Source organism: Odocoileus virginianus, chromosome 10, assembly GCF_023699985.2.
Source record: "Odocoileus virginianus isolate 20LAN1187 ecotype Illinois chromosome 10, Ovbor_1.2, whole genome shotgun sequence".
Classification (NCBI taxonomy): domain Eukaryota; kingdom Metazoa; phylum Chordata; class Mammalia; order Artiodactyla; family Cervidae; genus Odocoileus; species Odocoileus virginianus.
In genome coordinates this window covers 11,686,281-11,758,369 of record NC_069683.1, presented here as the reverse complement: position 1 = coordinate 11,758,369, position 72,089 = coordinate 11,686,281, and the positions used below count along the sequence as shown (strand labels likewise).

The window sequence follows — 72,089 nt, the reverse complement described above, 5'->3', positions numbered from 1 at the left end:
ATTCCTTGGCCCAAATCCTTCTCGTCTTCCGCTTGCCCTTCTGTGGCCCCAATGTGATCGACCACTATTTCTGTGACGTGCTTCCCTTGCTCAAACTTGCCTGCTCTGACACCTTCCTCATTGGTCTTCTGATCGTTGCCAACGGGGGGACCCTGTCTGTGATCAGCTTCATCGTCCTCTTAGCCTCCTATGTGGTCATCTTGCTCCATGTGAGGATTCGAAGCTCTGAGGGTCGGCGCAAGGCCCTGTCCACCTGTGGGTCCCACATCACTGTGGTCACCTTGTTCTTTGTGCCCTGCATCTTCATCTATCTGAGACCTTCTACCACCCTGTCTGCGGACAAGATGGTGGCCGTGTTCTATACGGTGATCACCCCACTGCTCAACCCCGTCATCTACTCCCTGAGAAATGCTGAAGTGAAGAAGGCCATGGAGAGGCTGTGGGTCAGAGCAATGAAACCAGAAGAGAGGTAGAGGCTGAGCCTTGGTCTTGATCTATGAGTTTAGAATGATGCTAAGACCGGCATTTAAAGGAAATTAAAAGAAATAGAGGAAAATAAAAACAGAGAAATGCTCACAATAGACATTTTAATAAAAATATGTATATTGTTGCATTCAATAAAAATGTAAAAGATTATGTCTAAGTAGATGTAAAGACTGGAAGGAAATCTACTCCATCTTTTCAGTAGTCAAAAAAAAAAAAAAAAAGATGCCTAGTCCAAACTGAAGGGGCAGAATGGGACGAAGTTCACTTCGCAGGACTTGTTAGTTCTAGAATATTCTAACTGGTTTCCATGCTCAACAACTTGTATAATTACTTGTAAAATATTTCCTCTTATGGATATACTGTTACTTAAGCCATTGTTACGGTTAGAAGTTTAGATCATTTCTAATTTTTTAGTCATATAAGTAACACTGAGGGAAAAAATAATACTGAGGTCAGGATCTGTGAATAGAAATATTTTACTATATTTTTTAAAGAAGCTCACTTGCTATTCTGGCCTGGAGAATTCCATGGACGGTATGGACATGGACATGGGGTCGCAAAGAGTTGGACACGATTGAGTGACTTTCACTTTCACTTGCTATAAATAATTTACTATTTTAAAAGTTATTGAAACCTTTAAGGCATAATGTTAAATTGAGGTTTCGAAATGCCGTAGTAACCTTCCTTGTGACAGAATTGAACATGATCACTTAACATTTTCTTAGTGAGAAGTAAGATTTCACATAGTCTCAAAGTATCTTCCCACAACATATTTACTAGTTGAAAAAGTTAGTTGCAAAAGTCTACAGTGGAGAAACCTGGAAGACACCCCATTAAACAATTCCTCATAGTTAGTATCATCAGTATTGAAACTGGAGAGGCACACAGTATTATTACTGTGGTATTCCTACCACAATATGTAACCTGAGTCTAATCATGACAAAACATCATGGAAACCCCAACTAAGGAATATCCTGCAAAGTTACTAGCCTATGTTCTTGTAAAATACAGGACAAAAGAATTGAAGACTTTTTCTAGATTACAGAGAGATGATAACCAAATGTAACCTGATCCCTGACTGGATCCTGTACTAGATGAAGGTCATTAGTGGATAGAAATGCTGTAGGTGAGGTATTTTTAATAATAAATTATCTCATAGTTAATTTCCTGATGTTGACAACTGTAATGTGTTTATGTCTTAGAAAGTCCTTGGATCAAAGAATTGCTCACTAAGATATGTAAAAGTGAATGAACAGTAGCATCAACTTTCTGACATTTCAGAAAAAATTCTGCCTATCTATTTATCAATTGAGAGATTGAATGATAAAATGTGATAATATATTAATATTTGGGATATTTGGATCAAGCTTATAAAGGAATCCTGTGTATTATTTTTTGCAACTTTTTTGTAAGTCAGAAATTATTTTAAAGTTAAAATATTTTGAACATTAAAGACAGCTTGTTGTACAACTTGCATTTTTAGGTTTTTTGGTAAGTGAGGAGGATAGTTTTAATTATTATTTAGCTTTGAGTCTTATTTACAAAGTTTTTAATGTTTAAAGTTTTACATTTCCACATAGTAATATTTATCAGTTTTTTCTTTTGATTTTTTGCATTGTGTCTGTTTAGATTATCCTATAAGATCAACTAAACATATATTTAAAGAAATTAGTTAAAATTTTAATTTAATTTTGTGAAATGATAATATATTCTTAACATTCAAAAAATCAGCAAAATAAAAAGATAGCCAAGTGGAAAGTTTCATTCCATTCTTTTCCTCATTCCCACATCTCCACTAGATGAACAATTTTCTTAGTTTTCTTTTGGGGTTTCTCTAAGCAAATATTAGAATATATATATATTATCATATATAATATATGTAACATATATAATATTTATATTATATATAAATATATATTTATTTTATCATATATAATTATATATTATAATTACATTTATAAATATATAATAAAATATATGATATATACAATATAATATATAAATATTATATAAGATATATTATATACTTAATATATGATATATATCATATTATGGTATATAATTATATTATGATAATATATGATATATAAATATTATATATGATATAATAATATAATAATATATGATATTATATTATATAATGTATTATATTATATATTAATGTACAATATATAATAATTATATAGTATATTAAATAAACATATTATATATATTATAATAATATAAATATATATATTTATATATTTATATATTATTTATATATAATATAATATAATATAATTATAATCTATGTTATAAAATACTATATTATATATTATATATATTATACATTATATATAATATATATTATATTATCTATAAATTCTAGTATTTGTTTAAAAAACCCCAAAAGAAAAAACGAAAACAGAGAAAATTGTTTATTTAGTGGGTATGTATATCTTTTATCTCTGTGTTTTACACACACATACTATGTAAACGAACCTGAAATTTGCTTTATTTGCTTAACAATACGTCTTGGAGATTTTTGTATGTGCAAGGAGAACTTCCTCTTTCTCGTAGTTTTGCCGTGTTCATTGAATGGGTATACTGTCATTACTTGTTCAGTCTTCCACTGATAAAAGTTTGGATTGTTTTGAAGTGTTGTAGTGAATAACTTTGATTTAAATATGTGCAACTATGCTGCGGTGTAGTTCTAGAAATAAAACTGCTTTAGATATTACCAAACTGTCCTTCACCTATTTGTACTCTCACCAACAACTTTGTGTTTCTTGTAAAATGTTTTGCTGAATTTTGGGATTTTTCTAATCCAATTGAAAAAATGGGAAGTCAAGAAAATTTAATTTTCATTTCTCTTATTTTGAATGAAGTTGCGCATCTTTTCGTACAGTTAAAAGACATTTGGGGGGCTCCCTGGCAGTCCTGTGATTAGGACTCCACGCTTTCACTGTGACGAGCCTGGGTTCTGTTCCTGGCTGGGGAACTAGGATCTCACAAGCTGCTTGGTGTGGCTTAAAAAGCTATTTGTATTTTCTGTATAAGCTGTTCCTATAATTTCCCTATCCATATTTGGGTTGTGGCTCTTTTTATTAAGTTCGAAGGACTGTTTAAATGTAAATATTCGTTCTCTCTGGTATGAACTGTAGTGCACACATGTGTGCTAAGTCACTCAGTCGTGTCCGACTTTTTGTGACCCCATGGACTGTAGCCTGCTAGGCTCCTCTGTCCTTGCAACTGTCCAGGCAAGAATACTGGAGTGGGTTACCATCCTCCTCGAGAGGATCTTCCTGACCCAGGGATCGAACCTGCTTCTCCTGCGGCTCCTGCATTGAGGTCAGATTTTTTGCCACTGAGCCACCGGGGAAGCCCTTCACAATGTATACAGAACATCACACTGTATGTCTTAAATATGTACCATTCTTTTCAAGTTTATTTCAATTAAAATGGAAAATTAAACTCAGTATTAACTCATGCTTATTTGCTCAGTTGTGTCTGGCTTTCTGCAACTCCATGGACTGCAGCCCACCAGGCTCCTCCGTCCATGGGATTCTCCAGGCAAGAATACTGGAGTGGGTTGCCTTGCCCTCCTCCAGGGGATCGTCCCAACGCAGGGATGGAGCCCAGGTCTCCCGCATTGCAGGAAGTCTTTTCCAACTGAGCTACCAGTATTAACTCTTTCTAAGCAGATGGTGTGTGCGCGTGTGTGTGCCTGTGCATGCGCATGTATACGCACGGGTCTCTGACTCAAAGGGGTGAGGTTAGGCAGAAAGGAAACTCTCTCTTCCTGCATCTTTGGCCAAAGAAATGCACACCCTGGGCCATTGTTTATATCACTTCCTTTCATTCCATCAGCCTGTGCTATTCCTAGAAGTCCGTCCCAGTTTCTGGATATAAAAAAGCTGTTAAACATACAGTGGTTTTACAACATTTGTTTCTTTTTCAGAGATATAATGGTGAGAAGTTAAGAAATCCTGAGCCTATTACAGTAGCTAATGCTATTTAGTTAAAAAAAAAGTTATGGAGATAAGCATTGATGGAGAAAGGTTTAACATAGGTTCCTTTAAGTAGTGAGAAATCCTAGGGCTTTAAAAACAGAGTTTCTGTTCTTGAAGTATTTAAGATGAGTTACAGGAAGAGGCCACACGCATACACCACTGTTTTATAATTTATTTGGCCAAACATACAAAGCTCCGAGGAAGAGTAGCATGGCTGGGGGCGTATTCTAGTTCTATTTCCTTCTGGCCTCTTTGCTTCATGGTGAGCCACCAGCTGCTGCTGACACATTCTGTGTGGATGGGAGATGCTACACCGAGTCATTTGACACAACGGGGAAATTTATTATTTATATAGGTCTGAGCCATTCTCATCGTCTTTCTGAACCCCAGTGACCTAATCTGTCAGATGGGAATGCTAGTTTCTAATAGAGTGTTACTGTGACTGTATGTGAGATGTTAGAGAACTTGAAAGACACAAATGTACCATGCTGTTACTTAAGACACTACGCCCAGAAGTTAGGGAACTGTAGTCTTTCTGAAGCCCTTGCATGTGAAAACCATGTGCTCACAGTGGTCAAATGCTTAGAACTTTAAGAATGAGTCATAGTGGGACCTCTGTACTAGGAGTTAGGAAAAGAGTTTAACCATGCTATCAATGCACAGGGTGGCTTGGCACAGTGATTGTCCCTCTTTGACTGTTTGGGCACCTATAAAATGAATGAGTTGGGCAAAATGATCCTGAAGGCCCTTCAATGACTAGCATTCTGTGATTCAACTGTCACACGTGGACTGTGTGTGCGAAGTGGTCCTGGTCCTCTTGGTTACAGTCTCCCTGGAACTCACTGACTTCACTGAGCTAGTGAGGGGCGAGGTCAGAGTCGGCCAGCAAAAGCCTCTTGTGGATGTCTGCGGTGGGACAGAAGGATGATGTGATACTGGATTCTCCTCCATCATTTGCTTGAAATGCAGATGGAAACCTCTAGGGGCCAGGACAAGAGGTTGTTAATTATACAGGGGCAAGTAGAAGTCCCAACATTGTAATTGGATTAATTAGAGATAAGTTTCTTAACCTCTGAAAGGAAACAATTGGGAAGTTGACTTTTGCTGTTCTCAGAAATTCCCCAGACAGGGGATGCCAGAAAAGTTCAGGGAATTCAATTCTCTTGTCTCAGTTTTCCACCTCATTCACTTAAACACACACAGTTTCACCGTCCAGCAAATATTTTTCTAAATCTTCATTTTCCTGGGTTTTAGGATAGACTTATCTTGTTCTATTCCTCTATAACTTTCTTCATGAGAAAGTCATTAAGTACTGGAATTGGCACATGCAAATATTGGCATGGGTGGTGCCTTGTGAGTCCATAGAAGAAGGTAAGCATTAAGTGGTGCTTTTTTGGGTGGAACAGACTCTGACTCAGGCGGGGTCTTCACACACATTGCACCATTCATTTTTGCTACTCTAGCTTCCATGTATTTCAATCATGGGCAGTCTTCTTAGATTTGCCCACTCTTTCAGCAGATGGGTCACACTTTAGATATCATCCTATTAAAGTCTCTCCTGCCAACTTCAATGACAGGAGGAGAAAGTGACTCTGTAGCTTGACTTAGAGCAGATATTACAGTCATCCTCACCAGAACCACTTGTAAAATGGTCACTGTGGGGGTGTTAAACTAGTTTTCATCAACTGCTGAGTCATGCAAGAATATCCTTTTGAAAAATTCAAGGGGGCTGGCTAAAACATTTTCATGCCTGAGAGTCTCTGGTGAAAATGAAGGCATTAGCTTCTTTCAAACCTGGGGATAGAACTACACAGAAACCTAAATATTGCTGAGGACCAATCTTGGCCCAAGATTTCCAAGTTTTAAATCAGTGCAAACTAACATACTGTTTATATTTCCTTGTGTCTGCGAAACAAAAATCTCTGTCTACCTGGAGTGACTTGTGCAAGTGAATCAGTTTTCTGACTACGGAAGTTTCAGAAGATAAAGTTAAGAATCAAGGCAATAAGCAATATTCAAGGTAAGCTTATTCACTTAATCTCTATAGGGGCATACTTTGGAATTATTTTCAAAAAGCTTACTTTTTATACTACATACCTTCATTATACTTTTATCTATTTATCTATATATATATCTAGTTTACAAGATACTTGCAATGATACCTTAGTTTTGAAATAGGTGTAGCTGCAGACGCAGAATTCAGGGGTCAAACCTCCAGTATTTATTAACTCTGCTGAGTTCCCTACCCTATGTGAGATGTAACAGTAGAAAACTGTGAAGGTGGAAAACTGAAGTAGGAGCACATTATTGTCCACATCATTACTGTTATTTTTTTTAGAGCTTATGCTTTAGCTTTGCTTTGCCTTTTCTTAGCAACACGACTCTCCTCTCTCTCCACGCTCTCCGTTCAGTGTGGGGGCAGCAGTGGGAGGAGTCAGTGGGTGAGATGGGTAAGGGAGAGAGTATTGGACAGGAAGCTGTGGAGACTGATCCTAGTCCAGGCTCTGCACCAGCCCGCTGTGTGAATCTGGGTCTTCCGTAAGAAGAGGAATCCACAAGCTTCCTTCCAAATCCAACGGTTTATTTTACTCAGTAAGGGACACTAGCGAGGAGAGGCTGGGCATCTTATTCCTCTGGTGATAGAATATCTTTGGAGAAAAAGTAGGAGAAAATGAGTACTGGAAAAGGCAGTTGGATCAATTTTTTTAAAATTATATTTTACTTGTTGGACTTATTGAGGACTTAAGCCTGGAATACAGCTTCTCAGATAGCTCTGAGGGACTGTTCAGACCAATCTTATTTTTCAGAAGTCCCAGGACCTAGAGTTCTATGATGGTAAAATTATAGTAAGAAATCATAGATGAGGATGAGAATGAAGAAGTTTCACAGAAGTTGTTTATTTGGTCTAATCTATCTGAAGCTTCTGTGTTCATCCTTGTTTCGGTTTTCTTAACCATAAACCCTGGAAATGTGCAGTTACTTACTGACTGATAAGAGTACATTATCTTATCTTTCAGTCTCTCTTCTTTAGTTCTCCCAGTTAAAATGTCAGAATTAAAATTAAAATTACCCCACAGGTAAAATGTCACTGCCACTGTCAATAATATACAGTCTGATGACCTCTTTATGCAATTCTTTCTCAAATGTTTTCCAGTTCTATTCAGAAGTTCAATAAATGTCAACTTTTTTTTCTTCCTTCCAATCTAAATACTTTAAAAATTTAACTTTTTAGAGAAAACTTGATTGCACCAAATATACATGTTATTCTGTTAACCTTCAATGACGTTAGACAGAAAAGCAGGACTAATTTTTTTTTTAATTTGAAAACTAAAGTGGTCCTTATAGATCTTCTGAGAGAATCTCTCCCACTGACACCCCCAAACAAAGGCAATTATAGAAACAGGGAGCATTTACATTTAAAGCTAAATTTCACAGAAATAATTTGTGAAATTAATTATTTGTGGAAAAACTTATCCATTTCTAGCACAGCCATTTTTGCCATGGGGGTGAAGCATGCCCGCCTATGATTCCTGTTCTTCACTGAAATGCCCTGAGGATGAAATATTGGTGCATGGCAAGAAGTCAGCTGGGTACACAGAGGAGCCTGATGGGGAGGTAAGGGAAGGGCGCACGAATGAGTATAGTTTTATGATGTCTATTTTATACATAAGGAAACTGGGACTCAGAGAGCTCCAGTCCTTTGCTCTAGGCCACAAAGCTCAGTTTAAACAGAGATCTATATTTTCCAAAATGTAGATGCTTCCACTATCTCTCTTACTCTTGAAGAGTGCCTAATATTGAATGCATAGCAAGAGTGTCATATTGTGGACTTACTACAGCTGCTGCTAGTTTTTCAATTACTCTGCAACCTTTGAAATGAACCAGGTGCCCTAGTACATATAAGAGAGAAAAGGGAAAGGAAATGGAAAGGACAAAGTTGCCAAGCTTCAACCTCTAATCTTGGAGGTCGGTATGGGTAAGGGGAAATGGGAGTCTCTTGGGTTTATCTATCTCTGTCTCTCTCTCATCTCCATCTGTCTGTCTGTCTATCAATCTGTGGTGGAACACAAATAACATAAAATTTACCACTTTAACCATTTTTATGTGCATAAGTGAAGTGAAGTCGCTCAGTCGTGTCCAGCGCAACCTGATGGACTGTAGCCTACCAGGCTCCTCTGCCCATGGAATTTTCCAGGCAAGAGTACTGGAGTGGGTTGCCATTTCCTTCTCCAGGGTATCTTCCCAACTCAGGGATCGAACCTGAGTCTCCCGCATTGCAGGCAGACGCTTTACCATCTGAGCCAGCAGGGAAGCATTTACGTGCACAGTTCAGTGCGTTAAAGAGCATACACACTGTTGTGCAGCTGTCACCGTCATCCATCTCAAGGACGTCTTTCATTGTCACAAACTACTCTGTACATGCACTCACCAAGCACTGACTCCGTGTGCCCCCACCCCCAGCCTCTGGACACCACCATTCTACTTGCTGTCTCTCTGAACTTTACCACCCTACAGACATCATACAAGTGGTCTCATACAGTGCTTTTCTCTCTGGAGCTGAATTAGCATGTCACTTAGCATATTCAGTCCTGTGTTATTCCATAGCCCACTATTCCATAAGCTAGTTCTAAGATGCTTAAGTCAGATCCCGAGGCTGCTGTGGAGTCTATGCAAAGAAAGATGGGTGTCAGGCCTGCCTTCTGAAGTGGGGAACATGGAGTCCCCATCAGACTCTGAACTAATGGGGTGATACGGCAGAATGAAAGCATAAATCAATTATACTCTGATACACATTTCTCTAACGGTGATACTGAGCATCTTTTCATGTGACTCTTGGCCATCTGTATGTCTTCTTTGAAGAAATAGCTATTCAGGTCTTTTGCCAGTTTTTTGTTTTTTTTTTTTTGATGTTGAGCTGACTGAATTGTTTGTGTATTTTGGAGATTAACCCTTCATCTGTTGCTTCATTTGCAAATATTTCCTCCCATTCTAAGGATTGTTTTTGTCTTGTTTATGGTTCCCTTTGCTGAATAAAAGCCTGGATTCCCTGGTAGCACAGACGGTCAAGAATCTGCCTGCAATGCAGGACACCAGGAAGATCCCCTGGAGAAGGAAGTGGCAACCCACTCCAGTATTCTTGCCTGGGAAATCCCATGGACAGGGGAGCCTGGCAGGCTATAGTCTGTGGGGTTGCAAAGAGTTGGACATGATAGACTAACACTTTCACTTTGCTGTACAAAAGCTTTTAAGTTTAATTAGGTTCTATTTGTTTATTTTTGCTTTCATAGAAACTAACACAACATTGCAAAGCAGTTAAACTCCAATAAAAATTATATCTGATATTCTTATCAATTATCCTCTTATACAATTACTATTTAAAACTTGTGAGTTCTTTCAATCCCGAAAACAGCACCATGGAAAAGGTATTGTCATTTCTGTTTTCCAGATGAAATTTATCGGCATGGAAGAAAATCATAGACTTGTTTAATATCACATATCTACTAAATAGCTGTGCTGGAATTGGAAACTCATCTCCTGACTCCAAACCTTGTGTTTCTGTCACCGGGTCAACACACAGAAGCTGACCTAGACTGCAGGCTGGTTGTGAAGTGTGTGAATATGGTCTTAGGATGCCTTTAGGTTTGCTGGCAGAGCTTGTTTACCTTGAGGGAACGTCGGCTTCAGAAATGTGATTATGGATTTTCTGTCTGATCACCCTTTGTCAGTTTGCAGAGCCCTCGAAAGACTTAATCACATTTCCTCTGCTCCATAGCCACTTCCAAGGATAGCGGATGAAGCAGGGTGACTCTCTTTCCTTTCCGCCTCTCTCCTATGCCTTTTAGGGAGTCAGGCTGCAATTCAATAACTGTGGGGTAACTGAGGTTGAGAACATAAAATAGCCACTACAAAAGTTGGTTCCATATTACCGTATGTGGTAGCACTAACTGAAACTCTTATTATGGATCCAAATATAAGGTGCACACTTCAGGAATAGAATATGTAGTAGCAGCAGCTACATTTTGAAAGATGTAGACCTCAGTTTAAAGATGAACTGTGTGTCACTGAATTTCTCTGAGCTTCAATTTTTATGTATGAAATATTCTCATTTCCGCCGTGAAGATTCATTAGTTAATGAAGTGACTGAATCAGAGAAAACACTTCAAAGAAGTATTATTACAAGCTTAGCTCCTACTTTGAGAAAAATATCAAGCTTTGATGACCATTGCCTTTCCCATTTGTCTCAAGGAGAGCATGTTTTGGAGAAGCTCAAGGCAGAGGGGATTAAGAGGAAGCAGAAGGACAGTTTTGCTCTGAAAAGGATGCTCCTATTGAAGAGACGTCTTGGTTTCTGTGATTTCAGGTGTCAGCTCCTGAGCTTTAGAACATGGCTGCTACGAGCAATGTGACTGAAATCGTTTTCTTGGGATTCTCTCAGAACCGGGATGCCAGAAGGCCATTTCTGTGCTGTTTCTCCTCTCATATGTGGCCATCCTCCTGGGTAATGGTCTCACTGTGGTGACCATCATGGCCGGCAAAGGGCTCACGTCCCCCATGAATTTATTCCTCAGCTACTTGTCCTTTGTGGAGATCTGCTACTGTTCTGTCACAGCCCCCACACTCATCCTGGACTCTTTTATGGGGAGGAGAGTCATTTCCCTCAAGGGCTGCGTCACACAGATATTTTCCCTCCATTTGTTTGGTGGCACCGAGATCCTTCTCCTGACGGTGATGGCCGACGACCGCTACGAGGCCATCTGCACGCGTCTGCACTACCCGGTCGTCATGAACCGGAGGGTGTGCGGCCTCCTGCCGGGGGCGGCGTGGGCTGCGGGCTGCTGCATTCGGTCGGGCAAACCGTCCTCATTTCCCAGCTGCCCTTGTGTGGCCCCAAGGTCCGTGACCACTACTTCTGCGATGTCCACCCGCTGCTGAAGCTGGCCTGCTCAGACGCCGTCCCCGTCGGCGCGCCAGTCGTCGCCAATGGCGGCTCCATCTCCGAGGTCAGCTTCACGGGGCTGCTTGCGTCCTACGTGGTCATCCTGCGCTGCCCGAGGACCCAGACCCCAGAAGGCCGGCGCGGGGCCCTCTCCACCTGCGCCTCGCACCTTGCGGTCGTGGCCCTGTTCTTCGTTCCCTGCTCCTTTGTCTACATGAGGCCCTGTATCACCCTCCCTGTCGACAAAATAATCGCTGTGTTTTACACGGAGGTCACACCTCTCTTAAACCCTGTCATTTACTCATTCAGGAATGCTGAAGTGAAAAACGCCCTGAGGAGACTGATGCGGAGGAAAGGGCGTGGGGAAGAGAAATAGATGATTCCATCAGGGAAAAGTGGGGAGCAAGGCATACGAATTTGGGGTACCGAGATTTCACTGTCTACATTTAACTGACCGGGAGGTCTTGGCCCAGCCACCATCTTTTTTTTAAAAGCATATAATTTCTTTCTTTCTTTTTCCTTCCTTCCTTTCTTTTCTATTCTTCAAATTCTTCTCCTATTTAGGTTATTACAGATTATGAAACTAAATTCCTGTGCTGTACAGTAGGTCCTTGTTGGTTATCTGTTTCAAATACAGCAGTGTTTACATGTCTATCCCAAACTCCCAGTCTATCCCTTCCCCAACCCATTCTTCCCCACTGGTAACCATAAATTCATTCTCCAAGTCTGTGAGTCTGTTTTTCAATTAAGTTTATTTGTATCATTTTTTAAAAAAAATATTCTGCATGTAAGTGATATCATATGATATTTGTGTTTTTCTGTCTGACTTACTTCACTTAGTCTTCAGGTCCATCCATGTTGCAGCAGATGGCATTATTTCACTCTTTTTAATGACTGAGTAATATTCCATTGTGTATATGTACCACATTTTCTGACCCATTCACCTGTTGATAGACATTTAGCTTACTTTTATGTCTTATCTATTGTAAACAGTGATGCTCTGAACATTGGGGTGCATGAATACTTTTGAGCCAAATTTTTCTCTGGATATATGCCCAAGTTTTGGTTTCTTCATCTTTAAGGGACTGGTCAGGATTGAAGGGGTCTCTAGGATGAAGTCTAGGAAGGGTCTTCTGGTGCTGCACTTCCACATTTGACAATGCTCTTGAGGCAGATTGGCTGATTTGGAGAGAATGAACTCTCTAGAAAACCAGGGTCTCTCTGGGAATAATGAAGAGGTTAGGTGGAAAAGGAGAAGAAGCTGCTTCAGGGAGGTGAAAGTTTAGGAGAGGAATAGTGGCCGTTCCAATGCTTAGACATTTTATTGTTCTGACATACCAAAGATTTGCCCAGTGGGTTCTAGGCAGGCCAGATTGATCCAGGAGGTTTTAGTCCTCAGAATAAAAGGTGTTTTAGCTTTCGACAGAGATTCATATAAGCTCATGCTATTAAATGGAACCACAAGGAGATTTTAAGAGATCTGGAAGCACTAGGTGATGATACCTACTTAGGCACAGATATTTTCCACGTACCGTTCACATTTCGATGTCTAAAATTCTCTTCTGTTCACATCTGTCTGTCCTTTTCTCTTCCTCTTGTTTTCCCTCCTTATACCTTCATTTGTTTGGACCATTAGTTTTCTCTCTCTTCAGCCTCTTGGATTCTCATGTTTCTCAGCCCTTTGAAAAAAGCACCCCGATAACCCACTCTCTTGCACAACCATGTTGCCTTGTCGCTCTCCATCCATGAGCACCCCTGCTCCTCTCTATGCCTCACTCGAGCTGCCTGTTGACTACGGTATGAAGTTAACTGCCCTTGGGTCCTCGCTGCTTGTCAATCATGTTTCAATCATATTTTTTGAGTCCTAATATCTATAACTCCCTCCCCACATTAGAAGAACATACCCCTCAAACTCTAGCCCCGGCACTGACCCTCACTCACAGCAGATGATTTCTTCCCAGAAATCACCTGACAGCACTTCTCTGATTTCAGTGTTTCTCTCCTCAAGACTTCCATGACTCGCAGTTGCCTTCTGAATCAACCACAAACTCCTCCTTGACATGTGACACCCTTAAGGTATGGCCTACTCTTAATGTTCTTTTTTTTTTTTTTTTTAAGCTGCATTCTGGTAAAGCTCACTGGCTTCTGAAGATCCCCGGTGCCTTCCCTCTAAAATATTTTCCCATCTCTACCTTTTAACACCTTACCTACTTTACAGTGCCCCTCAGAAATGCTGCTACCTTTAGGGAGCTTCCAAAATTATCCAAATGGAATATGCCTTTTTCCTTCTTTGAACTCCCATAATGCTCAGCTGGAATCTTTTAAGACCTTTAATAACTATATTTCAGTGTTCTTTTCCCCCTGTTAGAATATAACTCCTTTGAGAATATGGCCTGAATCCTATTTATTTGCATCTTGCTCTAAGTGACATAGTGTAAAACTCAGTAAATATTTTGTTGATTATGTTTCTGGAATTCCATAGTGCTTCAGCTTGTAAGTGAACAGTGGTTGTTATCTCTCTATCATTTTGGCTCATCTCAATTATCTAAATAATATACCGGCATCACACAACTTAAGACAGACTAGTAATTACACCTTGTATTGTTTCTGAGGATAATGTTATATACAAAGAATAAATATGTATATGGGTGTATATTTTACAATTATCCAAGTGATTTCATATATTTTATCTCATTTGATCCTATTATTAATAAGAAAACACTTTGGTGAGATGAATATGTATCCTTTGTTTTACAGGTGAAGACACTGAATTTTTGGGAGGTCAGTGTTTCGATTAAGGTCACAGAGTTAGTAACCCAAAAAAGCTGGGTTCAAACTCAGGTTTGCCTGATTTCTAAGCCCTTGTTCTCTCTGTACATGCCTCTGCTTCTCTTTAAGGATCACCAAAACATAAATACATCTACATTTCTGAATTCTGATCTGAGAGACCTGATAATTTCTTTACTGTATCTCTTTCCAGACACTTCAGGGTAAAAATAAATGTTTTAAAAAATTTGCTGCTTGACTCCCTTCATGTTTCTGGGTCCACAGAAAAACTGCACTGCAGATCTGGAAGTATAGGGCATGAAAACAGAAAGATATGATATTTCTCTCAGCTCAGGCTCTTCTTATGGAGGTGAAACCTGGGCATTGAGCCATGAGAGTTACCTAACACATGGAAACAAAACTCAGTGTGTTGGCCAAGAAGAGAGTTTTTTCTAGGGACGTACTGAATATGAATACTGAAAATGGCACAAATCTTGAGAATATCATATAGATCAGATAACAGAAAATATGAATCAAATGACTACTATGAATTGAGCATCCACCTATAAGTTTCCTAAAATTAGATCTCAGGGGATAAAGGTCACTTTGCTGTTGAGAAAACTTCAGTTCAAAGACTCTTCCAAAACCCTTGATGTTTTTTCTCTACCAGTTGTGTGTGAACTATGATTTAGAATCCAGAATTCTTCAGGTACATCATGGGCTGATGGTGGAGCAGAGCAGGAGAGGATAGGATGCAGTCTAACAAGCATGTGAGGACTTTTAATCAGAGGACCTTCAATCAGAGCAGTGAATTATCTCTTAAAAATCCATTTTATGTAACATTTATGTTGATAAAAATCAAATACTTTTATCAACATATATATTATTGATTTACATTGATAAAAATATTCAAATTCTTAAAAAAGTTTAAAGTCATCCTAATATAATATGCTCACACTTATTTCTTGATTGGTTATGGCCAGGTTCTGTAGTTTGGTTATAGAGTGGCAGGCTTTAGGAAATTACCTACCTGCTGAGCAGTTCAGTTCAGTCACTCAGTTATGTCCGACTCTTTGTGACCCCATGAACCGCAGCATGCCAGGCCTCCCTGTCTAACACCAATTCCCGGAGCCTACCCAAACTCAAGTTCATTGAGTCAGTGATGCCATCCAACCATCTCATCCTCTGTCGTCCCCTTCTCCTCCTGCCCTCAATCTTTCCCAGCATCAGGGTCTTTTCCAATGAGTCAGTTCCTCACATCAGGTGGCCACAGTGTTGGAGTTTCAGCTTCAACATCAGTCCTTCCAATGAACACCCAGGACTGATCTCCTTTAAGATGGACTGGTTGGATCTCCTTGCAGTCCAAGGGACTCTCAAGAGTCTTCTCCAACACCACAGTTCAAAAGCATCAATTCTTTGGTGCTCAGCTTTCTTTAATAGCTATGAAAAGAAGAGAAGCGAAAAGCAAAGGAGAAAAGGAAAGATATACCCATTTGAATGCAGAGTCCCAAAGAATAGCAAGGAGAGATAAGAAAGCCCTTTCTCAGTGATCAATGCAAAGAAATAGAGGAAAACAACAGAATGGGAAAGACTAGAGATCTCTTCAAGAAAATTAGAGATACCAAGGGAACATTTCGTGCAAAGGTGGGCTCAGTAAAGGACAGAAATGGTATGGACCTGACAGAAACAGAAGATATTAAGAAAAGGTGGCAAGAATACACAGAAGAACTGCTCAAAAAAGATCTTCATGACCCAGTTAATTACGATGGTGTGATCACTCACCTAGAGCCAGACATCCTGGAATGTGAAGTCAAATGGACCTTAGGAAGCATCACTACAAACAAAGCTAGTAGAGGTGATGGAATTGCAGTTGAGCTATTTCAAATCCTAAAAGATGATGCTGTGAAAGTGCTGCACTCAATATGCTGAGCAGGGAAAACATCTAAAGTTCAAGTCCAGAGAGTCAGGGCAAGACCTTCCTCAATGAAAGTGAAGGCATGCCTCAGAATATGAAGCATGTCCAAACAGGGTGAACTCTCCTGAACATGCAGTGTTGACTCAGCTTGCTCAACCCTTTCGGGATGATATCACTATTGTGTCTTTCTATTGTAAAAGCAGACTGTATCATGAGACTCATAGCATTCAGAGTCTTTTTCATAATTAAAAAAATGTGAGGCTTGTATGGACCTAGAAGTATTGTACTTTATGTGAGTGGTTAATGTCAAGGGAATTGGGTGAAACGTTGTTGTTGTTCAGTCGCTAAGTTGCATTCCAGCTCTTGGTGATCTCATGGACTACAGCATGCCAGGCTTCCCTGTTATTCACTATCTCCAGGAGTTTGCCAGAATTCATGCCCATTGAATCAGTGATGCTGTCTAACCATGTCAACCTCTGTCACTCCCTTCTCCTTTTGCCATTACTCTTTCCCAGCATCAGGGTCTTTTCCAATGAGTTGGCTCTTCACATCAAGTGGCCAAAGGATTGGAGCTTCTGCTTCAGCACCAGTTCTTCCAATGAATAGGTTGATTTCCTTAAGGATTGATTGGTTTGATCTCCTTGCAGTCCATGGAACTCTCAAGAGGCTTCTCCAGAACTACAGTTCGATAACATCAGTTCTTCAGTGCTCAGACTTCTTTGTAGTCCAACTTTTGCATCTGTACATGACTACTGGGAAAACCATAACTTTGACTATATGGACCTTTGTCAGCAAAGTGATGTCTCTGCTTTTTAACACACTGTCTAGGTTTATCATAGCTTATTCTTTGTAAATTATTTTGAGAATTCTAGGTGTTTAGGCTTTTATCAGTTGAGAAACCATCTCCAGAGACATCTCCATTGTTCTCTTGCTTCTTAGCCTTGCTTGACATTCACATCCAGTCACAGTTCTGGGAAGCAGAGACCGAAAACAGAGATGTGGCTTCTTTAGGAAAAGTCTGAAAAGCCAGATGCTGCAACAGAATTAACCACATTGTATATCTTCTGGAAATGGTGATTTTCTTGTGTGTGAAAACCTACTCTGGGGAATCATAAACAGTGTTACAGCTGACATAGTCATAGTCATGTATGACATAGTTGTAGTCATATGCAGGATATCACATAATGTAGGCATTGGGGGAGGTGTCATTACCCCCCAATTTACATGGATTTGGCTAATACTCAGATAATTTTGGCTAAAATTGCAGAGTAGCTAGGTAGGGATTGGGTTTCACACCTATGTAATTTGGGAAAGCTCTTTGACATAAAGCCTGAGTACTTTTTCAAAAGGCTGCTTCTGTGCTGGACTCGGGTAGATGAGTTTGCCCACAAGCCTTTAAAGAGCCATTTCTCAGTTTGCTATGGCACTTTGAATCTTGTGGACATGAGCCCTGTTGGTTTTAAAAGCCAGATGTGTTGGAAGCTTATTATCTCTTGGGTATAGGTCTTAAAAGTTGGGGTGCTTGAAGTGTGATACAAAGCCTTTACTCCTCAAGGAGAAGTTCTGGCTTGTGAGTCCCCTCCTGATTGGGTGTGTGTTCTGGGGTTGGGGTTCATGTAGAGGTTGTTGTGTCTGAGCCTTGGAGGTACTAATATCTTCAACTATCATTGTGAATTTTATATTGATTTCTTTAAATCCGACAAAGAAAAAAAATTCAGATGGAAAAATGGCATTCAGATGTTAAGTCACTTGTTAAAAGTTATGTATCTACCAGGTGGCAAAGTTAACCTTTAAACAAGGCTAATTGACCCTTTAGCCCTTGATTTTAGGCATCATAGTGTACTGTCTGTTGTCTGTCTTACCCTATTCACAGGGTGGAAATACTTTTCAACATGCTTTGTTAACATAAGGTAGTAGTCAAGTTGCTAGATTAGTTCGACCTTGTCCCCGCTGCTTAAGAAAAACAAAACAAAACCAGACAAGTTCAGACTTAATATATGCTTTTCCCCTAAATTGATAACACAATACTGCACTCTATATGTAGCTGTTGTTCAGTTGCTCAATAGTGTCTGATTCTTTGAGACACCATAGACTGCAGCATGCCAGGCTTCCCTGTCCTTTACCATCTCCTGGAGCTTGCTCAAACTCATGTCCATTGAGTCGGTGATGCCATCCAAACATCTTGTCCTCTGTCGTCCCCTTCTATTCTTGCCTTCAATCTTTCCCAGCATCGGGTTCTTTTCTAATGAGTCAGCTCTTCGTATCAGGTGGCCAAAGTTTCGGAGCTTCAGCTTTAGCATCAGTCCTTCCAATGAATATTCAGGATTGATTTTCTTTAGCATTGACTTGTTTTATCTCCTTGCTGTCCAAGGGACTCTCAAAAATCTCCAACACCACAATTCAAAAGCATCAATTCTTTGGCGTTCAACCTTCTTTATGATCTAACTCTTGTATCTATACATGACTACTGGAAAAACCATAACTTTAACTATATGGACCTTTGTTGACAAAGTAATGTCTCTGGGCATGTACCTGATACCACATGTTTTTAACATTTGTTTCATGGTGTTATTTTCAGGTAAAAAAGTCCCCATTATCTAAAACCCTACACATCAGATTTTCTGTTATTTCTCAAGAATTTTAGCACATCTGAATGTTTTCATCTACTCTGCACAGGACAGAATCCCACAATGCAGAAAACACTAGATTTTGGAAGCACTTCCAATGAAGCCACAGTGGATGGTAAAATATTTTCTTACATGGACTTTCCCCCCCCACTTAAATAATATCTGTAGAAAATGAAGAGAGAATGGAAACCCAGCAGCAAACCTGAGGCTAGTTCTGGAGGCTTCCTGTTATGCAGATAGCAGGGGCCCAGGTGCAAAAGGAGTGTGAAGGTCCGGGATTTTGGATGCCAGAGCCCAGGTGCAGCTCTTAGTGTTTGCAGCTCCAGTTGTTACATAACCTGAGTAGCCCCTGCCCCATCTGGCTAAGGCAGAGGGATGACGGCAGTGCGAGGAGGCGCTGCACTTTGTAAATAGAAGGTGCAACAGGAAGTGTTCTCTCAATGCTAGTTTTAGGCCGACTGCTTTGTTAACACAGGCAGAATCACCTGGGCAGCCTTCTGAGGAAAGGGTCGCGGGTTTGTATGCTCAGGCCACCCCAGACGGCTGTCCTCCCATACATCCCCTGCTGGACCAGTGCCTGCTTCATCTGCACCCTATTCACAGAACTGACCTTCCTACAAACTTGCCCCAGGCCTAGCTGATGATTGTTCCCAATAGTTCATCAAAAGGGCGGTAAGGGGCGTGCCCCTCTGCTGGTTTCCCGGGTAACTGATGAGCCGACCTGATGTCATTTTCTCCTGTAACTGGTCACCTAGCCCCAGAGCGAAGCCTGCCGCCATGTCCTGTTGTGTCTGCTGCACATAGTGATGAGCTGCTTCAGGACCTTGCTTCAGGTAAGTTCTCCTTACCTGTTAAACCACTAATGTTTCTGTTGCTGACTCTGGACTTTTTCTTCAGTCTTTATGCTGGTCAAGTAAAGGCCTGGTAGGCCTGCGGGGTAGAGGCCTGGTGGGTCTGTGGGGTAGATGTATTATAGGCCTGTGGGGCAAAATCTTTTAGGCCTGTGGTATGCAGCCCAACAGGGCCAGAGACACAGACCTATTAAATATGCTCCTCCCTTTATGTCAATTACAAGAAAATGCAGTTATGCCATTTGCCTGTTGCCATGCCCTAATTCATTTGACCAGTCCTTCGACTTCTTAGAGTTAAGGCCTTGGTGTGATCTGTTAACCTGGTTCAGTGCCTTAATAATGATATGGCCCCTGCAGGTCTGAGTTAAAGCTCCTTAATCCTTGCAGTTTGCACTGTGTGCGTGCATGCTGTCACTTCAGTGGTGTCTGACTCTTTGCGACCCTACAGACTGTAGCCCACCAGGCTCCTCTGTCCATGGGATTCTCCAGGCAAGAGTACTGGAGTGGGTTGCTATGTCCTACTCCCGGGGATATTCCCAACCCAGCGAAGTTTGCATTAGAAGCCAGTATTTTTCCATGATCTAAGACAAACTCATGTCAGCTGCAAGAATGAAAACCAGGAATGGCCCTAAAACATAGCCTCCAGGTGGAGAGCACTCACTGACTTCTGGTCACTAATAGGAATTATTACAATGGCTTTAGCCCTATAGAAATATTGCTGTGAACTCAAGGTCATTTGGCAAGTCCACAAGAACCACAGAATATTAGAGCCATGCTCAGGCCCTTTATGACAGACGAGGAAGATCACAGAGGGGCAGTGACTTGCCCAAGGTCACCAAACATAAATGGGGGCAAAGCTGGTCTGAGGGCCCTTGGAACATGCCAGGTCCTTCCCAGGGCTTCGCTGCACAGGTGAGCAAGTTATGCCCTTTGCAACCTGGGGCCATATTCAGAAGCCCTGGCTCTCCCTTCCTCCGGGTGAAGTCTTTTGACCACTTGCTCAAGTGACCTGGGTTTTACCTTATGTAAGAGAAGGGATTATAAATAGGACTTGGCTCACTCCTGTTTTATGGAAAGTCTTCTCTGAACCCCAGATTGGGTTACATATCCCTCACTTCTGGGTTTCAATTGCATTCTGAATTGTAAACAGCATTACTGAAAGGACTAGTGATTCCTTGAGGTCAGGGTCTAGTCTTATTTACTTTATATCTATCAAGGCTATGGCTTTTCCAGTGGTCATGTATGGATGTGAGAGTTGAACGGTGAAGAAAACTGAGTTCTGAAAAATTGATGCTTTTGAACTATGGTGTTGGAGAAGACTCTTGAGAATCCCTTGGACTGCAAGGGGATCCAGCCAGTCCATCCTAAAGGAGATCAGTCCTGGGTGTTCACTAGAAGGACTGATGCTGAAGCTGAAACTCCAGTACTTTGGCCACCTCATGTGAAGAGCTGACTCACTGGAAAAGACCCGGATGCTGGGAGGGATTGGGGGTAGGAGGAGAAGGGGATGGCAGAGGATGAGATGGTTGGATGGCATCACTGACCCGATGGACATGGGTTTGAGTAAACCCTGGGTGTTGGTGATGGACAGGGAGGCCTGGCGTGCTGCGATTCATGGGGTCGCAAAGAGTCGGACACGACTGAGCGACTGAACTGAAGTGATTGATGGTTTTGCCCTTAGCAAATATCAGGTACCGCATAGAAGCTCCTTGTCTTGTTCTCAGTAATTCAACTCAATAAGCCCCATTTGGGGCCTAATGTTTGCTTGTTACCATCCCATTTCATGAAGCTGTGGGAAGACTTGTTATTCATTAACTATGATGACTGCTTCTTGGTAGTAAGAATAAGTCTAGATATGGAGTCTAGATATGGAGGCTTCATCCTGAGACACCTCATGAAGAAAACCAAAAAACAGTAACTTACGTTTATTGACTGCCAATACCTTTCTAACTAAGGGGTGAATAGTAGTATTATCCCAATGTTACTGTGAAAAAAACAGGATGCCAAGAGATTTATCTATGTTGCACACAGCTGATGTTGAGCTGCAGACCTTGACTGTGTGATTCTAGAACTTGTGTTTCTAACTAATGTGCTTTGGTGCCTGCAGTGTATTAAAGAGCAAGGTCTCTGCAAGATCATATTTCCCAGACAACTTAGGTTCAATTTTTTAAACACCAAAGCATCTAATTGTAGCCTAACATCTATTATGTACTTCATATCCAAGATAAAGGTCACCCATCAGAACCCTCTGGGCTATTGAAGTATTGCAGGGACAAAGTTCCCCTTCACTGGATAACTCCAGACTTCTGTGATTTTTGAATGTAGCAATTTTATTATTGCTATCATTATTACCTTTTAAAATTGCAAAGTAATACATGCTCATTGCATTAAGTTTAAAAAGATACAAAAATAATGTATTCAAATCAAGTCCTCATGGTCACATGGAAGGGATTGTTGATGAGGGAATTCTGATAGGCTGTTCTGGATGACCTCTAGGGTTTATCCTATTACAGTGTTTCCACGTTGATTCAGTTCCCTGAAACACCTAACATCTCATCATCAGAGCTGTCAGAGCTGTTTGGTCTTGTCTGTTTCCTCCATCTAATTACATTATCACTTTCCCTACAAGCTACCATGGACTACCACTTGCTCTACAAGCTTTCTCTACAAGCTTCAAGTCCTCCATGACCTGATTGTCTAAATTTCCCAGTATTGTCCTATTCAGGCCTCCAAGACCCAATTGTTTTAGGAAAGCATCTTTTGTTCTGAACCATATATACAATGTTTACTTGGTCGTCTTTACTCAGTGTTATCTAGAAACCACTGACATCAGATTAATCTGAGATCTGAGATGTACTTGTTGAAAATGGAGATTAAAGGAATTTCATCCAAGACCTATTAAATAAGAAAGTCTAAGACTGAAGTCAGAAATCAACATTTTTCTCCAACCAAAACATGCTTTGTTTTGTATTAGCAAATTGTCAACCATATTCAAAAGTAGAGATAATAATATAAAAGCCACATGTAGTCATTACTCAGTTTCAACAATTATTAACCCGTGGTCTATCTTGTTTCATCTATAAGTTGAAGTAAATTCCAGATACAATATCATTTAAATGTTTCCAGATCTGTCTACACAACATAACCACAATACAATTATCATATCTAAAAGTTAAATAATAATCATCAATGTCATTACATTTCTAGGGCAGATTTTCCTTGTCTCAAATATTTCTTAACTGTGTAGTGTTCTAGATGCCAAATCATGTCATTGGTTATATTTCTTTCTTTTCTGTGATATATGGGATATTGGGAGAAAATCCAGTAGCCATCTCTGACAACCTTACAAAACCTCATGTATGCATTTTGTCTACTTCCCCCTGACTTCATCTTCATTTTACAGGCTTCCCTGTCCTTCACTATCTCCCAGAGTTTGCTCAAACTCACGTCCATGAGTTGGTGATGTCATCCAACCATCTCATCCTCTATTGTCCCCTTCTCCTCCTGCCTTCAATCTTTCCCAGCATCAGGCTCTTTTTTAATGAGTCGGTTCTTTCCATCAGGTGGAGTTTCAGCTTCAGCATCATTGCTTCCAATGAATATTGGAAGACTGATTTCCTTTAGGATTGACTGCTTTCATCTCCTTGCATTCCAAGGGACTCTCAATAGTCTTCTCCAGAAACACAGGTCAAAATCATCAGTTCTTTGGCACTCAGCCTTCTTTGTAGTCCAACTCTCGCATCCGTACATGGCTACTGAAAAAAACATAGCTTTGACTAGATGGACCTTTATTGGCAAAGTAGTGTCTCTGCTTTTTAAATACACTGTCTAGGTTTGTCATAGCTTTTCTTTCAAGGAGCAAGCAGCTTTTAATTTCATGGCAGCAGTCACCATCTTCAGTGAATTTGGAGCCCCCCAAAATAAAGCCTGTCACTATTTCCATTGTTTCCCCATCTATTTTTATGAAGTGATGGGACTGGATGCCATGATTTCAGTGTTTTGAATGTTGAATTTTAAGTCAACTTTTTCACTCTCCTCCTTCACCTTCCTCAGGAGGCCCTTTAGTTCTTCTTCACTTTCTGCCATAAGGGTGGTGTCATCTGCATATCTGAGGTTATTGATATTTCTCCCTGCAATCTCGATTCCAGCTTGTGCTTTCTCCAGCCCTCCATTTTGCATGATATACTCTGCATATAAGTTAAATAAGCTAGGTGACAATATACAGCCTTGATGTACTCGTTTCCCAACTTGGAACTAGTTCATTGTTCCATGTCCGGTTCTAACTGTTGCATACATACAGGTTTCTCAGGAGGCAGGTAATGGTCTGGTGTTCCCATCTCTTGAAGGATTTTCCACAATTCATTGTGATCCACACAGTCAAAGGCTTTAGCGTAGTCAATGAAGAAGAAATAGGTGTTTTTCTGAAATTCTGTTGTTTTTTCTATGAACCAGCGGCTGTTGGCAATTTGATCTTTGGTTCCTTTCCCTTTTCTAAATCCAACTTGAACATCTGGAAGTTCTTGGTTCACATACTGTTGAAGCCTGGCTTGGGGAATTTTGAGCATTACTTTGCTAGCATGTGAAATGAGTGCAGTTGTGCTTTAGTGAGGGATCACACCATCATGGCTATCTGGGTCTTTAATATCTTTTTTGTGTAGTTCTTCTGTGTATTCTTGCCACCTCTTCTTACTATCTTCTGCTTCTGTTAGGTCCATACCATTTCTGTCCTTTATTGTGCTCATTTTTGCATGAAGTGCTCCCTTGGTATCCTAAATTTTCTTGAAGATATCTCTAGTCTTTCCCATTCTATTGCTCTTCTGTATTTCATTGCATTGGCCACTTAGGAAGGTTTTCTTACCTCTCCTTGCTATTCTTTGGAACTCTGCATTCAGGTGAATGTATTTTTTCTTTTCACCTTTGCCTTTTGCATCTCTTCTTTTCTCAGCTATTTGTAAGGCCTCCTCAGACAACCATTTTGCCTTCTTGCATTTCTTTTTTTTTTGGGATGATTTTGATCACTGCCTCCTGGATAGTGTTACGAACCTTCTTCCATAGTTCTTCAGCCACTCTGTCTATCAGGTCTAATACCTTGAATCTATTTGTCACTTCCACTTTTTAATCATAAGAGATTTGATTTGGTCATACATGAATGGTCTAGTGGTTTCCATACTTTCTTCAATTTAAGTCTGAATTTTGCAATAAAGAATTCATGATCTGAGCCACAGTCAGCTCCTGGTCTTGTTTTTGTTGACTGTATAGAGCTTCTCCATCTTTGGCTAAAGTATATCTTTATCTTTGGCTAAAGAATCTGATTTCAGTATTGACGATCTGGTGATGTCCATGTGTCTCTTGTGTTGTTGGTAGAGGTGTTTGCTATGACTGGTGCATTCTCTTGGCAGAACTCTGATAACACAGTTTTGTGTCATCAGAAAAAATTGATAACAGGAAACTGTGCCCTGTATGTAGTAGTGGCTTAATAAATACAGTTGAGTGAATGAGTTTGGGATGATTCAGTATGGAAATCCAAAGTCAGAATAAAAAAGTGGTTTCCGTGGACAGAAGAGCTTGGTGGGCTGCAGTCCACTGGGTCACAACGAGTCGGACACAGCGAAGCGCAGCGTGGTGGCGGCGGCCTCTGAAGTTTGTCTGAGCCACTTAGTTAATGCGACAAGGGAGGTGTGTCTGTCTCTGAGGCCCTCTCCTCTGATTGGGTTGTAATGCCTTTGGGGTCTCACTGGCAGACCTCAAGGTGCTCTTGCCAACCATGAGTGTGTGTGCTGACCCTTCAGCAGCAGAGGTGTCCAAGCTCTGCAGTGCCTTTGCCTGTGGCAAGTCTGGGTGAGACTTCCTGGACACTCTGAGCTTAAAAGTTTCCTGGGACCCCGCACTTCTCCAGCCAGAGTCCTTTACTGTCACTGCTCAACTCGGAGGGTGGAGCTCACTCAGGTCAGTTCTCATGTAGTCCTGGTTTTCCGGGGCACTCTCTAGCGAGAACAAACCTGAACCAACCAAGGACTCTTATAGAAAACAGACGTTTTCACTTGCTCTGTGCTTTCTCTGTTTTTTTCTCAATACAAAGATAGAGGTCCTGCTGCACAGTATCTTAGTCTTTCTCAGGTTCTTGCCTTTAAATGCATAAAGTGTCAAATTGATTTATTTTCATATTCCCACTGCATCACTAGAATCCTTCTGCTTCAACCATTTTCTTTTTTTTCTATACAGTAAACATATATATATACATACACACATACACACACACACACATATCATAGAGGGGCTTCCCTGGTGGCTCAGTGGTAAAGAACCTGCTTGCTCATGCAAATGTGGGTTTGATTCCTGGGTCAGGAAGATCCCCTGGAGAAAGTAATAGCAACCCACTCCAGTATTCTTGCCTGGGAAATCCCATGGACAGAAGGAACCTGATGGGCTACAGTCCATGGAATTGCAAGAGTTGGACACACCTTAGTGACTAAACAACAGCAATGTATCATAGAATTATTTATTTGAGAAAATTGCCTTTTTAAGATCCCCTTATTTTAAACAAAGTTAAATGTATCTAGTTGAAAAATAGAAATCCACTCTACTGTAAAGATTTAGAAATTTAAAAAGAAACATTCCAGAAGTTGTAACATATTTGTGAAATTCATCTGAATAATTTAAAGAAAGAAATGAGTTGAATTTTTCATGCTTCCTCCCAATGCACTGTCACTGTATTGATGTAATTGTTTTCCTTTTGTCTTGCATTTTTTGTTGTCGTTGTTGAAGACATGGCATTTTTGTGGTAACAAAGCAGGGATGCCCAAAAGCATCATTTCCAGGGTCTGATGTAGCCTGTGCTCACCTCTGTCATCACCGAGCTCCTGTCTGCTGCCTTCAGTCGTCATCTCCCTCCTTTTTGAATGATCAGATGTTCCAACTTCCCTAGTCAGGAGTGTTGTACGGTGACTCAGAGCGTAACTTTGGAGCTGTGTACCTTGGGCTGCATTTCTGGCTCTAACTCTTACTGGTCTGAGACCTTGGCCAAGTCACTCATTTGCTCTAATCCTCATTCCCCTCATCTGAAAAAGAGAAACAAGCATCATAACTTCCTCTAAGTATTGTTGAGTGGATTTACTGATGATGCATTTTAAGTGCTCTCCATAGGGCTTGGCATAGAGCATTGCTTAAGATGCAAGCAAAAGGCTTAGTGCTTGGGTGGCCATTCCCTCTACTTGTGGAGATGTTCAAACTCAGCGAGTGTTTTCGCAAGTAATTTATTATTTAGAGGCTTGCCATGTGAATGCCTGGTCCTTGGCTGCGGGTTGCTGAAGGCAGAATGGAAGGATCAGAGTGCGCACAGAAGGCTGAGTTCCCAGCCCTTCCCATAGGCTGTCCTGGTGTGTGGTCCCTGACACCAGTCAACTTCTTGGAAATTCGAGCAGATTCCAGAGTGTATTTTTCCGAGGCACAGTCTTAGCACCCTTTCCCCAAAGCCCAGCTGGCAAGGTGGTCTTTCATATCAGTGACTCCTCAGATACCTGCAGCTTGAAATTCTCTTAAAAGATTTGCTCACATTTTAATCTTTTAAGGTAGAAATGTTTCTAAATTGCATTACAAATTTCCTTTTTCTTTCAAGAGAGAGAATATATCTGAAAACTAGTGTGAGCTCAATCAAATTCAGTGTAAGGCATGGCAAATATGAAATGTGTACCCCAAACCCCCACCAATGCCTAAGCAAAGGAGTGAAAGACATGAGTAATCATATAAAGGTATTTACTTGCTTTCTAGTTATTTTAAAATTCACCAAATATTGATGATCTTTATCAGTGAAATTAATTTGGGGGCTGTGTATATCTACTTTCCCAGCTTAAAATCACAGTACTTTGTCCTACTATCATTTTGAATAGGTGGGGAAATAGGGCACCAGGCAGAGAGAGGAACAGTTGTTTGAGGTGACTACAAACAACAAAGCTGGGACTAATATTGAGGTCTTTTGACTTCCAGATCAATGCCCTTTTCAGGGTTTCAAGCTCCTTCCTTTGGGCAAAGTCAAGTCTATGTTAATCTCCTGAAAATTCTCAGTAGATTGAAAGTAGAGAAGGTAGGCGTCTATGGCAAGCAAGTGCTGTAGGGGAGAGAGTAGGAGGAAATGATTGCAATGGGGTGAGGGGACTATTGTATACACTGAAAAAAAAAAGGCTCAACCTAAAAGTTTAGAATTGTGTGTTATTTGGTGGACAAAACTGAGAATTTAAGCCAGGGACACAGGTGAGTCTTGAGTCACTGAAATCGTTTCTTTCATATTCAGTCCAATTGCTTCGTCGTGTCTGATTCTTTGCAACCCCATGGACTGTAGCATGCTAGGCCTCCCTGTCCGTCACCAACTCCTGGAGCTTGCTCAAACTTATGTCCATTGAGTTGCTGGTGCCATCCAATGATTCATCCTCTGTCATCCCCTTCTCCTCCTACCTTCAATCTTTTGATGTGCACCTCAGCTATCTGTGGCCAGTGTCCCGGGTTTTCTCACCCTGAGTCTCCTCAGGGCGTACCCTTGAGGATGGCTGCAGCAGGTGGCTGCTAGATGGCAGGCATCCTCTTTCTGCCCTGAGTTCCATCAGGGCTCACTGGAGGGGTAGCTCTAATATGATGGTTTGATGGTTGCCTGTCCTTTGCTTACTGATACAGCAGGCAACAGTTTTCATTCACAATTGCAATAGGGAGAACTCTCTGGCAATAAGGTCTACAAGTGTCTTTCACATCAGCTTGTAACTCCTGTTACAGTGCTTGCTTGCTATCGGTGACCTTGAGTAATTCCCTAAACACTAAAGTTTTTGAGCTTCCTTTTCCTCATCTCCAAAGTGAGAATATTACTAGTTATCTTAAAGGTTTGTGATGAGTGTGGACTTGGATGATGTGTGAAGGTCATGACCCCTGCCTGACCCGCGGCAGCTCTGCCAGGATGATGGCAACATGAATCGAAAGAGGTGAAAAGTCCTTTTTGCACTCCACTTAGTCTTGTTCAGAGAAGGCAATGGCACCCCACTCCAGGACTCTTGCCTGGAAAATCCCATGGATGGAGGAGCCTGGTAGGCTGCAGTCCATGGGGTCGCTAGGAGTCGGACACGATTGAGTGACTTCACTTTCACTTTTCACTTTCAAGCTTTGGCGAAGGAAATGGCAGCCCACTCCAGTGTTCTTGCCTGGAGAATCCCAGGGATGGGGGAGCCTGGTGGGCTGCCGTCTATGGGGTCGCACAGAGACGGACACGACTGAAGTGACTTAGCAGCAGCAGTCTTATTCAGGTCCTTTACAGGCTACAAGGTCCAAAGGTGTGTTTACAGGTTAAGGTTGGTGTGAGGACTTTGGAGGGAAGCAGAGAGGAGGAAGCAAGGACAGAAGTGAGTCTTTGGAGGAGAGGCTGAAGGTGTCTAAAGATGATTAGGTTGGGGAAGAGTGGTCTGGGTTGGGAGTTAATGAGGATTCTTGTTTCATCAGTGTTTACTCCCTGAAATAGTAAATGATGTTGCTTCAAACTGCATGAGATTCTAGTTGGACACTAAAAAAATCTTCATGCCCTCTACCTCAGCCTTCTCATTCCAAGAAATTCATCCCAAGATATTCACAGAGGAAGACCATACACTAGAGTACAAAATAGGGAGCAACTTAAAGTTCCGCTCCATCATAGAAAAAGCAAGAGAGTTCCAGAAAAACATTTATTTCTGTCTTATTGACTATGCCAAAGCCTTTGATTGTGTGGATCACAATAAACTGTGGAAAATTCTTAGAGATGGGAATACCAGACCATCTGATCTGTTCTCTTGGGAAACCTATATGCAGGTCAGGAAGCAATGGTGAGAACTGGACATGGAACAACAGACTGGTTCCAAATAGGAAAAGGAGTATATCAAGGCTGTATATTGTCACCCTGCTTGTTTAACTTATATGCAGAGTACATCATGAGAAATGCTGGGCTGGAGAAGCACAAGCTGGAATCAAGATTGCCAGGAGAAATATTAATAACCTCAGATATGCAGATGACACCACCCTTATGGCAGAAAGTGAAGAACTAAAAAACCTCTTGATGAAAGTGAAGGAGGAGAGTGAAAAAGCTGGCTTAAAGCTCAACATTCAGAAAACTAATATCATGGCATCTGGTCCCATCACTTCATGGCAAATAGATGGGGAAACAGTGGAAACAGCGTCAGACTTTATTTTTTTGGGCTCCAAAACCACTGCAGATGGTGATTGCAGCCATGAAATTAAAAGACACTCCTTGGAAGGAAAGTTATGACCAACCTGGATAGCATATTTAAAAGCAGAGACATTAGTTTGCCAACATAGATCCATCTAGTCAAGGCTATGGTTTTTCCAGTCGTCATGTATGGATGTGAGAGTTGAATGGTGAAGAAAGCTGAGCGCCGAAGAATTGATGCTTTTGAACTGTGGTGTTGGAGAAGACTCTTGAGAGTCCCTTGGACTGCAAGGAGATCCAACCAGTCCATCCTAAAGGAGATCAGTCTTGGGTGTTCATTGGAAGGGCTGATGTTGAAGCTGAAACTCCAATACTTTGGCCACCTGATGCGGAGAGCTGACTCATTGGAAAAGACCCTGCTGTTGGGAAGGATTGGGGGCAGGAGGAGAAGGGGACAACAGAGGATGAGATGGCTGGATGGCATCACCGACTCGATGGGCATGAGTTTGCATAAACTCTGGGAGTTTGTGATGGACAGGGAGGCCTGTTGTGCTGCGATTCATGGGGTCGCAAAGAGTTGGACACGATTGAGTGACTGAACTGAACTGAAGTTCTTAAATAAAAAAAAATAGTCAAACTATCACCTTGGGGAAATGCTTAAATAAAGTGAATTAAGGGAAAATGCTGAATATATTACTATGAATACATTTCATTCAAATTCATAGAAATGTTTTTGTAACTGAAAAGAAACAACCAAAAGAAATTCACTGAGATAATAATGGCTTCTAACTTCTAATCATATTTTCACTACTTTCCAAAGTATCTCTAATGAATATGTTGAACTTGAGCAAACTAGCTAATCTCCCTGAGCCTAATTTTCCTTATCTGTAAAATGGGGATAAGGACAGCAAATATATGGATTAAATAACAAATTATTATTATTTATTTATATTTTATTTTATTATTTTATAATACAAATCATAAAAGTAAAGTTCATATGATGCAGATGATGTTCTCTGGGAGAGTGTGGGTCAGAACAGAGTCTCATGAGTGGAGGGGAAGTGAGAATAAATCTTGACTTGTATCACCCAAACATGCTGTTCCCTCTTTGTCCTTAGAGGAACTGGCTTTAAGAGCAAGGGGGTGACTACCTTGCTCATTAGATATCCAAAATTTTATGATTCTTTGTACTAGAATTTTAATAAAAATGTTTGGAAATTAATGGAAATGGAAAATCACCTTGGCAATAAATCTTAGGACGTGGCCCTTGCAAACAAATCTCCCATCTGAGAATGACGTGCAAACATTGAGATCTAATAATACTTGGTATTTACTGAGCATCTACTAAGGGTTAGGAACTGTGCTAAATACTCTTTTCTTAAAAAAAATTATTTTTGGCTGCACCGGGTCTTTGCTGCTGTGTGCAGATTTTCTCTAGTTGTAGTGAGCAGGGGCTACTTTTCATTATGGTGCGAAGACTTCAGAAGCTGTGGTATACAGGCTTAGTTGCTCTGCAGCTTGTGGAGTCTTCCCGGACCGAGGATTGAACCCACGTCCCCTGCATTGGCAGAAGGATTCCTATTCACTGCGCCACCAGGGAAGTCCTAAATCCTCTTACCTTATAAGGCAGCCTCGGTGATAGGTATTATTATCTGACATAGGAGGAAACAGAGTTTCTAAGGGGTCAAGCAACTTGTCCAGTGTCATCCAGCGAGGGGATGGAAGCATTGGAAATCACTTTCACAGAATTTGTCTCTAGCAGCTAGCTTCTGGATGGCTGTGGTACTGCCTCCCAAAGCAGTTTTCATTTGATGGCCTAAACACCAATTGTGCAGTTCCAAGCATTTGATCTCACATCAGAATGTCCTTGTTGGTTTTTTTTTTTTTTCATTTATTTTTATTAGTTGGAGGCTAATTACTTCACAACATTGCAGTGGGTTTTGTCATACATTGACATGAATCAGCCATGGAGTTAACATGTATTCCCCATCCCGATCCCCCTCCCACCTCCCTCTCCACCCGATTCCTCTGGATCTTCCCAGTGCACCAGGCCCGAGCACTTGTCTCATGCATCCCACCTGGGCTGGTGAGCTGTTTCACTATAGATAATATACATGCTGTTTTTTCTTTCTTTCTTTCTTTTTTTTTTTTTTTAGCATGACAAAAGACCAGATAGAAACAAAGGCTCTGTTACATTTATTACAAGACTAAATAAAAACAAAATATGGCAGATTTTTTTTTCATGAAAATAATGGTTATTTATCTACTATCAAAGTCTGTTTTGGGGTCTAAACAATGATTATATTATTATTTTTATAGCATTCTCCTTCAGGGGCAGGAACTGGCTGGCTGTTTCCAGTGCTGTCTCTCCTCTCTGCCTCATGGGTGAATTTAAACATCTGATCAAACCATTTTCACAAATTGAGCAGGAGGTAGAAGAATATTGCTGTAAGATACTGGATTTTAGGAAATTTCTGGATAAGGGAGATGCTAAATAAGTCTGGGTAATATGCCAGGACATGGCAATGTTTTCCTTGTTCTTGCCCCTGGCATTGTCATTGCTTATTGTTTTGATTTTCAGCTGTTTATTATTTTAATTTTTAGCTTAAAGTAGATTCAACTGTTCAGAGACAAGCAGTGTGTTTGGGGCCTAGGTTTGGAGGTAGGAAAGAGTGGAAGAGGCTTTGAGTGGGAATTCTTTTTGTCAACCTCGGTGGGTCAATGCCCCAGGCATATCGATTCTTCCTTTCAGTCTTCTGTGAACCTTTTCCAGGATCCTAAGTCTCCTGGGAATGTAGGGTCTGGAGCTTCTCTAGTCCTTATAAAATGTGATCATCTTTTAAAAACATTTGTTATATTTATTTACTTATTTGGCTGTGCCATTTCTTAGTTGCAGCACTCAGGATCTTTAGTTGCGGCATGCAAACACATAGTTGTGGCATGTGCATTCTAGTTCCCTGACCAGGGATTTAGCCTGGGCCCCTGGCACTGGGAGTGTAGAGTCTTAGCCACTGGACCACTGGGAAAGTCCCCAAATGTGATCATCTCTACTGTTCTGCTGGGCTTCACTGGTGGTTCAGACAGTAAAGAATCTGACTGCAATGCAGGAGACCTAGGTTTGATCCCTGGGTTGGGAAGATCGCCTGGAGAAGGGAATGGCTACCCACCCCAGTATTCTTGCCTGGGGAATCCCATGGACAGAAGAGCCTGGTGGGCTACAGCCCATGGGATAGCAAAGAGTCAGACATGATTGAGTGACTATCGCTTTACTGTTCTTCTATTCGTAAATGTCATTTGCCTTTAAAAAAAAAAAAAACACCACAATAACAAGATACTTGTGATAAAAGTACTGCTCAAAACAGTCCTGTATGATTTTACTTCCTTTTTCCCTACACTCTGCCAACCTGCCCTTGACTATGAAATAATTACCATCTAGCACTCTGCTTGTTACTGAGGTCCTCATGGTGGTTTTTCAAACTTACTGATTTATGTAGACAAAGCCCAGCTTTGTAATGTTGACATCTCTCACCTTCCCCCTTTAAACTATTTAAAATTTTTTTTCTATTCATAGCCCTATGGGTAAGGACATTTGATATGGTCCTAGGCTCTTAAGGGTCAGTGACAATCTTTGTTGGCACTTAGAGGGTTCAACAATTTTGTTGAATTTAATACAACTTTTAATCTCATAATCATTGATAGCATAGTATCTGAGACATTTGTTTATACATTCACTTATTCTTTCATTTATTTATTTTACATGCTTTCCAATTTTCCCAGGTCTGTCTCTGGTCTTTGTTTGGATACATGTATGTTCTAGGGTAGATCTGTACATGAAATCTTACAGGGTCTAGATAACAAAATGCTTTCCACATTCCGTATTTTAGCTATGGCATAGAAAGGAGTTATGAGTGTTAGTTATGACACCCATTGAAATAAGGTGTTAGAATCATTATCAGACTTACAGTGTCCTGACTGCTGGATATGGGAAAACTTTTAATTTTTTATTTTTTTAAATTGGACTATAATTGCTTTACAAAGTTCTGCTGTACAACAGCCGAGACTTGGCTGTGAGAATGCACATATCCGCTCCCTTTTACGCCTCTGTCCCATCCCCCACCCCTCCCCCTCTAGGTCATCACAGCTCACTAGACTGCACACCCTGTGCCATCAGCAGCTTCTCATAGCTGTCTGTTCCCACATGGCAGTGTATGTATATGTCAACAATGTTCTCTGTTCATCCCGCCCTCCCTTCCCGCCACGGTGTCCACAAGTCCCTTCTCTATGGGAAGCTTTCTTATATCCTGCAGTTTGTGTCCTTGCAGACCTAACCCGACTGTCAGTGCTCAGGGAAGACAATCCATGGGTGCCAAGAGCAACGTGACTGAGTTCGGCTTGCTCGGCCTTTTCCAGAGCCGGGAGATGCAGCGTGCCTGCTTCCTGGTCTTCTCCGTCTTCCACCTGCTCACGGTCCTGGGGAACCTTCTGGTCATCGTCACCATCAACGCCAGCAAGACCCTGCACGCCCCCATGTACTTCTTCCTCAGCCACTTGTCCTGTGCCGACCTGTGCTATCCATCCGCCACCACACCCAAGGTGATTGCCCACACTTTGGTGGAGCGCAAGACCATCTCCTTCGAGGGCTGCATGACCCAGCTCTTTTCTGCCCACTTCTTTGGTGGCACCGAGATCTTCCTCCTCACGGCCATGGCCTATGACCGCTACGTGGCCATCTGTCAGCCCCTGCACTACACAACCATCATGGGCTGCCGGAGGTGCGGCTGCTGGCGGGGGCCTCCTGGGTGGCTGGCTTCCTGCATTCCATCCTGCAGACGCTCCTCACGGTCCAGCTGCCCTTCTGTGGCCCAACGAGATCGACAACTTCTTCTGTGACGTCCATCCCCTGCTGAAGCTGGCCTGTGCGGACACCTACGTGGCGGGGCTCATCGTGGTGGCCAACAGCGGCATGATTTCTTTAGTGTCCTTCGTCATCCTTATCATCTCCTACGTGGTCATCCTGCTGAGCCTGAGAAGCCGGTCTTCCGGGGGCCGGCGCAAGGCTCTGTCCACGTGCGGCTCACACATCATCACTGTGCTTCTGGTCCTGGTGCCCCCCAAGTTCATGTATATTCGACCCTCCACCACCCTGGCCGCTGACAAACTCGTCATCCTCTTTAACATCGCCGTGCCACCTTTGCTGACCCCTCCGATCTACACGCTGAGGAGCAGTGAGGTGAAAAATGCCACGAGGAAGATCTTCAGAGTCCAGGGGAGCTCGGGGGGAGAAGTGAAACAGCAAGGTATCTGCGGAGCCTGGGCTTGGGAAACTTCCCATCTTTGTAGTGTCTAAGATGCTTTTGCATCTCTGGTCTGATGCTTGTAATGGCAACTCTTGCTCTTTTTCTAATAATATTCCACTTGTTCCCTTAATCTTCCAGTCGTTAAATATTTATTATCTGCAAAGAGTGAGGCACTGGGAATACAAATAAAAGTAAATTGTAATCACTACACTCAAGGTGGGGTCACAGTCCAGGAGGCTCATGCATGCTAAGTTGCTTCAGTCGTGTCTGATTCTTTGCAACCCCATGGACTGTAGCCTGCTAGGCTCCTCTGTCCATGGGTATCTCCTGGCAAGAAGACTTGAGTGGCTAGCTGTTCCATTCTCCAGGGGATCTTCCTGATCCTGGGATTGAACCTGGGTCTCCTGCCCTGCAGGCAGATTCTCTCCCATCTGAGCCATGGTGGAAGGCTTTATGAGGCTCTTAGTGTGATATTTAAAGGCTCATTCAGGAAACCTGTGACAGCCTGTGAATGTGCAGGTGTCTCATCTATAAAATGAATAATATCACTTAATAATTCCTTTATTAACACAATAGTTGTTGAAGTTCACCTTCTCTTTGGTTATGATGTTCAAGGCACTTTACTCATAGTCCTCATTTTGTGCTTTCAGGAGACAGGTGAGTAACTAAATGCAGCAAGATTAAAAGATTCACCCAGGTCACACAGTAAGTCTTGAGCAAGGTGGGGACCAGGAGCATAAGTCTGCTTTCGGTGCTCTTACCGCCTCCAGAGGACTCCATGACAAAGATGGAGTGCATGGATGTCAAGCAGGATGGGCCAGGGATTTTGGGGACCAAGGACTGATGGTTTCCTGGGATGCTGGGGAGCAGAGCTGGGGAGAATAGGTTGTTAGCACTCCACCCAGTAGTATCCAGTCCTCCAGCAGAATAGGGACTGTTCCACATTAGTCTCCTTTGCTTTGCCCTATTTGCTCTAGAGAGGCCAATTTGTTTAGGATGGAATTTGAAGAGCAGGGTTAGAAGTCCTACTCCAGTAACCATTCATGGATCATTTAATTCATTTGGGTCTCAGTTTCCACAAATACAAATGGAGACAGTAATAATACCAGCTTCAGAAGGTTTGAAGGGGACCTTCAGGACGTTATACATTCCTATATCAGAGAATACGCTAGTAAAGTAATGCTCAAAATTCTCCAAGCCAGGCTTCAGCAATACGTGAACGGTGAACTTCCAGATGTTCAAGCTGGATTTAGAAAAGGCAGAGGAATCAGAGATCAAATTGCCAACATCTGCTGGATCATCAAAAAAGCAAGAGGGTTCCAGAAAAATATCTATTCCTGTTTTATTGACTCTGCCAAAGCCTTTGACTGTGTGGATCACAATAAACTGTGGAAAATTCTGAAAGAGATGGGAATACCAGACCACCTGACCTGCCTCTTCAGAAACCTATGTGCGGGTCAGGAAGCAACAGTTAGAACTGGACATGGACCAGCAGACTGGTTCCAAATAGGCAAAGGAGTACATCAAGGTTGTATATTGTCACCCTGCTTATTTAACTTCTGTGCAGAGTACATCATGAGAAATGCCGGGCTGGAAGAAGCACAAGCTGGAATCAAGATTGCTGGGAGAAATATCAATAACCTCAGATATGCAGATGACCCCACCCTTATGGCAGAAACTGAAGAGGAACTAAAAAGCCTCTTGATGAAAGTGAAAGAGGAGAGTGAAAAAGTTGGCTTAAAGCTCAACATTCAGAAAACTAAGATCATGGCATCTGGTCCCATCACTTCGTGGCAAATAGATGGGGAAACAGTGTCAGGCTTTATTTTTTTGGGCTCCAAAATCACTGCAGATGGTGATTGCAGCCATGAAATTAAAAGACGCTTACTCCTTGGAAGGAAAGTTATGACAAACCTAGATAGCATGTTAAAAAGCAGAGACATTACTTTGCCAACAAAGGTCTGTCTGGTCAAGGCTATGGTTTTTCCAGTGGTCATGTATGGATGTGAGAGTTGGACTGTGAAGAAAGCTGAGTGCCGAAAAACTGACGCTTTTGAACTGTGGTGTTGTGAAGACTCTTGAGAGTCCCTTGGCCTGCAAGGAGATCCAACCAGTCCATCCTAAAGGAGATCAGTCCTGGGTGTTCATTGGAAGGACTGACGCTGAAGCTGAAACTCTAGTACTTTGGCCACCTCATTCTGAGAGCTGAGTCATTGGAAAAGACCCTGATGATGGGAGGGATTGGGGGCAGGAGGAGAAGGGGACGACAGAGGATGAGATGGCTGGATGGCCTCACCAACTCGATGGGCATGAGTTTGAGTAAACTCCGGGAGTTGGTGATGGATAGGGAGGCCCGGCGTGCTGTGATTCACAGGGTTGCAAAGAGTCGGACACGACTGAGTGACTGAACTGAACTGAAACATTGGAAGCTTTTATGTAATTATTTGCTAATCTTCTTCCTAGTGCTTTTTTTCAATATAGAGAATAATGATTAATTAGGGTTTACGTTCTCAGAGTGATTGCATTAAAATCTTTAAAACAATCTTAAACTATGTCATTATAATTTTCTCCTTAATTATTAGTTGACATTATCATCTGTTTCATCTTTAATTTTACTCAAGACTGAGTTAATGACATTCATGAATAGCACTGGTGTAGAGTACATTGATTTTGCAAAGTGCCATTATGGCATTGGTAAAACATTTTGTTGCATAGTCAAAGCAGATTAGTAAACTCATATGCAATCAAAGTCCAGTTTTAATAAACACCAATTCAGATTTTTTTCCTCTTTAGCAGGGTATCTGAATAGCAGTAGTATTGTGATTTGGCTCAGATAAGCTATGCTGTGGAGGCTATCCTGTGCATTGTAGGATATTTCTTAGCATCTCTGGCCTCTGCTCACTGGATGCTAATACCTCCTCCCCCGCAGGTTGGTACAATGAAAAATGTGCCCAGATATTGCCAAATATACTCTTGAAGGCAAAAATTGCTCACAGTTGAGATCTACTGTTCTGCACCCTCATCCACACTAAAGGCCAGTTTACTGACACTGCCCATACCCTCGGACCCATCCTTTGAACGGTGTCATTTCATGTAAAGTCACGTGACTGAGTTCATGATAAGAGCTGGATCTAACTGACCTCTAAACAGCATGGAGCCCCATAGCCTAAGTACCCTGTGAACACTGGGTGAAGTTAATTTACCATTCCCTATTGATTTCTGAAGTTATGTTACCTACAAGGAAGTTTGAGATGTTAGTATCCAGGTCCTGCTTCCCATGAGGTAGGTACCTGATTAGACAGGGGCCAGGCATAGCTCTCTGGGGACCAATCTTCTCTCACTTGATCACCATGCCTTCCTCCCTGGTATCTCTCAGCTACGTGAATGCAGGCTGAGTCACTGGAATTCTTACATCTCTAGGGAACACGAGGGAGCCAAGTCTACTGTGCTCTTGTTTTAAATCAGCAGAATGGACCCTCTGGCTTAGTCTCAACCTTCCCAAGCCTGAGGCTGCGGAGGAGCGGATTCTCCATCTGGTGAATCCTGAGATGTATGAGCTCTGTTTGGTTGCTTGACCTTAACGGTTTTAGACTGAATAACTGGGAAACTGCATACTCTAGGGGATGTTCTTGAGGGTATTATTTGCTTTTGTGTGGTCAGAACAGAGAAAAGAATTGTGGTGAGACAATAAAGCTACAGAAACACTGGGGTGAGTTTTATTTTGTGAGCATGGGATGGTTGCCATTTCACTTTGAAAGCAAAGGGAATATTGTAAGACATCCATGGCATTTAACTAAATGCTCCACATTGATCTGGTCTCTGCCTGAGGCAAGCACTGTGCTAGACGTGGGACACAGGGATGGAGAATATTTGGTGTTGGTCCTTTATTCTTTCAACATTTAATGAATGTTTACAATGTACCAAATACTGTGCTCAGAAGCTAGGAAAGATTTATATTTGCTTTTCATTCCATATACATTCACTGAGTTCTCTTTTGTGGTGGATATTCAGTTGGCACCAGAGATGGAGTGTTGAGCAGTTTATAATCTCTGCCCCAGGAAATTCACAATTTAGTGGACCAGACGGTCACAGAGCACAATTATAAACTGGTGAGGAAAGTGCTGTGATTTCAAAATGTCTTGAGAGAGGAGGGATCACTGACTGTAGGGGTCTATAGATTGGGAAATGGATTTCCTATCTCTGAGAAGCTTCCAAGGCAGCACAATGTACGAATACTTAACTTCTCCTGGGATGGGCTAGGAGGGAGATATATGGCATCCAATTGTGAGATAGGTTTTATCTCCAAGGAATGGTGTGGATTTGAGTCTCTGAGATGGTAAATAACTTTCTAGATTAGTTACCACCTGTAGTAATTGGAATATGAACCTAGGAGTCCAGCAGTGGTTTCTTCTAGGAGTGATCTGGTAAAATTCTCAAAAGATCTGAGGGTTTAGTGATGGTCTCTGCCTTCTCTTGGTCTCTGCAATCATAAACTCTGTTGGTGATTTCCTTATAGTGGTGACTCATGATAGTGTGTAATCACCTGTTCCCAATGCTCAAGGAAGGACGATTTGTGGTGTGAGTGGATGTCACATGACTCCTGGTCTCAGGCGCCCTGGAGTCCAACTGTAGGAGGGGACCATGTTGATACAGTTCGATCTCAGTCACCTTGACCAAATCCAGCATGGGTGAAGATAGTCTGCTAACCGGTCAATGCACAATCGTGGCAATGTTTTAAGGTGTTAGAAGGTCTGCCTTCTTATATGGATGTGTCATAGTCAGCATTTTGGGTGGAGAGGTGGTTTGTACTTCTATTGCCACCAAGGGACAGAAGCCTGAAAGAAATGACGGTATCTGTAAAGAGAAGGATTGTGGATGGATTGAACTGGAACTTTTGAAAGGAACTAGGTCACCTGGTGACCGAATGCAGAAGCAGATAATCAGGTAGAGGCGCAGAAATAAGAGAGGGTGCTGAATGTCCTGGGAAATCTCTTCAGAAGACCCTGAAGCGTATATGGGAAGGTGAGACTCTTATTCTGAAAACCAGGAAGGGAAAGGAGCAAAAGGAAGCAGGATGAAAGAAATCTGCAGGCAAAAGACAAGCATTCAATGGCAATAGACAGATGGTTATTTTGGACATGGCAACACTGTACCTGCTGCCCTATATCATCCAGTGAGGCGATCAGTCTCCTAATAGACTTCTCCTAGTTCAGCATATATTCCAGTAGTCCAATTTCTGCATGCCAAGCGATTCTGCTTTTGGGTCCACTAACATTTTTGATGATTCCCCATTGTCTGTTGAATAAACCCCAAAGTCCATAATAGTCCTTTGTGAATTGGTACTAGATTCTGGCTCCAAATTTATGGTTGCTATTCTTCACTTTACTCCAGGCTCACTCAAATTTTTATAGTTTGCACTTCCTCCTCGGCTTCCTTGGAGTGTTCTTCCCTTTTCTAAATAACTAACTCATACTTATCATTCAGTATCCAGCTCACAAGCTACTCACATTTAAAACAGATTGTTATGTAAATTTCCCACTTAATGTAGGAGTCTTTTGTATCATTTCAGATCACCCTTCCAAATTACTGCCTCCTGGTGGCTACGTCATGGCTAAAACACACAATGTGACAGAATTTATTTTCCTGGGACTTTCTTCCAATCAGCTGGTACAGAAAGTCTGCTTTGTGATATTTCTGCTCCTGTATGTTGCCATCGTGCTGGGGAATTTCCTCATTGTCCTCACTGTCATGAGCAGCAGAAGCCTCGGCTCCCCCATGTACTTCTTCCTCAGCTACCTGTCCTTTGTGGAGATCTGCTACGCCTCGACGACAGCCCCCAGACTCATCTCAGATCTGCTGGCTGAAAGGAAAGCCATATCTCTGTGGGGCTGCATGACACAGTTTTCCTTTATCCACTTGTTTGGTGGCACTGAGGCTTTCCTGCTCACCGTGATGGCCTATGACCGCTACGTGGCCATCTGCAAGCCCCTCAGCTACACCACCATCATGAACCGGCAGGCGTGTGCCTTCCTGGTGGGCGCAGCATGGGTGGGGGGCTTCGTGCATTCCTTGGTCGATAGCCTTCTTGTCTTCCGCTTGCCCTTCTGTGGCCCCAATGTGATCGACCACTATTTCTGTGACGTGCTTCCTCTGCTCAAACTTGCCTGCTCTGACACCTTCCTCATTGGTCTTCTGATCGTTGCCAACGGGGGGACCCTGTCTGTGATCAGCTTCGTGGTCCTCTTAGCCTCCTATGTGGTCATCTTGCTCCATCTGAGGACTCGGAGCTCCGAGGGGCGGCGCAAGGCCCTGTCCACCTGTGGGTCCCACATCACCGTGGTCACCTTGTTCTTTGGGCCCTGCGTCTTCATCTATCTGAGACCTTCCACCACCCTGTCTGCGGACAAGATGGTGGCCGTGTTCTACACGGTGATCACCCCACTGCTCAACCCTGTCATCTACTCCCTGAGAAATGCTGAAGTGAAGAAGGCCATGAAGAGGCTGTGGGTCAGAGCAATGAAACCAGAAGAGAGGTAGAGGCTGACCTTTGGTGTCTTGGTATTAACATCCATCACCATAAATAGTTACATATAGTATATATATATATACACACACATATATATTTTTTACCTTGTGAGAATCCATTTTCTGCCCCCAGTCCAACTGTGTTGCTTGTGGGATCTTAGTTTCCTGAGCAAGAATGGAGACTGTATCCTCATCATTGAAACCATGTAGTCCTGACCATGAGACTGTTGGGGAATTCCTCTATTTTTAAAAAAAAATCCGTATATAGCTTTTATTATGTTGAGGTATGTTCCTTCTATTCCTGATTTCTGGAGAGTTTTAATCATAAATGAGTGTTGAATTTTGTCAAAGGCTTTCTCTGCATCTATTGAGATAATCATATGGTTTTTATCTTTCAATTTGTTAATGTGGTGTATTACATTGATTGACTTGCGGATATTAAAGAATCCTTGCATTCCTGGGATAAAGCCCACTTGGTCATGGTGTATGATTTTTTTAATATGTTGTTGGATTCTGTTTGCTAGAGTTTTGTTAAGGAGTTTTGCATCTATGTTCATCAGTGATATTGGCCTGTAGTTTTCTTTTTTGTGGCATCTTTGTCTGATTTTGGAATTAGGGTGATGGTGGCCTCATAGAATGAGTTTGGAAGTTTACCTTCTGAAATTTTCTGGAAGAGTTTGAGTAAGATAGGTGTTAGCTCTTCTCTAAATTTTTGGTAGAATTCAGCTGTGAAGCCATCTGGTCCTGGGCTTTTGTTTGCTGGAAGATTTCTGATTACAGTTTCAATTTCCTTGCTTGTGATGGGTCTGTTAAGATCTTCTATTTCTTCCTGGTTCAGTTTTGGAAAGTTATACTTTTCTAAGAATTTGTCCATTTCTTCCAAGTTGTCCATTTTATTGGCATAGAGCTGCTGGTAGTAGTCTCTTATGATCCTTTCCCCTGAAATCAAGAACAAGACAAGGATGCCCACTCTCACCACTACTATTCAACATAGTTTTGGAAGTTTTGGCCACAGCAATCAGAGCAGAAAAAGAAGTAAAAGGAATCCAGATCGGAAAAGAAGAAGTGAAACTCTCGCTGTTTGCAGATGACATGATCCTCTACATAGAAAATCCTAAAGACTCTACCAGAAAATTACTAGAGCTAATCAATTAATATAGTAAAGTTGCAGGATATAAAATTAACACACAGAAATCTCTTGCATTCCTATACACTAACAATGAGAAAACAGAAAGAGAAATTAAGGAAACAATACCATTCACCATTGCAACAAAAAGAATAAAATACTTAGGAGTATATCTACCTAAAGAAACAAAAGACCTATACATAGAAAGCTATAAAACACTGATGAAAGAAATCAAAGAGGACACAAACAGATGGAGAAACATACCGTGTTCATGCATTGGAAGAATCAATATTGTCAAAATGGCTATACTACCCAAAGCAATCTATAGATTCAATGCAATGCCTATCAAGCTACCAACGGTATTTTTCACAGAACTAGAACAAATAATTTCACAATTTGTATGGAAATACAAAAACCTCAAATAGCCAAAGTAATCTTGAGAAAGAAGAATGGAACTGGAGGAATCAACCTGCCTGACTTCAGACTCTACTACAAAGCCACAGTCATCAAGACAATATGGTACTGGCACAAAGACAGAAATATAGATCAATGGAACAGAATAGAAAGCCCAGAGATAAATCCACGAACCTATGGTCACCTTACCTTCGACAAAGGAGGCAAGGATATACAATGGAAAAAGACAACCTCTTTAACAAGTGGTGCTGGGAAAACTGGTCAACCACTTGTAAAAGAATGAAACTAGAACACTTTCTAACACCATACACAAAAATAAACTCAAAATGGATTAAAGATCTAAATGTAAGACCAGAAACTATAAAACTCCTAGAGGAGAACATAGGCAAAACACTCTCTGACATAAATCACAGCAGGATCCTCTATGACCCACCTCCCAGAATATTGGAAATAAAAGCAAAAATAAACAAATGGGACCTAATGAAACTTAAAAGCTTTTGCACAACAAAGGAAAGTATAAGCAAGGTGAAAAGACAGCCCTCAGATTGGGAGAAAATAATAGCAAACGAAGCAACAGACAAAGGATTAATCTCAAAAATATACAAGCAACTCCTGAAGCTCAATTCCAGAACAATAAATGACCCAATCAAAAAAATGGGCCAAAGAACTAAACAGACATTTCTCCAAAGAAGACATACAGATGGCTAACAAACACATGAAAAGATGCTTAACATCACTCATTATCAGAGAAATGCAAATCAAAACCACAATGAGGTACCATTACACGCCAATAAGGATGGCTGCTATCCAAAAGTCTACAAGCAATAAATGCTGGAGAGGGTGTGGAGAAAAGGGAACCCTCTTACACTGTTGGTGGGAATGCAAACTAGTACAGCCACTATGGAGAACAGTGTGGAGATTTCTTAAAAAACTGGAAATAGAACTGCCATATGACCCAGCAATACCACTTCTGGGCATGCACACTGAGGAAACCAGATCTGAGAGAGACACGTGCACCCCAATGTTCATCGCAGCACTGTTTATAATAGCCAGGACATGGAAGCAACCTAGATGCCCATCAGCAGATGAATGGATAAGGAAGCTGTGGTACATATACACCATGGAATATTACTCAGCCATTAAAAAGAATTCATTTGAATCAGTTCTAATGAGATGGATGAAACTGGAGCCCATTATACAGAGTGAAGTAAGCCAGAAAGATAAAGAACATTACAGCATACTAACACATATATATGGGATTTGGAAAGATGGTATTGATACCCTATATGCAAAACAGAAAAAGAGACACAGATGTACAGAACAGACTTTTGGACTCTGTGGGAGAAGGCGAGGGTGGGATGTTTCAAGAGAACAGCATGTATATTATCTATAGTGAAACAGATCACCAGCCCATGTGGGATGCATGAGACAAGTGCTCGGGCCTGGTGCACTGGGAAGACCCAGAGGAATCGGGTGGAGAGGGAGGTGGGAGGGGGAATTGGGATGGGGAATATATGTAACTCCATGGCTGATTCATGTCAATGTATGACAGAACCCACTGCAGTGTTGTGAAGTGATTGGCCTCCAGCTAGTGAAAATAAATGAAAAAAAAAAAAAAAAATCCACCCAGCAACTCTGCCTTTTGATTGGAGAATTCAATCTATTTATTCTTATAGTAATCATTGAAATGTAAAGCCTTACTATTTCCATTTGATGAAATACTTTCTGGCTGTTTTGTAGTTAATTTTTAATACTCTTGTTACCTACGTTTGTGAATTGGTGACTTTGCATGGTGTTATCCTCTTATCTCCTTATCTTTATTTCTTGTGAATCTACTGTAGACTTGTCTTGTGGTTATATGAGGCTTACATAAAAGATAAGAAACTAGTCTACCTTATGTTGTTAGCAACTTAATTGCATATAAACACTTTGCCCTCTTCTCCTCCCAAATGTCTTCAGTATTACAATATGCCTCTTTTTATGTTGTGTATTCTTTCATAAATTATAGTAGCTATGATTACTTTGCTACTCACATCTTTTAACTTTTATACTATAGTTAAGTGGTTAACACATCATCTATAACAGTATTAGATTTTCAGAATATGACTATACATTTGCTTTATTTAATGTGTTGAATATTTTCCATATATTTTCATGTTACTAGTTACTGTTTTTTTTTTTTTTTTTTTTTACCATAGGAACTTTCAGCACTTCTTGTAAGGTATGTCTGGTGATATTGAATTATCTTAGGTGTTTGTCTGTGAAAGTTTTTTTCTACTTTATTTCTGAATGATAACTTTTCTGGATAGAGTATTCTGGGTTGGCATGTTTTTTCTTTCAATAATTTGAGAATATCTTTTCATTCTGTTCAAGACTGCAAGATTTCTGCTATGAAATCTGCTGATAATCTAATGGAGGTTTCTTTGCAGGCTTCAAACTTCTCTTCTCTTTCTGCTTTGAAGATTATCCCTTTGTGTTTGATTTTTACAGTTTTATTATAATATGTATTGAGAAGGTCATTTTGGATTGGTATAATGAATAATTCATTACTTTCATGACTTGAATGCCCAAATCTCTCTCCAGGTTTGGAGAGTCTTCTGTAATTTCTTCAAATAAGCTGTCTGACCCCTTCTCTTTTTCTTTGGAATAACAATGATATTGATTATTTTTTTGGTGGTCTCCTATAGGTAACATTTCTTCATCTTTTAATTTTTTTCTATTCAGCATTGGATATTCCAATGTTCCTATTCTGTATCTGGGCTTCCCTGGTGGCTCAGATGGTAAATAATTCACTGCAATGAGGGAGGTGTGGGTTTGAACCCTGGGTTGGGAAGGTCCCCTGGAGGAGGGAATGGTAACCCACTCCAGTGTTCTTGCCTGGAGAATCCCCACGAACAAAGGCGCCTGGCTGTGGGATCACAAAGAGTCAGACATGACTGAGCAACTAAACACACTCTGTATCTACTGATTTTTTTTTTCTAGGTCTACTCTCTTGTTGATACTCTCTATTGCATTTTCTGTCCATTGAATTCTTCAGAAATTCAGCTCCAGAATTTCCATTTGGTTCTTTCGTATGATCACTAATCTTTGTTAATTGTCTCATTTTGATCATGTATTGTCTGCCTGATTTCATTGGATTGTCTTACTATGATTTCTTGAAACTCAGTGAATTTCCTTAAAAGAGATTTTGAATTATCTGTCAGGTAAATTGTAGATCTCCATGTCTTTGAGTTTGGTTACAGGAAGATTACCACAATCTTTTGGTGTTGTCTTGTTTCCTTGATATTTTATGTTCCTGGGAATTTTGCATTGCTGTTCTTGCATTTGATTTAACTATCACTTAACTCTGTTATTTACCAGTTACTTTGGGATAAAATATCTTTCATCAGTCTTGCTATTGATTCTAAGATGTTGTAGATTCTAAGGCTTTCTCATACCTTGTATAGATGCATCTGCCCTAAACCTCTTGCTTCCTTTGTGGCGTAATTCTTAAGATTATTTGCATTCTTTTGAGCCTACAGTGTGTCAATGGAACTGTCTCTTTCCTTTTGCCCTGAATACAGTGTACAGTTACAGGTTTATGCCCACACACCTGGGACTATTTCTGCATCTCTGCCTGTCTCTTAGAAACTGCTTTTGCTGTTGCCCTTGGGAGCATGCATTGGAAGTTGGCTGTAGAAGGTGGGAGCTTGCATGCAGTGTGCTGGGGATGCCAGTGGTTTAGCTGGGTGTTCCTGGGTGAGATTTGCTTCATGACTTGTGAACAATCTTCCTGATGGAATCTAGAATTCAATCAGTATGAACTTGTTCAGTCACTAAGCTGTATCCAACTCTTTGCTACCCCATGGACTGTAGCACACCCGACTCCCCTATCCTTTATTATCTCCCAGAGTTCACTCAAACTCTTGTCCATTGAGTTGGTGATGCCATCCAACCATCTCATCCTCTATCACCTCCTTCTTTTGTATTCAATCTTTCCCAACATCCAGGTCTTTTCCATTGGGTCAGTTCTTTGCATCACATGGCCAAAGTATTGGAGCTTCAGCATCAGTCCCTCCAATGAATATTCAGGAATGATTTCCTTTAGGACTGACTGGTTTGATCTCCTTGCTATCCAAGGGACACTCAAGAGTCTTCTCCAACACCACAATTCAAAATCATCAATTCGTTAGCACTCAGCCTTCTTTCTGGTCCAACTATCACATCCACATATGACTACTAGAAAAAAACCATAGCTTTGACTATATGGACCTTTGCCAGCACAGTGATATTCTGCTTTTTAATATGCTGTCTAGGTATGTCATAGCTTTTCTCCCAAGGTGTAAGTGTCTTTTAATTTCATGGCTGCAGTCACAATCTGCCATGATTTTGAAGCTCAAGAAAATTAAGTCTGTCACTGTTTCCATTGTTTCCCCATCTATTTGCCAAGAAGTGATGGGACCACATGCCGTGATCTTTGTTTTTTGAATATTGAGTTTTAAACCAGCTTTTTCTCTTTCCTCTTTCACCTTCATCAAGAGGCTCTTTAGTTTCTCTTCACTTTCTGTCATTTTAGTGGCATGATTTGTATATCTGAGGTTCTTGATATTTCTCCTGGCTATCTTGATTCCAGCTTGTGATTCATTCAGCCTGGCATTTTGCATGATGAACTCTGCATATAAATTAAACAAGCAGGGTGAACTTAAGTCTGTTTAATAAATTCAAGAATCCAAAATTCCTCACCACCCATCTGCTTCCTCCTTCCCTCCCTATCTGTGCTAATCATGAAACCCCCAATATAATTCTCTGGAAGCTGTGAGGGTGAAACGAGCCTTCTCAGCAGCATCTTGCAGAGCTGGTGAAGTCATGTGTTCACTCACCAGCTCTCCTTTTCTCCCGTTGGAAAATCACAGGCAACCAAGGTCAGCCCTAAGTTGCAACCCTTTGGGGGAGGAGTAATGCTGGCAAAGTTAAGATGTTCCTTCTTAATGCATCCTAAGTTATATATACGTGTGTGTGCGTGTGTGTGGGTGTGGGTGTTATACACGCATCTTGCTTCAATGGAGTGTGAAAGTTCCATTGAAAAGTCTCACCTCCACAAAGATTCAATCATATGTGGGTGAAATCCCCAGTTAGTGTTCCCACTGGCCCTCCCATGATAGGGCCAAGAAGGGCCAGAATTCATTCACATGCTGCTGTAGGCCCCACAGCTGGTCCTGACATCTGCCTGGGCCTATACGACTGTGGGTGAGATTCGTTGAGCTCCTTGGCATACGGAGTTGGATCCCACATCTCCCATAGAGGCACTTTTGTTCATGGGTGGATACCAAGTGTTTACTCTTAAAGGGAGGGAGGGGACAGAACTGAGCGCATCTTACGCCAGCAGGATGCTGCCGTCGCTCTCCATTCTCAGGCATTTGAGGCAATTAAATTCTTCCTTTTTGAAGCTTCTTTGGCCTCTGTTGCTTAATAGTTTTTGTTTGCTAGGTACAGTTCCTGGTACAATGTAACTGCTCAATAAGTACTTGTTAAAGAGATGTTGCCTGTAACATAGCACCTCTATTATTCTTTATGCTAAATATGCTTACATGTTTGATCCTTGAACAATACAGATTTGAACTGTGCAAGGTCACTTATCTGAGGATATTTTCCAATAAATATGTTGAAAAATTTCTCGAGGTTTGTGACAATTTGAAGGAGCTGGTAGATGAACCATGGAGCATGAAATATCTAAAAAATTAAGAAAAAGCTCGATAACTCAGGAATGCAAAAAAAATGTAGATATTAGTCTACTATTTACTGCAAATAATACATAAAAATCCATTATAAACTGCTAAATTAGTCAAAACTCATGCACACTTAATATTACTTAAATATTGGAAACTTTAATGTAATTATTTGCTCATCTTTTTCCTAGTGTTTTTTCGGGAAGTGAAGTGAAAGTCGCTCAGTTGTGTCCGACTGTCTGCGACCCATGGACTATCCTCTGTCCATGGGATTCTCCAGGCAAGAATACTGGAGTGGGTTGCTGTTTTCTTTTCCAAGTGTTTTTTTAATTGGAGGATAATTGCTTTACAATGTTGCATTGGTTTCTGCCATACAACAATGCAAATCAGCCATAAGTATATAGGTATATATCCCCTTCCTCTTAAGCTTCCCTCTCACCCCCCACCCCCATCCCATTCTTCTAGGTCATCACAGAGCATCACTGGGCTGAACTACCATATCATATAGCAGCTTTCCAATATATATTTTACACACTATTTTGCAACATAAAGGGTAATGGTTAATTCAGGGTTTTCACTCTCAAAAGCAGTTGCATTGAAGTCTTTAAAATGATGTTAAAATGTGTAATGATTTTCTCCTTAATCATTAGTTAAAACTTGACATCTCGTTCAAACTTTAATCAGTGTTGAATTAATGACATGCTGAGTAGCATTGGTCTAGAGCACACTGATGTTACAAAGTGACATTATGACACTGGTGAAAGCGTTCACTACAGAAAATGCAATACATATTCAGGTGTAGTCAAGATAGATTAATATAATCACATGTAACCAAAATCCAGCTTGAATAAATGCTGCTTTGGACAAATTTTGTTTCCTCTTGAGCAGGGTATCTCAATAGCAGTAGTATTGTTGCTCTGGACTCAGATAGCCTTTGCTGTGGGGGGCTGTCCCGTGCATTGTAAGATACTCTCAGAATCTCTGGCCTCTTCTCACTGGTTGCCAGCAGCATGTCCTCCCCACCCAGATTGGGGCGATAAAAAACCTCCAGATATTGGGGGGCAAAAACTACCCATGACTCAGAACCACTATACCTTATCCTCATCAATGGCCAGGAAGTGCTATTTCAGTATTCTGACACTTGTGGCCCATATTCGTGGGACCCATTCTTGAAATGGTATCATTTCATGTAAAGTCATGTGATTGAGTTCATGATAAGCAAGAGGTGTGTCTAATTGACTTCTGAACAGCATAGAGGTCCATAGCATAAGTGCCCTGTGAACACTGGGTGAAATTACTTTACCATTTCCTATTGATTTCTGAAGTTATGTTACCTACAAGGAAGTTTGAGATGTTAATATCCAGGTCTTGCTTCCCATGAGGTAGGTGCCTGATTAGGAAGGGGCCAGGCATGGGTCTCTGGGGACCAATCTTCTCTCACTTGATCATCATGCCTTCCCCCCTAGTATCTCTCAGCAGAGTGAACTCAAGGCTGAGCTGCTAGACTTCTTATTTACGGAACATGGAGAGGCAAGTCTACTCCACTCTTATTTTCAATCAGGTGGAATAGATGCACTGGCTTAGTCTCAACATTTGTGAGCCTAAAGCTGAAAGGGGATCATATTTTCCATCTGGCCACCCCTGAGATATATGAGCTCTGGTTGAGAGCTTGGTCTTAATGCTTTCAGATTGAATAACCGGGAAACCTGCATGCTCTGCGGGATAGTTTCAGGGCATCGTTCGCCCTCTGTGGTCATAATGGAAAAGAGAATTGTGGTGAGACAACAGAGCCCCAGAAACATTGGGGTGAGTTTTGTTTTGTGAGCATGTGTTGATTACACTTCCACTTTGAAAGCAAAGTGAATTGCCCGTGGCGTTTTGCCAAGTGCTCTCACATCGGTCTGGTCTCTGCCAGAAGCAAGCGCTGTGCCAGGTACTGGAATTCAGGGATGAGGTAATATATGGTCTTGGTCCTTGGGGACCTTTATTCTTTCAACATTTTCTGAACACTTACAATGTTACTAAATACTGTGCTAAGACAGTAGTTAGTCAGTGTTAGTCTGTTAGTTGTGTCCGACTCTTTGCAACGCCATGGACTGTAGCCCACCAGGCTCCTCTGTCCATGGGATTCTCCAGGCAAGAATCCTGGAGTGGGTTGCCATTCCCTTCTTCAAGGGATGTTCCCAACCCAGGGATTGAACTCTAGTCTCCTGCATTGTAGGGAGTTTCTTTACTGTCCGAGCCACCAGATCTATATCCACTCTTCATTCTATGTACACCCTGAGTGCTATTTTATGGAGGATATTCAGTTAGCACTGGAGACTGAGTGTTGAGCAGGACATAATCTCTGCAAATTCATAACTTAGTGGGGCAGATGGTCACATAACACAATTATAAATCAGTGTGAAAAGTGCTATGGTTCCAAAAAGTCCTGAGAATACAAGGCCACTGACTGTAAGGCCTGTGGATTCAGAAGATGGACTTCCTATCTTTGAGAATCATCCAAGGCAGCACAGTGAATGGTTACTTAACTTCTCCTGGGATGGAGGAGTATGACATCCACCTGTGAGGTAGGTTTTGACTCCGTGGTACAATTTGGATCTTGAGTCTCTGTGAGGTGAAATAACTTTCCAGATAAGTTACCACCTAAGGATATTGTATACCTAGGAGTCCAAGCAGTGCTTTCTTCCATGAGTGATCTGGTAAAATTCCCAAGCTGGTCTGAGAGGTGAGTGCTGATCTCTGCAATCGTAAACTACATTGGTTTCTTCATGGTGGTGACTCATGATAGTCCTCGATCATCTGGGCCTGTCTCCAGTGCTAAAGGAAGGAAGCTTTGTGGCATGAGTTGATGCCATATGACTCCTAGTCTCAGGCAGCCTGGAGCTTAACCATGCAAGGGCCTATGTTGATACACACTGATCTTAGTCAACTTGGATAAATCCAGATTGGATGAAGATGGTCTGCTAATCAGTCAATGCACAATCTTGGTGATGCTTCAGGTGTTGTAAGGTTGGACTTCAGAGGAGGGTTTGTCATAGCATGAGTTGGGATTCTGGGAGGAGAAGTTGTTTGCACTTCTTTTGCCACTGGGGGACATACAGTTGAAAAAGTGAAGGTACCTGTGTAGAGAATTGTGAATGTATTGAACTGGAGCTTTTGCAAGGAACTAGATCACCTAGTGTCCCAAGTGTAGAAGCAGATAATTAGGAGGAGAAGCAAAAATAAGGAGTTCTGAGTGTCAAGTGAAACTCTTCAGAAGACTCTGAAGGGCATATGGGAAAGTGAGACTCCTATTTTGTAAGCCAAGAAGAGAAAAGGAACAAAAGGCAGTGAGATAAAGGAAATTTGTAGGTAAAAGCCGAAAGCATTCAAGGCCAATAGAGGGACAATTATGAAGATAGCAACACTATCCTTTCTGCCCCCACATCACCCAGTGGGGCGATCGATTTTCTAATATGTTTCTCCTAGTCCAAAGTCTGGGTTTCGCTGGTGGTTCAGATGGTAAAAAATCTGCCTGCAATGCAGGAGGCCTGGCTTTGATCCTCTGGTCAGGAAGATCCACTGGAGAAGGGAATGGCTACCTACTCCAGGATTCTTGCCTGGAGAATTCCATGGACAAAGGAGCCTGGTGGGCTACAGCCCATGGGGCCTCAAAGAGTCAGACATGATTGAGCTACTAACACTTTCACTTTTTTCACAGTCCAACATCTAGTCCACTAGACCAACCTCTACATACAGAATGATTTTACTTTTCAGTTGCCTAACTTTTTTTGAGGATTTCCCATTGTCTGTTTAGTGAACTCCAGAGTCCATGGCAGTCTTTTATAAAGTGATACCAGAATCTACTTCCAGCTTTATTGTTTCCATTTCCACTTTACTCCAGCCTTAGTCAGTGAATTTTCATGGTTTGTACATCCTCTTCCACTTTTTTGGAGTGTTCACCCAAAACATGTTCATCCTTTTTTTTTTTTTTCACATACCTAACTCCTCATAATCCTTCAATATCCAGTTCACAAGCTTCTTGGACATGCAAGGGATTGTTATGTAATTTTTCCACTTAATGTAGGAGTCTTTTGTTTCATTTCAGATCACCCATTGAAATTACTGTCTTCTGGTGGTGATTTCATGGCTAACACACAGAATGTGACAGAATTTATTTTCCTGGGACTTTCTCCCAATCAGCTGGTACAGAAAGTCTGCTTTGTGATATTTCTGCTCCTGTATGTAGCCATCATGCTGGGGAATTTCCTCATTGTCCTCACTGTCATGAGCAGCAGAAGCCTCAGCTCCCCCATGTACTTCTTCCTCAGCTACCTGTCCTTTGTGGAGATCTGCTACGCCTCGACGACAGCCCCCAAACTCAGATCTTCTGGCTGAAAGGAAAGCCATATCTCTGTGGGGCTGCATGACACAGTTTTCTTTTATCCACTTGTTTGGTGGCACTGAGGCTTTCCTGCTCACCGTGATGGCCTATGACCGCTACGTGGCCATCTGCAAGCCCCTCAGCTACACCACCATCATGAACCGGCAGGCGTGTGCCTTCCTGGTGGGCGCAGCATGGGTGGGGGGCTTCGTGCATTCCTTGGCCCAAATCCTTCTCGTCTTCCGCTTGCCCTTCTGTGGCCCCAATGTGATCGACCACTATTTCTGTGATGTGCTTCCCTTGCTCAAACTTGCCTGCTCTGACACCTTCCTCATTGGTCTTCTGATCGTTGCCAACGGGGGGACCCTGTCTGTGATCAGCTTCGTGGCCCTCTTAGCCTCCTATGTGGTCATCTTGCTCCATCTGAGGACTCGGAGCTCCGAGGGGTGGCGCAAGGCCCTGTCCACCTGTGGGTCCCACATCACTGTGGTCACCTTATTTTTTGCACCCTGCATCTTCATCTATCTGAGACCTTCCGCCACCCTGTCTGCGGACAAGATGGTGGCCGTGTTCTACACGGTGATCACCCCACTGCTCAACCCTGTCATCTACTCCCTGAGAAATGCTGAAGTGAAGAAGGCCATGAAGAGGCTGTGGGTCAGAGCAATGAAGCTCGAAGAGAAATAGAGGCTCTCTTGGTGTTGATCCTTGATGGTGAATAAAACTGAAGAAAGAATCACTTTCTAGGATTTGTTGTTTTTAGATTACTCCAACTGGTTCCCATCTTCAACAGCTTCATTGTAATCGCTTGTTAAATATTTCCTTTTATGGATATACTATTACTTAACTGGCCATTTTTCTGTTACATGTTTAAATTGTTTATATATTTTTACTACTATAAATAATGTGCTAAGTATTCTTGAATACAAATCTTTAATGATACTTATCATTTTAAAATCTAACTTGCTATCATAAATTTACTGCATTAAAAGATACTATAACTTTTGATGCATAGTCTCAAATCAATTCTCAGAAGGTTTGTAATCCAACACAGTCATTAAACTTTTTCTTGGTGAGAAATAAAATTTTATACACTCTCAAGTGATCTCCCCACAAGATGTTTATGAATTGTAAAAATTTAAATGTAACTTTACAGTTGTGAAACCTGGTAGACACTTCCTTTAACAATGACTCAAATTTATTATTGCCATTTACAAAGAGCCATAAAATGTCAGTGTGATAGTTCTACCCAAAATACATAATCTGATTTTAACTATGATAAAATGTCAAAAAGACATTAGTCGAAAGACATTTTGAAAGGAGAGAGATCAAGATGGTAGAGCAGGAGGAAGCTGGCTCATCTCCATAAACATATGAAAACTACAGCTACGTATATAGTGACTCTCACTGAAGTTGATGTGGGTACTAGCAGAATTGTTCTACAACCAAAGCTGTAAAGAGAGATCCCCATGGATTCTGATGGAAAGGGAGGAGATGTGATCTGTTTAGGACTCATATCCCTAGCGGGGAGCCCAGAAAAGGAGAGGATATTATAGATTCAGGGTATTGAGGGGTTGAAACTACATATTAGGCACCCCAGGCCTGAAGTCTGATCCCAGGAAGAGGAGCTGTCTTAGCTGGTTTGAAAACCGATGGGGCTTACCGGAAGGATTTAAGAATCCAAGACTCTGATCTTAAAAGCACGCACATGGCCTTGCTTACTCCCAGTTACAGCACAAAGACAGCAGGTTGAAAACTGCCTGGTGATCTCACTGTCCTTCCAGCACCACTCAAGCATGCCACTCCCTTACCTGTCTGCTCTGGGGCTGTTTACCGCCAAGCCAGAGGCTGCCACTAGTGACAGGGGGCACAGACTAGAGGGAACAAGCCAGAATGGATCCAGCCCCTGTTTCTGATCAGGGCAGAAGCGGCCGTTGCCAGTGCCTGCTTTGGTACGCACACTTGGGAGAGGGTGAGACTAGCTCCAGGGCAGAGAGAGCCTCTGCTACTGCCTCTGTGCACATCTCAGAAGGGAGCGAAACTGGCTCTAGGTGAGACCTCCATCAGAGGACTGAAGGGAAAAAGCCTGCCACCTAGATAATCTACCAGTGAGGTTATCTTTCAAAATTGAAGGAGAAATAAACTTCTCAGACAAGCAAAAACTAAAAGAGTTCATCAATGCTAACCTGACCTTATAAGATGTATTAAAGGGTCTACTTAAAGGAAAGAGAAAAGGCTACAAGAACTAAGAAATTATAGGAAGGGGAAAATTCCACTGGTAAAGGCAAATATATAGTAAAGGCTGCGGATCAACCACTTAAATAAACTAGCATGAAATTTAAAAGACAAACAATGTAAAATCATCTATAACTACAATAAAGAGTTAAGGAATATGCATGAAGATGTAGACTATAACATCAAAAAATGTGGGGAGGAGTAAAAAATGTAGAGATTTTAAAATGTGTTTGCATTTAAATGACAATCAGTTTAAAACAAGTAGATATAGGTCAACATATATGAGCTCCGTGGGAAGAGTTGACTCATTGGAAAAGACCCTGTTGCTGGGAGGGATTGGGGGCAGGAGGAGAAGGGGGCGACAGAGGATGAGATGGCTGGATGGCATCACCGACTCGATGGACATGAGTTTGAGTAAATTCTGGGAGTTGGTGATGGACAGGGAGGCCTGGCGTGCTGCGATTCATGGGGTTGCAGAGAGTTGGACACGACTGAGCGACTGAACTGAACTGAACTGATATGAGCTCCATGATAACCACAAATCAAAAACCTACAACATATACACAAAAACTAGAGAGAAAGAAACACAAAAAACATTAAAGAAAATCATCAGACCACAAGGGAAGAGTCTAAAAGAAGAAGAGAGTAGAACTACAAAAACAATCAGAAACTAAATGGCAAAACCACTAGTCCATACCTGTCAACAATTACTTAAAATTTTACTGGTCTAAATGCTCTAACCAAAGACTTAGGGAGGTTATTTGGATAAATAAGCAAGACTTATCTAAGTGTTGCCTCCAAGAGACTTACTTCAGAGCTAAAGACACAAACAGACTGAAAGTGTGGGGACGGAAGGAACATATCATGAAAACGGAAATGGAAAGAAAGCTGCGATACCAATATGCACATCAGACAAAGTATGCTTTAAAAGAAAATCTATAATAAAAGACAAGAAAAGACATTACACACTGATAGAGTGATAAATACAAGAAGATGATATAGCCTATATAATGTCAGTAAGCCTTGAACAAGAGGCTTCCCGTGGGCTGTCTTGGATCTGTCAGGAACCCTCTGGCCCCTGTCGATTCCTGAATATTCAGGAATTAAGAGGAGAGGCACGCCTTTCCCGGGGCTGAGGAATCCAGGCATTTCTCATCACAGTGATAAGTACCCTCTTCCTTTTTATGAGCCAAATGGTAAAAGGTGATTGTTTGCAGCTCTCTCTCTTTGATAGGGATCATCTTATGTTTTGCAAGTCTGGAATTTTAATCTTTGTCTTTGCTGAGAATAACCACCTGGTAAGACAGTATATATGCCCACGCCGTGTTGATTAAAGCACCTTTGCTCCATCAGAGCTTGGGTCCCCGTGTCTTTCTTCCTTTCTTTCTTCTCTCTCTCCCTTTCTCTCTGTCTCTCTCTCTCTATTTCTGGCTAATTCCTTGGGGCGCGGAGGCCCGCTGAGCTCCCTTTCTTGCCCAGGCTTCTAAGCCCCTCTCGAGAAGGCGCACCGTGCCTTCACCCACTCGAGAGCGCGCCTGGGGCCGACGTGCAGCAGCGCTGCCCTAAGAACACGGCTCTATTGGCTTTCCGCGTAAACCAGGGTATGTCAGCCTCTTTCTCTCTCTTACTCTCTGGTCCACCAGGTTCCGGTCCATTAAAGGACCAACAATATAATATAACTAATATAGGAGCATCTACTTATATAAGACACACATTAATATAAATTGAAATTTGACAGTAATGCAGTAATTGGAAGGGACTTGTCTGCTTATTTCATTGAACAGTCATTCAGATTTCTCTACCTGTTAACATCCTATCCACCCTCAAAAACCCACCTGAAATGCTGCTGCCTTAAAATTTATCAAAACTTAGGTACACACACACTTACAGACCATGTAAGTGTAAAACATGGTACTATTTGCAGTAGAGAGAAATGTAAACAAATGTGAAGATGCAGTATGAAGTCAAACTGCATAAAACTAATTGTAGTACATATAGTATGACTGTAGTAATTCCATTGCCACCTCCTGTTGCTATGACTGTGAGCTCAAGTGTTGCAAAGATACACTTAAAATGCATCTGATGCTAATCAATTACCCATGAGCCGTCACTCTGCAGTTTTTCTCAGTAAAAAGTTATCTCTTGAGGTTCTTGTGTATTTTTCATCATATTTAGTGCAATATCATAAACATTGAATAACACTAGGGGACCATTATGAAGTGCCACTAGTGATTCTAGAAGTACTTTTAAGAAGCAAAGTCATGACATTACAGAAAAGTTGAGTTGCTTGATATGTTCCATAGGTTGAGATATGCAGCAAGGGTCTTCTGCCACTTCAAGATAAATGAATCCAGTATAAGGATGATTATTAAAAAAAAGAAAAGAAAATCCATAAAGCTATCATTGCAGCTATTGGTTCCATTGACGCTTTGTCTCTGAAGTCAGGAAGTACCTTGCCAGTAAGGGACTGTCTTTTAAATCTCTTTTGGTATTGGATAGTGCCCTTGATTACTCAGAACCCTATGAGATTAACACTGAAAGCATAGAAGTTGTCTGCTTGCCTCCAAACCCAAGTTGTATAATTAAGTCTTTAGATTGAGGGAGCATAAGGACCTTTAAGATTCATTATATGTGGTACTCCATGGAAAGGATTGTCAACACTATGGGAGAGAACCTGATAGAGAAAGCACCATGAAAGTCTGGAATAATTACACCAGCGAAGATGCCATTATTGAAAAATCCATGAAACCATCAAGCCTGAAACAATAAATTCTTGCTGGAGAAAACTTTCCAGATGCTGTGCATGACTTCACAGGATTTATGACAGAACCAATCAAGAAGATCATGAAAGAGACTGTGGATATGGAAAACAAAAAAAGGTAGGGAGTGCAGTGTTTCAAGATATGGATCTTGAAGAAATTCAAGAGCTAACAGATTGCACACTAGTGGAATTAGCAAAAGACACCTTGATGGAGATAAGTGCTTCCAAACCAGTGCCAGGAAATGAAGAAGACATCAAAGTAGCACCAGAAAACATTTTGACACTAGACAACCTGGACAAGGGTTCCAATTAGTCAAGGCTGATTTTGCCTTCTTTTAAAACATAGACTCTTCTAAGAAACAGGCACAGAAACCACACAGTAGAAGGATGATTAGCACTACATAGAAACGAAAACGAAAAGCAAAAAGTCAGAAATTACGATCTATTTCCATAAAGTTACATCAAATGCATCTGCCTCCTCTGCCTTCCCTTCCACCTCTGCCTGAGACTGCGAGATCAACCCCTCCTCTTCCTGAGTCTACTCAACGTGAAGACAAGGAGGATGACGACTTTTATGACGATCTACTTCCACTTAATGATGAGTAAATAATCCTCATGTCATACAGTTAATAACCTTATCTGCTGTGTATGTGTGTAGGTGTCTTTGTGTGAAGAATCTATTAACTGCATGGTAAGAAGTATATGCAATCTTTTGACTTACCATCATCATTGCCTGATTATTCATTGTGTAGCATATTCTGCAAAAGACACATGTTGAAGGGAAAAACCTACACTTACATAGGCATAAGATGAGTGATATTAATATAAAATTAGCAATGTGTTAGTTTTCTTACTGTTTTATATCTTTGCTTTCAAAAAGTTTTGTTACCATATAGTGTGCCCCCCTCTCTCAATTGGAGAATCTGCATATCAGGCTATCACCACAGGTATTTGGTTTCTAAAAAAAGTAACAGTGTTTCCAATACTGCAGTAAGAATATTACTGTAATACTGTATGCCATACAATTTTTATAATAATTTATTCATTACCGTTATAGACTAGGCTACTATGAAGCAGTCATATTGATGACACAGGCTACCATAAAGTGATCATATTGCTGCTTCATTATCAATGCATGAATCTCTATGAAAAAAATGTTAGTGACTCAGTCGTGTCCAACTCTTTGTGACCCCATGGACTATGGTGTGCCAGGCTTCTCTGCCCATGGAATTCTCCAGGCAAGAATACTGAAGAGAGTTGCCATTCCTTTTTCCAGGGGATCTTCCCATCCCAGGGATCAAATCCTGGTCTCTTGCATTGCAGCTGGATTCTTTACTGTCTGAGCCAGCAGGGAAGCCCATGAATCAGTATACCTGCCAATAAATACAAATTTCTTTTTCTCATTATATTCACATTGTTAATGTCTAGTGTTGGTAACATATCCAACATCTACAGTGCTTTGTATCATATAAGATGATATTGATGTAGGTACTGACAGATGATCCATTTTGTAAACAGAAGACACAAATTTACAATATTGATAAATACAGTATAGTACTGCAAACATGGGGCTTCCCCAGTGGCTCAGATGCTAAAGAATATGCCTGCAATGCAAGAGATATGGGTTCAGTCCCTGGGTCAGAAAGATCCCCTGGAGGAGGGCATGGCAATCCACTCCATCATTCTTGCCTGGAGAATCCCATGGACAGAGGGGCCTGGTGGGCTACAGTCCATGGGGTAACAAAGAGTCGAACACGACTGAAGCGACTGAGCAGGCACGCATGCACTATAAATATGTTTTCTTTTCCTTATGATTTCCTTAAAACATTCTTTTTTTCTAGCTTGCTTTATTGTAAGAATACAGTATATAATACGTATAACAGACCAAACATATAGTAACAGAATTTCCAGTTAACACTAGTCTATTTACAGTTAAGTTTTGGGAAGTCAAAATTTATACTCAGATTTTGACTGCACAAGGAGTCAGTGCCCCTAACCCCTGTGTTTCTCAAGGGTCAACAGTGTTTTGTTTATGTACATTTTAAAGCATTTGGTCAAGACCTAAACTCAGAGGAGCTGCCCTCCCTTTCTCTCAGTCCTTGATGTAGCAGGCTAGGATGTTAGTCTGCAGGCTGTGATACGAGTTGCTTATTCATGTGGATGTTTCATTTTCTCCTGAGATCTACAGAAAGGACATTAGCAATGAACTTGAGTCATTGGATATTGCAAGCACAGATAATATCTATTTCTACTAAGCTGTCAAAATTCTCAGGGATTATCTCATCTATTGAGGATTGAGAGTCAGTTGGTCTATTGAGGGATAATTGATCACTTGTTTTCTGGTCTCACTGGAAAAAACACAGGAATCAATGAAAACATTTATTTTATTTTAAGAGGCAGAGATTGTAAAATGTTTAAAATGCCTTCTCATTTCACAGAAGTGTAATGATATAACACTTAGCATTGGAGACCTCCTCGTTAGGTTCTCAATTGTCAGTTCCATTACAACATAAAATAAAACCCAAGAAAATGTATTTTTTAGGCAATAAATATAATAGTACAAAGGGAAATTTGTAGAGGGCAGAAAACTACCCTGTGTATACAATTTTGTATTCTCTTCCCATTTATTATTTGTATCCTTTTGGGTATAGTTTGAGCTGCATATAACAGAAAAACAGAGCAGCTGATAAGACAGAAGTATAGAGGGAGAGAAGCCAGCGTGATTATTGAGGTCTAACAGTGTTACCAGAAACCTAGAGTCTGCCATCTCAGTCATGCAGGTTTAGCCTCATCACCTCCAAGGGCTGCTAGAGCTACATTCCGGTGTTATCCAGTAGAACTCTATGCCGTGCTAGAGATGTCCTCTGTCTGTGCTGTCCTATGTGATGGTGACAATTGAGGAGTTGAAATGTGGCTCTCCAGACCACGGAATGGAATTTTAAACTGTATTTAATTTTAACAAGTTAAATGTAAAACACTTTACGGGGCTAGTGGGTACGGTACTGGATGACACAGCTCCCACATTTTGTCTCTCTTCCTAGGAAGCAGGAAAGGAGTAAGGGGAAGGGGCAAATGAATTCCTTTCTTTTTAGGTTTTTCAAAAGTGCCATATAGCACTTTTACTTTCACATTATTTGATGGAAGTTAGTCACGTGATTACCCTTATTTGCAAGGGAGATTGTAAACTAAAATATTTTCTTCTATGTAGAGTTATGTTCTGCTAAATATGAGGGTTCCTCCCTGTTCCAAAAGGGAAGAGGATAAAGGATATAAGAATTGGCACATCATCTCAGGCAGTCTTTTACAGTCTATTATGTGCTCAGGTACACTGTCGTGTCAGAATCTTTGCGACTCTATGGACTGTAGCCTACTAGGCTCCTCTGTCCATGGGATTTTTCTAGGCAAGAATACTGGATTGCCTAGATTCCATTGCCATTTCCTCCTCCAAGGGATCTTCCTGACCCAGAGATTGAACCTGCATCTCTTGCATCTCCTACTTTGGCAGGCGGATTCTCTATGCTGAGCCACCTGGGAATCTATTACCCATGTAATTAAACTCTTTTTATAAAAATGATTTTGATGGGTTGGTTATATTGCAGAGTCCAATTGTGGCATAACTTACTAATCATTCACTCACTTTGGAGTTTTTAGGTACATTCAATAATTTATTCAGCAAAACTTAATGAGCATTACTATGTTCCAGGCATTGGTGAAGAGACTGAGGCATGGGGGATCTAAGTGGCTTAGACTTGAATCCATGAATGTTAGAATCAGGAGGTACAGTGGAGTTAGCCTAGGCCAACTTTGTGTCACTTTATACAGAAATGGAAACAGGGGAGAATGACAGGGTAAAAGGTGAGATGACATGGCTTAAGTCAGATAGTTAATCAACCCCTGAACCCAACTAGTGCCCAGGGGTCCTGGCTCCCTGTCCAGTCCTTTTTTTCCTCTACTTATTCTCCTGTTAATTCTCAGTAGTACACCCTGGAAAAACTTTTCCTTCATCTTATTTTCAAGTTTCCTCTCTTACTGTCTCATTCTTGAGTGCAAAAACTTTATAGAAATCTCACTAAGCTAATTGAAAGTGATTTTGAATCTCTCCCCAAGTCATAGTTAACTTTGTAAAGTTCACCCTATAAAAAGGAAATTCCATGGGGAAATTTTTCCCTTGATCATATGTGTGGCTTAATTTATTTCAAATAGTTCAAGGATCTAAGCATTTAATCACAGCCCTTGAATTTTCAGTGGGTGGGCAGGTTTGTCTACAGGAAAGGCAGGTTCTTAAAAACCTCTGCGTTGCTGCTTCCTGGGCTTATTTGTATTTCTTCAATATTTTATAAATCCAGATGTTAATCCAGATTCAAATCCTCTGTATTTTCCATTTTGTTTTTGCTGATTTGTCTTAGCCATGATCTTTTTGTTTTCTCAAAGTCCCAGGAATATTGTCGACTTGTTCTCGGGTACAAGATCTGATCTTGAGTCCAGTAGCAACCACCACACAGTACCATCAGAAGGCAGCCTAGTGTTGTTGAAAGAACACTGATTTCTAAGTTAGTAACCTGGCAACTAACTGGCGTGTGCCTTGGGATCCAATTAACATGGCTCATCCTCTGTCACCTCGTCTATAAACAAAGGAGGTTAGAATGGAGGAGGTCTCTAAATCTTTTCAGCACAACTCTCAGAGTGGCATAGCTGAGTGTGACCTGAACTTGGCTCACTGGGGGCCATCAGGGGAAAATCATCTGAGTCTGTTAATATTGGCCAAAGCATCTTGCTTGTCAGGATTCCCAGAGATGAATTCAGTTCTCCATCCCCTCCCAGTTTCTCCAAACCAGATCATTTCCTAAAGTAACTATCGATTCCAGCAGAAGCTAAATTCACGCTGCATTGGAGGCACTTGAATGCAGTTGGGATCCATCTGAGCCAGTTCCCTGCCCTAAGGCAGAGCGGACCACACCAGGTTCTCTGACTTAAGGGTGGGTGATGCTGCTGGAAGTAAGTTGTAGAGTTTCTGACTAGCCGTATGATATTGGGCAAGTCAGTTCTATTTCAGCCACAAATGCTCATTTGTTAACTTATAAATTGCATACTATTTATTTCTTTTTGGTTATGTCACAGGCATGTGGGAACTTCCCTGACCAGGGATCAAACCCGTGCCCCCCCTGCATGGGAAGTCTTAACCCCTGGGCAACCAGGGAAGTCTCTCATTTGTTAATTAGGTGGTTGATTTTGAAGATTTTTTGGAGGGAGAGTACAGGACAAGGAATCAATTTATTCATTTGTTTTTTGTAAAATATACATAACATAAGATTTGGTGATTTGTGAGTCTTTTACAATTTTGTGATTCTGAGAGGCAACATTTGGGATTATCAAGTGAGAACCACATGGTTGAGATGCAGGTTCTGTTGCTTCATTCTGAGACCAGTCCCATTTACATGTGAAGCTCTCTTTTATTTCTCTGGCCATTGTCTGTATTCTGTCTATCACTGGCTCTGGTCCCGATTCCAGCAGGTAACCTGATGTACCTGCTCCAATGCTGATTTAGGCTTTTACATGCTGGTCACATCTTTCCATGTTTCTTGGGGAGGCAGCATTGCAGGGAACAAAGAGGTATGTCTTCTCACTTAAGTGGGAGAGATGGTAGGAATGGCCAGTTAGTTCCCTTATATATGCTCCTGTTTCCTCATCTGTATAAAAAGAAAACAGTGATTATAATAATACCCACATCACAGGCCTGTTGTGAGAATTAAATGAATTAATGTATGTATAGCAAATGGTAAGTACTATTGCAATGCTAGCTATAATTATTAACCAAAAATGCAATTAATAATAAAGACTGAAGAAGAATATTAAGCAGAAAATTTTGAATGTCATCATAATATATGACAGTATGTATAGACTCAGTAACTATAATTATGAAATGATTTAAAAAAGGTAAAGTACTACGAGAGACCAAAGAAAAGACTGTATTACTCCTATAGTAGTGAGGTTCTTTATCTCTAAAGTAGGAATACTAAACATAGAGATAGAGGAAAGAAACTTTGTATTAAGGAATACCTGTATGATATTCAATTGGGTAATGAAAAAACAAGGATGCAAAGACAGGCGATGGTCAGGTCAAGAAGGACCTGGAATTCATAATGAGAATATTATATTTTATGCCATGGGCAATGGGGGGCTGTCGCTAGATTTTGGGTAGAGAAGTATCATGATAAGATTTACATTTAAGGATAGCCACCAAAGGAATTACAGTGCGAGAGAAGAGAAGACACAGACGGTTGGAGGAGTCTTAAGGGCAAGCATCATTGAACCGACAGGACTGGGTGGGAAGGAGGGTCGAACTGGAAGGGATAAGGAGAGGTCATTTCTGGTGAAGGGGGGCTCTGTGGTGGGGATGATCAGGGTGGGCTTGTGTGAGGAGGAGAGGACCCTGAGTTGAATAGATGTGAGTCGAAGTTTAGTGGGTAGGAGGGTGATAGTTGAGGTGGCTCAACCTGTTCAAGTCTTTAAAAGTGAGCCGGGGAGCTTAGGTTTTCCCCATTCATTCCCAACCAGTGTAGGATCCGAGGAAAGAAGGGTCTAAGGAACAATTTTCTGGCCGTAGTCTGCAGGAGTGGGAGCATCTGGAGCCTAAGAGGCTTCCGTAATCTCCGTTATCAGCTGACAGCAGTTAAGAAGGTGGTAGCAGGAAGAATGGGAAAAACAATGGCCCACAGGAGAGATGATCAAGGACAAAACGAATGGGATGTAGTGACTGAGTGGGTATGGGAATGAAAGGGAGGCATGGATCACTTGGGACATCATAGTGACAATCCTGGGCATCTTGGAGTTTGATGATGCCTCCAAGTATCTTCCAGGTCACACTTGCTATAGGTCTCGTGTTATTCTGTAGTTTAGTCTTATTAGATTCAACTTTGTGGGGTCAGTCACTCAGTTGTGTCCGACTCTTTGTGACCCCATGGATTGTAGCCCACCAGGCTCCTCTGTCCATGGAATTTTCCAGGTAAGAATACTGGAGTGAGTTGCCATTTCCTTCTCTGATTTGACCCTAATCTCTGTCCAAATCATTTTCTTGAGTTTGTAAGTGTGAATGTAGTAATGGTGATTCTTGAGAATCACAGTCTTATCTTTCAACCATTGAGCTGCTTGATTTTCCAAGGTGGGAGATTGTTTCAGGTATTTTTAATGATTTTGGGTCCCTGGTGCCTCTATTGGAAATCCTACCACACTGTGATGTGTTTAGCAATGCTGCTTTTGTTTGGCATGACCATCAACACAATTTCTCTGCAGCGTCTACCTTCCTAGAATTTTACCTCTCTAGTAGGTAGCTTCTTTCTTCTTTGTGAATGGCAAAACTCCTTGGCTTCTGCAAAGGGCAATTCCTATTATTTTTATTTTACTTCCAAGAAATTGTATTGTTCTGATTCCCATTAAGGCAGACAGGGAATCCCACTGCAGATTTGGTGGTTATTTATGTTGGTATAACATACTTTTTTTGTGAGAGATATCATTTGGGGGTTTGAAGAAACAATATATCTCTTTCTATGTGAATGATGAATTAATTTCTAAATTAAAGGAATAGGCATTTTGAAGGGAAGAAACATTATCTTTGTTTAGGATCAAAGATATCATCAGGAAAAGATGATAATGAAGATTGTGGTGTATAATCTGCTACAAGTGGCTTTACTAAACCCTAGTCTCAGAATTAGGTAAAGCTTCACATCCATTCATGGCAAGTATTATACCTGGGACTTATATCAAAAGGGCACCATTGCTCTGTCCGTGGCATTCTCCAGGCAAGAATGCTGGAGTAGGTTGCTGTTTCCTACTCTAGGGGAATCCCTTGGACAGAGGGGCCAGGGGGGCTACAGTCTGTAGGGTTGCAAAGAGCTGGCCACGACTGAGTGACTGACCCAGGCACAGGTGGGACCTTCCCTCCAGAGCAGCTGGTCTCCACCTCGCTGGACAGAGCTCGTCCCAGGGCAGTGTAGAGGTGTTCTCTCTGCAGCTCCTCACTCCAAGGAAAGGAGGAGAGGGCATGCCTGATCTCTGCTCCCCATTTACTCCTCCACTGCTGTGCAGCATGGGGCTGGGATAGTGGCTGTAACTTCCTCTGTGTGGAGTAAACACCAGGAATGTAGCAGAAAGGCTCTCCCCCAGCCTCCTATCAGTGGTGCGCTGGTAAATAGTAACTGGCTCTCCTAAGTAAACAGCACTGATTTGTGTCATTTCCTGCTTTCCAACATGCTCCCACCAAGGCTGATTTCAAGCTACCAATGTGATGTGTGGAGTTGCAAAGAGACGCCTGTGACAGGTTCTCCTGAGCTGGTCTGAACTGGATCCAACAGAGCACAGCTTCCAACACTTGTACACTTAACTCATGTCTTCATGGAATATTAATTGTAGGAACAAAGGGGTGTGCATTTGATGCATACTATTTGTTCTCAGAATGGTCGTTCTGATCTCCACGTCTACAACTTAATATAAAACTGCTTATTTTTTCACCCATGCCAACTCTCCAAGTACCAATCTTTTACTTTTTCATTAAAAATAGTATTTATGTTTTATGAACATTTATTTTTTTGTTGTTGTGAAAGTTGCTCAGTTGTGTCTGAGTCATTGTGACCCCATGGACTATAGTCTACCAGGATCCTCTGTCCATGGAACTCTCCAGACAAGAATACTGGAGTGGGTTGCCATTCTCTTCTCTAGGGGATCTTCCTGACCCAGGGATCAAGCCTGGGTTTCCTGCATTGCAGGCAGATTCTTTACTATCTGAGCTACCAGGGAAGCCTCGAAAATAGTATACATGCTTTATGAGCATTTATTTTCAGTGTGTTTCAGACTCACCTCAGTCATTTCTTTGACTCTCTCAGAAGTCATGACCTCTTTCTCTAGTCTTTTCCTTGCTCCAGAATACTCGTTTCTTAATCATTTTTCAAGTTCAGTGACTTTGTACAGTCTTAACCTCGGCTTATGTCCTTACCTGAGAAATTCTGACACGAACTGATTTGTTTCCATCAGTCCAGATCACTGATCTTTGGGTTTTGTTCTTTTGTTGTTAGTTCTGCTCCTTGCTGTTGAGGTTTTCTTTTTCAGTTCTTCAAAGGTATATTTCTTTCTTGTTTTTGCAAACAAGCAAAAATCTGTGTTTACTAACAGCTCTGAGAGGTGTACATTTCAAAGGCTGATTAAGCTTTGGAGGGCGTAAGGTAATAGTTCTTTCATGACCATTCGAGTCAAAATTGTAAAAGCCAACAAATATAAAGGAAGGATCCTAACAAGAGCAAGGCATGTAAGCAACCAACATGTTTTTCCTTAGTGTGAATAAATTGACAGGACAGAATTTCTGCTCTTTTAAAGTGAACCATATGTTCCTAAACCCTTTACAAAAATAATATTCCCCACACCCCCAACACTAGAGTAGATACAACAGTATTGAATTGCTATCTAAATGAACAGACCTCAGGAAATGGAAAAGCTGTTCAAACCTAATATGGCAGCCTAAGAAACAAAGTCCTGTATGGGAAAACTTTGGAATCATGGTGAATGGAAATGTTTCCATGATTGCTTGTATCCCTGGGGTTGAAGCCTTTCCATCTTTTATTCTTTTCTTTTCTTTTTCCCCCTATTTTTATTTCTTTTTCTGTTTTGTAAATAAGTTCATTTGTATCATGTCCAAAGCTATAGTTTTTGAAAATTTTAGTATAAAATCAGAGATAGCTCAATTCAGTTCAGTTGCTCAGTCATGTCCGACTCTTTGCAACCCCATGGACTGCAACATGCCAGGCCTCCCTGTCCATCACCAACTCCTGGAGATAAGGGGAAAAATAATGGGATAAAACTTAGAAATTCAAAGTATTAATGCTATTTCATTCTTATGTCTCATGGACTTTATGTGGTGAAAAAAGTCCTAGTTGGTTAGCTTAATCTGGAAGATATTTTTTTGAATTACATGACATTGTTAGCTTGAGGTGGTATCATGATCTGTATTTCTTCCCTCTAGTTTGGGGTTGTATAGATGTGTAAGGGGTGTCAGTAAGTATGTTCCAGGGATGTAACTCATAGAGAAATTCTATACTAACCTGGAAAAAGAATAAGCAGGCTGGCCATCCATAACAATGCTATCTAAGGACAAGCTCTGTGAGTTCGTGATCTGTCAGTAGTTTAAGCAGAGGCACATGGGTTTTGAAAGTAATAGTGTAATGATGGTGACAAGCTAGTGTATTGAATTATCTCCAATGTGTTTGAGCATTTGTCATAGGAACATAGTTATTGAAGATGCAAGACTGGAGAAGGAATCTGGCCTGATTAGACTGAGTACTGTCAGAAATGAGTGAAGAAATTAGGACAGAAGACCTTTTGGAAAAGGGCAGAAATATCAGTGGGGGGACGATTACCTGAGGCAGAGATAAGGGAAAAAGGAAGTTAGGAACAGAAATGTCTCATGAAAATTCCCCAATAGGAGAGAGCATTCAAAATACAATGAGGCAAAGAACACGGAAAAATGCAATAAGGATAATAAAACTATAAGCTCCAAACTTAAATGATTCCTTAAATTCAGAATATCTTATAATGGACTAAAAAGAATTGTGGCTAAAGTCAGAAGTCTGGTTCTGAGTCCCAGAATCCACTGCTTTCTGTGTGATCTTGGGTAAATAACATATTCTCTGAGCCTTAGATTTCTGATATATAAATTGTTGTTAGACTGGTCATATTTAATGCTGAATAAGTTTATATTGGCTAAATGAATGATATCATAGTAAGTGAATTATAATATTGTTTGCATTGCCCAACATGCTATATATCCAGTGAATTCATTATGATCAGTGTTCCTTTTATTACAGGGCTCTCAGTATCTCTTATCCAGCACACCTGAATGGATTCCATGGCGAGGACCAATAACGTGACTGAGTTAATTATCGCCGGTCTTTTCCAGGACCCAGAGGTGCAGAGAGCATGCTTTGTGGTGTTTCTGCCCGTGTACTTGGCCACGGTGGTGGGCAACGGCCTCATCGTCCTGACGGTTAGAGTCAGTAAGAGCCTGCGTGCCCCCATGTACTTCTTCCTTAGTCACCTGTCGCTGGTGGAGATCAGCTACTCCTCCACTGTTGTGCCCAAATTCATCACAGACTTACTTTCCGAGATTAAGACCATCTCCCTGGAGGGCTGTGTGGCTCAGATATTCTTCTTTCACTTGTTTGGAGTTGCTGAGATCTTCCTGCTCACGGTGATGGCCTATGACCGCTGCGTGGCCATCTGCAAGCCCTTGCACTACACAACCGTCGTGAGCCGGCCTGTGTGCCACCGTCTGCTGGCTGCTTCCTGGCTGGGGGGCTTTCTTCACTCCATGGTTCAGATCATTATCACTCTCCAGTTACCCTTCTGCGGTCCCAACGTGATTGACCACTACTTCTGTGACCTCCATCCCTTGTTCAAGCTTGCCTGCACTGACACCTCTGTGGAGGGGGTCGTTGTGTTGGCCAACAGTGGATTAATCTCTGTCTTCTCCTTCCTCCTCTTGGTGTCCTCCTATATTGTCATCCTGCTCAGCTTGAGGAACCATTCAGCAGAGGGCAGACGCAAAGCCCTCTCCACCTGCGCCTCTCACCTCACGGTGGTCACCTTGTTCTTTGGACCCGCCATCTTCCTCTACATGCGGCCCACCTCCACCTTCACTGAGGACAAGCTGGTGGCCGTGTTCTACACGGTGGTCACCCCCATGCTGAACCCCATCATCTACACACTCAGAAATGCAGAGATGAAAATCGCCTTGAAGAGGCTGTGGGGCAAGAAAGTTAACTCAGGGGTGGAGTAACAATGAAAACCTTAGAAAACTGAGCACGCATATGCTGACTAAACAAGTTTGATTTTAGTGAACTATGAGGAACAGAGCGAAACTTCACCTAGTCATGACTTTTTTGTATTTTAGGTGAGGGCTTTATATTCCATAAAATAAATCGGATGCCTTTCATAGCCCTCTGTATTTTGGAGAAAGTTGAAAATTGAGCTCCGTTGCTATTATTCTTCACGTTCTATAGTGTACAGGGCATAGGCTTCAGGGAGGGATCGCCTGGATTGAATTCCCACTCCGTCACCTTCTACCTACGAAGCCTGGGTTTGTTTACTTTACCTCTCGGTGTTAGCATGCTGAGGTGTGTGGAAAGATTGTGGTCCTGGGAGAAAGAAGTTTATGTTTTATTCTTTCCCTCTGTCAATGTGCTCTTGTAGGAATCCCTGGAAGGCTTTTCTATTAATACTTCACTTTAGGCCTAGTTAAGGAGTGTGGGGGAGAAGGAAATGGCACCCCACGCCAGTATTCTTGCTTGGAGAATCCGATGGATAGAGGAGCCTGGTAGGCTGTCGTCCATAGGGTCACAAAGGGTCGGACTCGACTGAAATGACTTAGCGTGCACAGGGAGTTGGGATGGGCATGTACCCACTGCTATATTTAAAATGGGTAATCAACAAAGGTTACTGTATAGCACATGGAACTCTGCTCAATGTTATGTGGCAGCCTGGATGGAAGGGGCATTTGGGGAAGAATGGATACATGTATACGTATGGCTGAGTCCCTTCACTGTCCACCTGAAACTATTACAACATTGTTAGCTAATCACCTAAAGCCCAATACAAAATAACACTTTCAAAAATGTTAAAAACTGAAAAAAAACATTACTAAGCATATAACTATTTCAAGTTTTCTAGTAAGTGAAAATATTATTTAAATATCTCCCAACTCTGTGGCATCTGCACTCAGCACATCTCTCTCATCCTTTCATATACTGTTATAGATGGCTTTTCAAACTAGTAGGAATAGTCTTGATCAGTTAAGTTTGTCAAAGTTCACTTAGCAGGAATCATCTTATCAGCTCTTGACAACTGTATATATAATTCTATCATAGCAGAAAACTTTTCTCTCTGATGTTTTTTAAATGGAAAAAATATAAAGGTGATTTTTAGGAATTTATGTTCTCAAGTATCAACCCTATTAAAGTTGTATATTTCCTTAAAAAAATACTTAATTTTAGTTTCCCCCCTTCATTAACCTGAATCCAATGCCTCAAATTCCACAGTAGGAGCTTTGTTTCATGGAAGTAGGACATTGTTAGAATGGAAAGGTCTGTGGGAAGTGAAATATAATAAAGCTATGATTAATCATTCACATGGGCTTCCCAGGTGGCTCAGTGGTAAAGAATCTGCCTGCTAATGCAGGAGACAGCAGAAGAGGAGGGTTTGATCCCTGGGTCAGGAAGGTCCCCTGGAGGAGGAAATGGCAACCTGCTCCAGTGTTCTTGCCTGGATAATCCCATGGACAGAGGAGCCTGGCAGGCTACAGTTGACGGGGTTGCAGAGACGGACGTGACAGCGACTGAGCAGGCATGCAGCCATTCATATCCTTTTCCCCCAAGCTTTTAATTTTGTGTAGGCGTATAGCAGATTAACAATGTTGTGATAGTTTCAGGGGAACAGCAAAGAGACTCAGCCATATATATAAATATACAGCCATTCACATCTCCATCTGAATAGCTTCACAGACCCTTTCACCGACTCAATGGACATGGGTTCGGGTGGACTCCGGGAGTTGGTGATGGACAGGGAGGCCTGGCGTGCTGCGGTTCATGGGGTCGCAAAGAGTCGGACATGACTGAGTGACTGAATTGAACTGAATTCCTTTCTAGACAGTTGTTATCTGTGCCCTGAGTTCTGTGCGTGTGTCTATGTGTTAGTCACTCAGTCGTGCGTGGCTTAAGCCAAGATGTTGCCTGTTTTTGTATGACCTGTGAGCCAAGAAAGGCTTTTACATTTTCAAATGGTTGAAAAGATTAAAGTGAAATAATATTTTGTGACACATAAAAGTTAAGTGAAATTTAAGCTTTGTTGCCCATAAATAAGTTTTATTGGATTACAGTCA

The 72,089-nt window shown here is 41.5% G+C and overlaps 5 protein-coding genes and 1 pseudogene across 5 annotated transcripts in view; all 6 read left to right on the top strand.

Moving 5' to 3' along the window:
* Nucleotides 1-542, top strand: part of LOC139037003 (olfactory receptor 4X2-like) — a 1,125-nt gene extending 583 nt beyond the window's left edge. The window contains exon 1 of the mRNA XM_070472852.1: nt 1-542. This exon is cut by the window's left edge and continues 583 nt beyond it. Within this exon, the coding sequence (XP_070328953.1) occupies nt 1-473 (473 nt within the window). The 3' untranslated portion in view covers nt 474-542.
* Nucleotides 543-5,503: 4,961 nt separating this feature from the next.
* On the top strand, nt 5,504-13,534 carry LOC110134010 (olfactory receptor 4X1-like). The gene is given in 5 exon segments (XM_070472987.1): nt 5,504-6,498; nt 7,963-8,093; nt 10,725-10,921; nt 10,924-11,304; nt 11,307-13,534. Coding segments are annotated over 3 exon segments (924 nt in total). The 5' UTR covers nt 5,504-6,498; nt 7,963-8,093; nt 10,725-10,863; the 3' UTR covers nt 11,792-13,534.
* Nucleotides 13,535-34,104: 20,570 nt separating this feature from the next.
* On the top strand, nt 34,105-35,886 carry OR4S1 (olfactory receptor family 4 subfamily S member 1). The gene is given in 4 exon segments (XM_020908857.2): nt 34,105-34,522; nt 34,525-34,602; nt 34,605-35,042; nt 35,813-35,886. Coding segments are annotated over 4 exon segments (1,008 nt in total).
* A 4,763-nt stretch (nt 35,887-40,649) lies between these two features.
* On the top strand, nt 40,650-41,579 carry LOC110147400 (olfactory receptor 4X2-like). The gene has a single exon (XM_020908858.2). It carries the CDS (start codon nt 40,650-40,652, stop codon nt 41,577-41,579), a length of 930 nt encoding a protein of 309 aa, XP_020764517.2.
* An 11,361-nt stretch (nt 41,580-52,940) lies between these two features.
* LOC110123546 (olfactory receptor 4X2-like) lies at nt 52,941-53,865 on the top strand (annotated as a pseudogene).
* A 15,197-nt stretch (nt 53,866-69,062) lies between these two features.
* LOC139037002 (olfactory receptor 4B1-like) lies at nt 69,063-70,006 on the top strand. The gene has a single exon (XM_070472851.1). It carries the CDS (start codon nt 69,063-69,065, stop codon nt 69,990-69,992), a length of 930 nt encoding a protein of 309 aa, XP_070328952.1. The 3' UTR covers nt 69,993-70,006.
* Nucleotides 70,007-72,089: the final 2,083 nt, after the last annotated feature.

What these genes read in the sequence shown, in the direction of transcription:
- LOC139037002 (XM_070472851.1), top strand. Translation starts at nt 69,063, where the DNA reads ATGGCGAGGACCAATAACGTGACTGAGTTAATTATCGCCGGTCTTTTC.
- LOC110147400 (XM_020908858.2), top strand. Translation starts at nt 40,650, where the DNA reads ATGGCTAAAACACACAATGTGACAGAATTTATTTTCCTGGGACTTTCT.